Here is a 72,089-nt window from a genome sequence, read left to right on the forward strand (position 1 = left end):
TGAGACGAATCGCCTGGGAGGTTAAAGGCCTCGATCTGTCAGTCTAGGTCCAGCTAGGTCAAAAGTTTTTCACCACGTACAAAAAACAGGCAACGTGGTACTTCCTGGGTCAGCGAGGACACAGGGAAAAAAAAAAAAAAGTGCCCGCCAGGCAGGAACAATATGTTATGTTACGTCTGAAGTGATCAGAGGAAACAATAGGGACTTGGAAAACAGAGAAGGGCATTTCAGTACAAAGGCCCCTGTGGGATTCAGAGGACAGCTGCACAAGGGCAATTAAAGAAAACCCAAGCACTGTGTTGTCCTCTCCGTGATGTGGGTATAACCAGAGAAGCCGTATGACCATGGTCTCATGACCTCATTTGCTAGCTCTAGTGCTGGAGATGTGTGTGTATTTATAACTCATTTTAAATATATTTAAGCAATGATTTACTGTGCCCATTAAAACCTATGTACAATGCTGCAAACAGTATAGGTTCAGGGTTTTTTTTTTACCTCTGATGCTCTGTTCAGGAGATGAGCGCTTTTTAAAAAAGTGTCCGGGAGGTGAAAATGGCGTTCTCCCCATTTTATTGCCATGGTAACCACAGAAGCTAGAGAAGAAAATCAGGATTTTTAACACTAAAAAGGTGTATGTGCAGGACATACTCAGAGCGGGGGCGGGGGTAAAGTAAGAGGAACTCGGGGTGATGAATATAACAAAACGCAGTTGTACTCTGCCCCATAATACCATCACACCTGTATACAACCCCCTTCACTACTGCTCAATACCTTGATTTGTAGTGTTATTATGAAGCCATTATTAGTTAGCCATAAATAGCCGATCGGCTTCAATTCCGTGTTCCCGGGGAAAAAGCAAAAACATTAATTTTTCACAAGATACAATTAAATGGTTATTTTGAAAATATACGGGGAAAAAAAAAAATCGAAGCAGCGACCGCCTGCAGGATACGCAACGCTGACGCTCAAACCCATAAAGTTACAGCCAAAAAATAGGTATAGTGTTGAGTGGGCGATAAAAACGAATCATAACACAGACATGCTTGAATCCAAATTTTTATTGAAAAGAAATACAAAATCCATGTACAAAAAAAACGTGATCACAAAATGTACAGAAAAAAATTCAGATGTCTACATTACACAGTAATGTACAGTATTTACACAATGCTACTGTGTCAATTATCCCACGCCTTGCAGCAGTGCCTCGTCGCATTTCCCCTCCCTCTTTCCAAAATGAAGTAAACAGTTTGCAGGAGAGCTCGGCCCGGAGAAATAAACATTGGCATCTTTGCAAGGTCCCAGTCGGGCACAACTAGTGACCGCGGCATGTCTAGTGCGCTAAAGCATGGGGATTAATGCCATTCCTTGAATGTTGAAGTTAGATATGTCCAACTGCGTTTCCAATTATTTTGCACCATTTACGACGTGCAGGGCGAGATTTAGGGAGTGTGTAAATGGGATTACATGAAGGCCCATATTCACTGCCAAGCGTTCGCACGTCCCAACGCCTATTCACCTGAATGAGAGTTAGGTCTTGCTAAAGCTTGGCTCCCTTTAGTAAATATATGCCTAAAATTGGTATGGAGTTAATAGGATGGGGTCATAATCCCCTTTTAGAGAGAGTCCACAGTCAACAAATGTCTAATTAATCTCTCAATATGTATTATTTTTTTTAATCTAAGTTATAATAGCCGTACCGGTTCTGGGGAAATGTAGATTGTGGTACTTTTTAGGAGACATACTGTAATTATGGTTCTTTAAAGTGTACAGCCATTGTGGACGGTTGAAGAAGAGACCTGTGAGGTTTGGAAAGGTCTGTAAACTATAATTTCGTCTACGTAGAACTCGTCAATAGGAAATGTTACCCACTTTGAAAGGGTCACATTGTACAAGTAATCAAAGCTTCTATTTTTCTTTTTAAAAGGAAGGCAAATCAATCACCGAGATTTATCCTATTAAACATATCACTGCCACTGTGACTGTGGTCCTATAGGGAAATTCACTTATGGCTGCCGGAAAGATTGGCGGCACTCTCCGTGACCACGTGGGCGCTTGGGGGTGGCGATCACGGGGTCGCAACTAGCCCCGAAAGACTTGAATGGAAGTAGAGGGGACTCCACATCCGTTCTGAACGCAATCTCACCCTAGAAAAGGGCCCTTGGCGTGTCAGCCATCATGATGTACAAGGCTATGTCACGAGGGCACCCCGAAGGGTTAATGTAAGTTTTATACTTGGACAGTGGCATTTCAGTCCTCTGCTACAAAGGTGCATTATTAACCCCTCCCTTTGCTGCACGGGGCCTGCAACATTGCTCAGTAAGATTGTACAGGTCGCTCCAGCAGCACCGGGGAGACGAGAAAGAAAGCAGGAAACAGCGTCACAAATAAGAGTTTTAGGGGCAGAAATAAGACATGCTCATATAAAGACAAGCAATAGATTCACATGGGTTCATTCAGTAAAGTAGCTCAATAAAGCAGTTGGAGAAGCAGAGTCCCAATAAATCAAGTAGGTCAATTAATATTCAGTGCAAGTCAAGCTCACCTTTTCCCCCTCCCACCCTCCCTATCCCCCTACGCCCATTAAGCTCCAAAATGTAGGATGAGAATTAACCGGGAGACCCCTACAGCAGCGAAAAGGGTTACATATGTATTCAGGGACTCTGTCCAGCGCTTTCTGTAGAACAGGGCGCCTGTTAAATACAGGAACAGATTTGCCATTAGAAAGGAAACCAGGAAGTTAAATGGCGCGCAGAGATGCAGAATTTGATACATGGCATTACAATTTGTGCTTCACAGCGCTGGAGAAGGCTTCAGCGCCATTTATTGAATGGAGATCAAACAGCTCCAGCACCAGAAAGACACCTTCACAGCACATTGAAAAAAATGTCTACAGTCCCCCTATGCAATACCTGGTGAAGCCATTTCCTGGTGCTGGAAAAGAGATCGATAAGCGCCATTCACATAAATGAGATCAAAGTCTTCTCCAGCATGGGGAAGTTTCCCTTCACAGCATATTGAATATGTGCTATAGTTACGAGAACTTCTTAACTTATCCCAGGTATGAGGCAGCAATCAATGGTAAAACCAAAAGGGCAAAACCAACCCTCCCACTGGCCACCTAAAAAAAAGTGACGCTACCCAACAGTTTTGGCTACATGGGTTTATTCTTCACCCTTTCGCTTTGCTCAGTGGCATTCTTCCAGGACTGTGACCACCTGATCTTCCCCCAGTCACATGCACACAATCTCCCTGTGGAAAGCGAGCATTGATAACACGACATGTCCCCCCCCGAATGTCACAAAAAGGCCCGTGGTGTCCCGGCCCTCAAAGTTCAGGGAACGTCATAAGGGCGAAGGGTTAATGTAAGGTGCACATCGACCCTTTTTTTTTTTTGGTCCTAGTGTGGTTGACGGGAAAAAAAAATTAAAATATAATAGTTTAACAAAAAGAAACTGGGAACAAAACAGCGGGGAAAATGTTGGGTAAACACCTCAAAAATGCTCATTCTCCATGAGGATTAAAACCATTTAATTACATAGCTTTGTTTTTGTATTAAACACTCCATTTTAATTTATAATACCAATAAAATATTTATATATAAATAAAAATACCTTGTACTGTAAATTCACAGAATATTAACCATCAACAATTCTTTTTTCTTTTGAAATGCTCACAAATTTAGGTTTTGGGCAGAATGGGGGAATTATTCACTTAGAGAATAATCCTCAATACCATAGTTTAATTTTAAATGGTGGCACCTTTTATGGACCAATACGAGTGTTCTTCATGCAGCTGCAATAGTGTACAGACAGTCCTCGGTTATCCAATGGGATCCGTTCTGGAAGTAGCGTTGGAAAGTGAAACCGTTGTAACGCGAGTCCCATGTTAATCAGTGGCGCTGAGCGTCGGATAACGCATTCAGGCGTCGAAAAACGGCCCATAGGGTAGCATTGTAAAGCGTTGGATATGCCATCCGTTGTAAATGGAAACCTTGGATAACGAGGACTACCTGTACACACAGCTTTTCCAGTCTGAGTTCTTGCATGAATACACGTCGATTTACAGACAGTACACATGAAGAAGAGACCTGTGAGGTTTGTAAAGCTCTGTATGCACCATTACATCTTTAAAGAACTTACTTTCTCTTGCCCCATGAAAAGGTTTCTTAACCCGCAATGACTCTACACTTCTCCATTGGGGGGGGGGGGGTTTGGGCAGCGGGACAGACCATTCTACATAACCCATTTTAGCCACTGAAAGGAGTCAGAAAAAAGGAGACTGAGCAAGTTGACAAAATATGCAGTTAAGTGCTTCTTGGGAACTGCTTTCATATTAGGCCATTAGAAGTACGCTCTGGGAAGAGGCAAAATATATTTGGGGGGGATAATGCAGCTGAAAATCAGCATGCTGCAGTACAAAGTGGTAACAAGTATGTATACAAACTGGGACTCATGGCTTGGTAGCAACCTAGCCGTAGGCATGCAAACGGCCTATAACCGCTATAACTGCGGCAGGCGTTAAAACCCATATTTCTTTATGGCTCGCTTGGTGTCAGAATTGGCAAGGAGAGTGGCGTTAGATGGCTCAGAAAAATACCCACATTACATAAACACAACATGCCCGCAAAGGGCTTCACCGTGTCTGCCCCACAAGGGAGGGTTATGGCTACTGGTTAGAAAGGTTACTGCACAGCGGCAAAGACATGGAGAGGAGGGTTGGAACGCCAATCATTACCGTAGCATATGCCAGCACCCTCAGTCATTCATATCAAAGCAGAGGTCCAACCTAAGTCATTTTGTCTCCCCCCAGCTACAGCAAACTTCTCCAATCTGGGTCTCTCCCCGTTACAGAGAGGTTGCTGTAAGAACATAATGTGCCAGTTGCTCCCTCCCTTGGTAGTCGCGATGGGAGGGAATAAAGGATTTCTGTCATCCTCTTCATCACCCGTATTCTTTCATTTTAACATGCAAAGGGTTACAAAGCAATTGACTAGTCCATTTCGACATCGGATTTAACCCCTCCATCTCCAGTGAGGCTTGGGTCTCACTGGAGCTGGAACTTTGCTGCATCTCAGCAACGCATATAATTATTCCTTCCAACACAAAGGAAATCATTTCCTCCCCTTATTCACTGTTCAATGGGTCTCCAGAGCAAGGAAAAGGTTCAACGAAACGGCTTTGAGAATTAGTCGACAAGTAAGGCTGCGATCAGATGGACGGTGTTTCCGTATTATTATTATTATCATTAACAACTTCAATGTCGTTCCTTGGGATCTACCACCTCTCTGCATTGTGGGGTGGAGGGGAAGAGTAAAGGGTTACGGCGGATCGCTCCAGTTGTCTCTGGGTTGCGAGGCGCCCTCACATCAACGCAAAGTCAATGGAAGAGTAATGCCGGACGTTGCTCTTGTTCTTCTGTCCAAGTGGGGTCAACGTGGCTCAAAAGGACCTGCGGTCTCAACTGTTCTCTTCCAAGAAGTTTGGAGCTTTCCACAGTTCCAGCACTTCTGTCCAGCAGAAGGCCCACAGAGAAGAAAAAACAAAAAAAATATGTGAACGTGGGCATCTTGAAAGACCCGTTTTTCCTCGGACCTGGTACCTCAGGTGTTTGCCCCGCCTTAGTTTCACGGTAACAAGTCCACTAGCGGGTTGTATAAAGCAGCCAGGATCTCGGAGATGAACTGATTGAGGTGCCAGCGCAGAGGTCCCATCCACTGCCTTTCCCCAGCCAGTCTCTACAAAAAGAAACAAACACATCGACATCAGCATGGACGTCCCTTTGCCTTTTTAAATACCCCTGATATGTTTGAAACTTCCTCCCCCTTCATACCAAGCTGTCAATGTTCATTATACATCAGTCTGGCATTATCCAAAGTGCTACACCGGGTTTTGTTGAAGAAACGCAATAAATACATGTATTCTACATTATGTGGATGCTCCTCACACTTCAATAAGGAATTCAGGGCCCTACATGGCACAGTTGGGGGTAGTGGCAGATTTAAAATGTTGCTGCCCATGGACACTTGCACCGGGGGCCGATACCGCCTCCTGCAGCGCCACCTTCCTGCTTCAGCAGCGTGACAGCGTTAAATGATGCCGCACGGCATGGCAATGCCACGTGACGTCACGATGGTACGGCAATGCGTCAGCGTGTGCCGCTACAGAAGGAAGAGGGCGGCACAAAGACGAAAGTAAGAGACCTTTACAGAGGCCCCACGCTCTAACCCGGCAATCAGTGGGGGAGAGAGAGGGGCCTCTCTGTGCTGCCACCCCAGGCCTAATGGGAAATCCACCACTGGTTGGGGGACTTTAGAAATGGCCACTTCGCCCTGGGAGAAAAATCTAACACACAGCTACTATGAACCCTGTTAGCCCAGAGGCACAACTACCACAATAAAGTACTGGTACTGTGCTTCATCACTTTGTAAATGGTCACAAAACTTCCTAGGAGCAATCTTACATATTCAGGTTTATACAACCCTGATAAGCAGAAAGGGAGGGAGACACCCCATGTACCCAGTCAACAAACAAATGTTCTAACGAATGTAACCGACTAATGTGCTTCCCTAAACACATCTAACTGTGCTAATAGCAAATATTCATTTCATTTTTATGGAAAGTAATATAAATTTGAGTTTTTAGGGACCTCTCAATAAGGGAGTGCTCAACAAGTAAGGGTTTTCTTTACCCCCATCCCACCCGCTTCATCAGAGAGCCAATAAAGATAAGGGAAGAGAGGGGGATTTGCCTGTGCAAACTCTTGTTGACCCCACAGTGACAGACAAAAAGGGAGCAGCTAGGTGAAATCAAAATGCTCCCAGGTCTCAGCTCATCATGTTTACAAAGTAACAAGTTAGTTATTTTAAAATACTTATAGGTCCCAGAGTCGGATAATAAGGGCATCACCCAGATGTCACTGCCACCAATACACTTTGATCCTAGGGGGGACTGACCCCATCGTTAGCCTCTCCTGTGCCACAATGCTGCTCCCTTCTAGCAGTGACAGGTTATCCATACGTTTCTTAAAAGCCCTGTGTCACTAGCAAGCACTCGTTGTCCTGAAGAAGCACAGGCGTAGTCATAACAGCCTGGGGGGAGGGGGGTGGGGCAGAGAGATGAGGAAGCTTGGTCAGAAATGACACAGATGGTGGCAGCGGTGGGAGTTTGCAAGGGAGGTGGGGAATGGGGGGGCGGGACCGAGCCTTCAGCAGGTGGCACGTGAGCAGCCGAGCTGAGTCACTGGTTATAAATAGCATCTAGTATATAAAGTCAGATTGCTTCAGCAGAGGCATTTCAGAGCTGGCAGGGAAAGCCAGGGGGAGCAGACTCATGGCAAAGCTTCAGTCCCACTCAGTCAAACAACTTCTTTCCAATACAACATTTCCACAAAACAGAACATAATGTTTGTTATGCAAGATATTTGCAGCTTCAAAACACAAATATAGGGGAGAGGGGGGGATAGATTGTATGGTATATTAAACCTTTTATTGGGCCAACAATAGTTGGCAGTGTACAAGCTTTCAACCCTCATAGGGGGTCTAAACTATAAACTATTGTGTGTGTTTTAATATACTGTATAGATATACACAATATCATTCTACGTATTTTTTAGTGGAATGTTTAATGTTAGTGTTGGGTTAACTGTTTAATTGCCACTTTAAAGATGGACAAATAGAACTGTTTTATAAATGTATAATTTAACGTCTCCATAAACGGGCTGTTAGGAGGGTTTTACCATATTTCTTATCTCTTCTGGTGATAAGAATGGTTGTAAAGCCTCAACCCCACGTGGAATGTTGTCCACCGTCTGTAAAATTATTTATAAAGCCCTCGCTAGACCAACAGGAAGCTAAAATATGAATTCAGCGGGGGAAAGGAAGACTCGTTACTCACAGGATATGTTTCTAATGCCCTCCGCAGCAATATCTGCATCGGGGAAATACACTGCAACATTAACCTGTTCAGGCCCACGAGAGGCAAGGTGCACAATTAGGTATATGATCATTTCGGTAGCTAAGAGATGGCACAAAATTATAAATATATATCCACTTCTTGCAGGCTACAGTCTCAACAGGTCTGTATCAGAATGGATTGTCAGCTCTTCGGGGCAGCGGGCGTTTGTGTTACATGTGCCTGGCACAGGGCTGTGCTCGGAAATAAAGCCGCCCGCAGTAGTTTGACCTGCAGAGAGGGTTTCTCACTGTACAGCCTTCCTTACAGAAACTATGACATCATGCAGTTCTGATTGTGTCAGATAAGCTTGTTTGCTCAAGCTGCTCTCACTCCCCCCCCCCTCTCCTCGGGGTTCTCAGTTAACCCCTCCACTGCCAGAGGGCTCTGTGTCACTTCTTTACAACTCTGGAGAGAAAAACACTGCAGGATTTCTAAACTTTCAAAACACTATTTAAAAACAACAACATGTGCTTTCGTTTTAAAAATGCACGCACTTCACTCCGTGCACACACTTATCTTTTCTAAAAGAAGTGTAATTGGCTTCCTATCAGAGATTAAATCCCACTTAAACTAATTGTTTTTACATATTTGTATCTTGCGAAACATGTCCCACTAATGACTGCTTCTTAATTACTTAAAGAACAAAAACGAATAATGTACCTGCGGCTTGGGTGACTGAAATGCTCATTATCACCAAAAGACATTGGATAAAGATGGTAAAAAGCTTTTTCAGGTTTATTTTTTTTTAATTAAAGTTGTCAAAATCAGCTGTATTTCATCTGTTATACATGTCACTATCCTTAGGTTCCTCCTAGGAGGGATTGTCCCTTTAAAGAGATTTTACTGCCCTTTCTGTGTACGTCGTTCCTTTTAGAACACGTTTAATGCCCCCTAGTTTCATCTGGGCCAAACCTTTCAGGGCCTCCCGGCATAATGAGAAATCAGACCTCTTTCGTCCTGTTCCTCCTCAACATACACCAAGGGATCACCTCGATCTGGTATACGACAACATAATTACACGCTGGAGATATTTGTTCATTTTATGTGAAAGTCACAGCTTCCTGGCAGGTCTTCTTCTACAAAAGACACACAGACGCACACAGACGCACACAGACACACACAGACACACACAGACACACACAGACACACACAGACACACACAGACACACACAGACACACACAGACACACACAGACACACACAGACACACACAGACACACAGTTGAAGGTTCCATGTTCTCCTCTGTAATCCCATACGGGATCCACTTGTGTTCTATTATTCTGCGTGTATTCTATTAGTCTGTGTTTCCTCAGTGTATTCCCATTGACAACCCCCCGAATGTCTATGGAAATTTGGGATCTGCAAAGGCAGACTCATAGCGAGGCACTTGGGGTCCCCTCTTGTCTGTTAACATGTTCACTGGCAGAGGGGCCTCTCTGGTAGCCAACAAGTGAAAACGGCATCACGTCTACCAACACAATGCAAACATTTGCATCCAACAAGCCCTGAAGTGGATTGGCAGAAACCTCCCGTTGCGATCAGCCAACTCCAGGACGTCGTCAATCAACCCGCAGAAAATACGCAGAAAATGTGGCCAGCCACATTCTGAAAAGAAAACGCGGAAACACGTTTCTTATTGATTTAGTAAGCGTGGGAGATTCAGCCCCTTATTTGGAACGAGTCCCAAATAATGATTAGAAATAAGTTAATTTGGGCGATTTTCCAGGCTGGTCACATTATGGTGCACAGATGAGGTTACCTGCGCTAATGTCTTCCGCTAATGTCTTCCGATAACGTCATCCGTGCTCAGCTTTAAATGTACTGCTTGTATGGCTTCTACTATCTCGCATCTGGAAACTGTCAGCACTATACAAAAGCAATTACAATAGGAATAAAGAAAATGGTGCAGGAAATAGCCATATCGGGGGCGAGAGGTGCAGGTCTCTTATCAGTCTGAACCTGTCTGGAGCCGCAGTCCAGCACATATTATGTGCCCTGTTACGGAATGGAGCTGTACAAGTTATAGTGGCCAGTCCTGGAGAAATGCAGAGATCCTGATAGACAAAATATCAAGTAAAACATGAAGAAGGGACCTGTGAGGTTTACCAAGCTTTGTACGCACCAATATACCTCTGAGGATATATCGCACCAGTCTATCAAAGTATCGCCTTCCACTACGAATCCTGAGCATCTGCAGTATCATTTGATCAAGTCCGAATGTATAGAATCAACAGTATGTGGATTACAAAAGGTGCAGTGCAGGTGACATGTATTCACTATACAGCACTTGCTCCTGATGGGAGAGACCTGGTTTCAGTATGTACAATATAAATCTAAGCAGCTATGGGCTCTCACTTCCCAGCCAAGGAAAAAGACAACATTTTAGGTCTAAAAGTGCAGCCTGTCCTCAGGTTCGTTCCTGTTACACTGTGTAAATTTGCATAGACATTAATGTTTATATAGGACCAAGTCTCTTGTAGAGATCAGAGAAAGGAACCAAAAAATGTCTTTGGCAGGTGCTTTATTTTCCCGGTAATTAGACAAAGAAAATTATTCATACAGTTAACAACTTTTCTTATAATCCTTCAATGCCAGTACGTCCACACTGATGACCAGCAAAGCAAGGAGGATATGGGTCCTTGTTCTATATTGGTCTATGTAATACATTAACTCAGGGGTGCGCAAGCAGGGGGGGGCGCAGCGCTTACAGAGGCCCCACGCTCTTCCCCAAACCATTAAATACCGGGGAGCGTGCACAGGGCCTCTGTAAAGTCCCTTACCTTGACTCCAGCGGCTTCTGGCGACAAATGGCGCCAAGGGGTCACAAGACGCTGCGTTGCCATGGCAAAGTGACGTCAGAACGCTGGAGACAAGGTAAGGAGGGGGGGGGGGTAGTGCAGGCAGGGGGGCGTAGAGGAAAAAGTTTGCACACTCCTGAGTTAACTTTCACCCACTTGAAAGGAAGTTACTGCAATTTCCTTAGTACCATTCCTCTCCTAATTATACTGAATAAGGACGAAGAACCCTATTCAATATCCTGTGAAGCTGCTTCCCCCAAGCTACAGATCAGCCCCATTCAAATGAATGAGTCAAGTCTTCTTCAACACAGGGAAAAGGCATCACAGCAAACGGGGGATATGGCCTGGCCAACTCCAGTCCTCAAGGGCCAACATGATGTCGGGGTTTAAGGACATCCGTGCTTCAGCACAGGTGGCTCAATCAAAGACTGATCCACCTGTGCTGTAGCAGAGATATCCTTAAAACCCGATCTGTTCGTGGCCCTTGAGGACTGGAGTTGGCAAGCCCTTCATAAGAGGCAGGGCCGGCAACAGAAATCATGGGGCCCAGAACAAACATTTTAAGCAGAGCACCCCCCACCCCCCCACGAGCCCCCTCTCTTACATAAGACACACACACACACACAACCCTCTCCAATACATATAAAATATACTCCAACCCATATAAATATACACTCAAGCGCCCCAATACATATACAGACTTACCTTGGGTCAGGCCCGGTGTCTGCAGGGTTCCGCTGGCTGGGGGATACCGGCCGGCACTGCACATTTCCCCGAAGCGGAGAGTCGGGGCCCGGCCAAACCGGAAGCAGGGCCTGGTCAGATGAAATGTGCAGCGCCACCCGTGGCCCCCCAGCCAGTGGGCTCGGAACACCAACCCCGGCAGACCCCCCCTGTTGGCAGCCCTGATTAGAGGCACACAATTTACAGACGTGTTCACAGGGATAGTATGTGTTGATGTATATTATAGAAGTTCAGTGTATATGTCTAATGTAGATCCCCCACCACAAGGCTGCGTGCCCGAGATGTCATCCTCTTCTTGTTTGTGCAGAAGAAGTCAATCTTGGTCTGCCCCAGGCGGCCACGACTTCACTCACAGGGTGGGGACGCCAGTTTTTCGAGTGTCGGAGGCAGCTTGTGACCACAGGACAACTATTCTTGGATTCATTGTCCACAAGGTGTCAGCATTGATAGACTCTACTCTCTCCCCCCCCCCCTTTTCTTGATGGGGGTGGTATACAATATCCCACCGGCTAGAAGCCTGCGCCCCCACCCCCCTTGTAGAGAGGCCCGTCGCCACTCACCCTCTGCAGATACAGTTCGTTCATCTGGTCGCCGATCCTGCGCAGTCGAATCGCAATCTCTCGATCGATCGCCTCTTCGCCCACCAATGGCAGCTCGCCCCGAGGCCTGGCCACAACACCCACGCGGTTCTGATCCACAGCAACACGTTCCTCCATCCCTGAGTATTCCCGTTCTGTGGGCCGGAGACCTAGAGATACACATTGTGCAGTGATGAATATGCTGCCGCCTGTAATGTGCATACAATAACCTGTGTACCATACAGACAAGAGAGCGCTACATAAAGCAATGATGCAAGATACTAGGTCTAACATACATACACGGATGTGCTGTGTATATTGCTGCAGTAGGAACAGAGAAGAGGCTACTTTCAAAACAGATCCCATGTGCTTTAAAGAAAGATGTAGGAGTTAAGTTATGTAAATGCAAATGTGCCCACTCATACATCCACCATTGGCAATACCACTGTACACCAATATATCTCCATACTACCCTTCTCTCTTTGCTAAATGTGTTTCTCACTTGGGTATAAGCCCCTAAAATAGCACCCACACTGGAACGCATCTCCTCTATCTAAATGTATAGAGATATAATCTGCACAGCATGCACTATAGAAATTTGTTACTAAGCGTTGGGCATTTTGAGTTTATGAGAGAAGGAGCGGTTCAGTGAGTAACAACACTGCCTGGCACCGAGTTTGAAGCAGGGGAACCTGGTTCAATTCCCGCTGTCGGCTCCTTGTGACCTTGGGCAAGTCACTTTACCTGTGCCTCGGGTACCAAAAAACAGATTGTAAGCTCCACGGGGCAGGGACCTGTGCCTGCAAAAAATGTCTCTAAAGTGCTACGTAAAACTAGCAGCGCTATACAAGGACATGCTATTAAAAAATAAATCAATATGTATATTTCAACAATTGTGCTACGCAGTTAAAGATGTAATTAAGATGTAAGAAAAAATAAATGCAATTTCTACAACATTTTTTGAACACGACGCACACACACACACACACACACACACACACACACACACACACACACACACACACACACACACACACACACACACACACACACACACACACACACACACACACACACACACACCTTAAGCCGTCTTGTACCATAAAGTAGTTTCCAGCGCCGAAGGAAGCCTTACAGCCCATTCAAGTCAAGTCGTGTAAGGAGTCTTTCATAGCTGGAAAGGGTCTTATAAAAGAAGACATCCGCCTAAATCTCAGCCCTAATCTCCATGGTACAGTACGTCTGATCACATTCACACAAGATACATCATTATTTTGGCTGCTAGCCTTTGTTGTTTGTAAAGAAGCCGGTTTATTGGCAATGGATGCATTTGTCCGGTTTCTGCCGTTGGAAGGGGTCCTCGTGGAATAGCACAAATTCGGAAAATGCGGGTCATTATCTGTAAATACTTTACATTCTCCTTGAGGTCATTTACCCCATGTTCATACTAAAATATAAATTATTTGAACGACGACACAAAAAGTTCCCATGTCTCATGAAAAATAGAAAGGGTTCGTGCCAGCCGTGCCACGACGCCAGTGTCACGGCTGCGGTGATATTTCCCCACCACGGCAAAACCATGAGCCAAACCGGAGCTGGACAGAAGCAAGCATATCATAATCAACTCTCTCCCCCCCTCTACCCCCGAGACAGAGCCTCGTACACCGTCCCTGAGCACAAAACAGAGACACAGACAGGACGCTAGCAGAGACGGACTCAAACAGGAAGAGCACAAGACATTCTCACACGTGCAGACAAGAGAAAGTTTATATTTTAGGTTGTAATATCCATGAAGAACTCCCACGCTGCACCATTAAAATATATAAATGTGTACAGTGTATTACAAACCTCGCCGATCATAAAGAGACCCGTGAGGTTTGGAAAGTTCTGTACACGCGAGGAAGAGACCGGTGAGGTTTGGAATTTCCTGTACACATGAAGAAGAGACCTGTGAGGTTTGAAAAACCTGCACACACTGTACAATCCCACTTGGCAACATATCATCTTGTTAATACAGTGAAAGATCTCACCCACCTCACAGTCTATACCATTTCCCCACAACGCAAAATTCAATTTATAGTGTATAGGCCAGATAACAGACATCAGGTCATACACAATACATACTACAATTAAGAGTATCATATGCAACTATACAATCTGCAACGCCTTGCAAGCCTCCCTGGAAGAGAAATGGTTAACTTCTCTGTAGATATCATTTAATCAAGTGAATGCAAAAGTATTTGGTTTCAAGAAAAAACTACCGTAACTAATCGTTTAAGTGTTAAACACAGCGAGAACACACACATACACACTCACACACACACACTTTTTAATTAGTTCTACAAATGTATGGCGTCTGTGTCAATGCAGGTCAAACTGCAGAACAGTTCTAAGAAGATAAGAGGATCCTCCCAAGCTTATCCAAACACCTCTCCAAGAGTGGTAGTGGTTACTGGTATTACAGGTTGGTAGAGCGCTGCTCCTAAGAGCTGACAATCTAATACAGGGGGAAACCAGAAGCACCTGAAACCTTTGCAGGGCACAGCACGCTGATCCCCAGAGAATTAAACTATTTAACCTCGCTGATGGGGTTTCCTTAAATTTGTTATAAAGGAAGCACAGGCGAAAGGCAAGTCAGGACATGCCTGTGTGCTTTCCAGCCACACATCCCACACAGCCTGTGCTGCAAAATGGTCACTGGATCCACATTTAACTGTGATCTTCAATACAAGTGAACACTGAGCTGCCGAGACTGTCAAGGAGCAACGTTTGAAAACTGAAGTCCTGCTTTCCCTGCAGCAGAAGGTGAAGGGAGTTACGAGCAGACATTTGATATATGCATGACTGTTCTTGTGCATTGTATAAACGCAATCATAACAAATGGCATTGCACAGAAAGCCAGAGGTTACTGTATTTCACCTTGTGCAGCACCGAGCACACAGTCGGCACCGTAGTGGAATACAGGAGACGTGCCGTTTGTACATACAAGAGCTTACAACCTAATACTGGGTACCTCCAGCAGAGTGATAAAACTGACTATCCACAGTGGCAAATCGACACGGCTTCACAACTCTGCTTCTAAACGCACTGATGTCCCTGCTCTGTCTTGTTGCATCTGATCCGTTCCCTGTGGTCACTTTTAGGCCCTCCCCCAAACTGCTGAGTGCCAGCAAACCCTTACAGTCCTATTGGACGGGGGCGTGGAACCATCCAAATCGTAAACAATACTCTTTCACAAAATGTGAAGCAGAGATACTAGCAGCCACAGGTCACCGAGGTCCTGAAAGCTAGTGTAGAACCATCAACAAATAAGTACTATGTTGCGCAGTTAACTCCTATTGGTGCCAAAGTATTGCTTTGCTGCTAATCCTTAGGACAGGGGTGCTCAACCCCAGTCCCGTCACCCCCCTCCCCTCCCCCAACATGTCAGGTTTTCAGGATATCCCAGTTTCAACACAGATGGCTCAATCAGAGGCTCAGTCTTTGATTGAGCCACCTGAGCTGAAGCAGGGATTGAGCCACCTGTGCTGAAGCAGGGACTGATTGAGCCACCTGGGCTGAAGCTGGGATAGCCTGAAAATCTGTTGGGGGGTTAGGGGGCTTGAAGACTGTAGTTGAGCACCCCTGCCTTAGGACCCAAGCGATTGGAAAAGACTGTCCCCCCCCCCCCCCCCCAGACAGGCACTGTAACTTGTGCAAAGACAGCCAGGGATTCCTTCTTTCGGGTAATATAGTGCCGATCAGACACTACCTTATGGAATCTCCAACTGAAGTCAATGCACTCTGTGAGAATACGCCAGTTATTCATTAATCTGCTGCTCTTGTTTTCCTGAAGCTTTCAGAGAAGCGATAACCTGTGGACATCATCAAAAACCACATGCCAAAGACAACAAGGAAACATTGACGCGATCCCAACGGGACGAGTGCTCACGCCACAGAGAGTGTAAAGAAGCAAAGCTCTGACTTACCATAAGCAGTGGTTTCCCCTGTGGTAAAGGATTCTGGGAAGTGGCAGTGTCTTTGTTCACAGGGCAAGGAGCAAGAGGGGCCCGATCCTTCACAGTCACTTGCTAATCCGTGCCTTGGGCGACAGTGGTTTATACGGGGAGATGAGCACCTCTGACACGAAGGTGCAGGAGAGCTTGGGCCGGCTCTGCGGCTCAGAGGAAGGTTTTGTTCACAAATTCCGCGGGAGGGCTCGCCACCAACACCGCCAGAGGGGAAAGAGCGGGTGCCCTCGGCCTGGATGCTCCCTGCAGGCTCAGACGCGCTCCCATCATGAAGTGGCCTCGCCATTGTGGAATATTAATGCTGGATAAAGGAAAAGCATGTCTGATTAGCGATGAGGTGCAGAAAAACAAGCAGACCATCCTAGGACCAACGTATACTACGCAAGTGACATGTTTAAAAGGGTCACAGCAGGATAATAAGCAGCAAGTTACTTGGTAAACAAAGTGAGCCCAGACTGGCCACAAGTCCCTCGTGACTGACAGATAAGAGAGAAAGGAGCATTGATTCATGAAGTCTCCTTCCCATACCTATCATATTGCTCTGGAAGGGACAGGCTGGACAGCCCTAGGTTGTACCCCCATGCAACCTTATGGTTGAATGGACAAATTCAATGATCAACAACATTCTTAAAGTGGCAGTTCCTCCCGCACGGTTAATTTTTTGGTAAATATTTCACCATACAGTTTTTTTTTTTTTTGCTCATTGATTTTATTAAACTGCATTTTATTCCTAAATAAACTAATCCAGAATCTAAAATATTATGGCTGCTAAGCCCCTCTCACTTAGTGATATTAGTAAACATCAATAAACCTTCTTTGAGAAGATTAAGGTGAGACCTTTTCTGATAAGACCCTTTCATTCCTGCATGGAAACAGCTCTGTGCTGCTTGGTGCAGTGGAGAAAGGGAGAATAAACAGCAGGAGTTGCTATATGGACATTACTGCGGGCCCGGCGGAAAAAATAAAAGGGGGGTCATCGGTTTTAAATGAAAATCACACGCGGCTCACTTTCAGGAAGGGGATTATTACAGGGAACTGCACCTTCCCTGTGTGTGTCACTAAGATAAGACCAGACGCAATGGACCACGGGTCCCTTCTGTCCGTGTCACTAGACCACCACTTTGTTCGGTTTACCATCAAGAAAAATCACCACGAGGCAAAAGTGCTTCCCGCAAAGCCCAAACCTCCTCCGGTTACCCGTTTGGAAGCGAGAAGCAGGCGCAGATCTGAGAGTGAAGCTGCTGCGGGCACAAGGACATTGCAATCTCGTGGGCACTAGGATTTTACACGCTACCAGAAACGGGAGCAGTACCTACAGCGTCCACTGGAGGTCAGCGCAGCACCCCGCAGCCTCACTGTTTGTAAACAAACGCAGCAGGCACCTGCGTGTGTAAGTCCTGGCATGACCCAGTGCGAGCGAGTCGCTCTGCGCAGCTCTTGAGGAATCCGACAAATGTCTCTCTCTCTCTCGTGCCTATTAAATCAAGCGATTAGGGTTCATTTGTATGGCGCCAACATATTCTGCAGTGCAGTACAATGAGATATAGATATATTTTTTTACAACCTCATGTACTATGTAGGTTAAGATGAACTGAGACACTAGGAAGGAAGTCCCTGCCCCAAGCACTTTACGATTTACTTCTCTTTTAGGGCATTTCACCAGTGTTGGAGTGGATCTTAAATACTTCCATCTAAAAAGCTCTCTTAACCACGAGAGACATTAGCCTCAGTCACTACAACAAACATGTGTTAGGTCAATGTATTGTCTTAACGTGCACATGAACTGAAATTACTGGCAAGTACAAAGATGCTGGGCATTGCTGAATATCAAAATAAAACACACATCTCTTGATAAGAAATACATACAAACACATCTAGATCCCCCCCGAGTCATATATAAAACCAGTGTCCTTCGCTTAATCACAGCAAAATCCACTGATCTTCGTCATTAAAAGGAGCAACTGGCTTTACCAATCACAGCGCTGATGCAGCTCTGTCACAGTGCCAGCTCTCGCCGGCAAGTTGCAATTACTCGGCACTGCGAGGGATTAAACATCCAAAACAAGAGCACACGTTTTGTCAAGGCGCACAGCGCATCGTTTCTTCCCTGTGCACAATCCACACTGCATTCCAGCTACAGATCTCAATCTGCAGCACTGCAGTGTCTGCATGCAGCAGGTTACATGAACCAACAGGCAACCACAGTCAGCCAGAACCGTCTCTTCTACAGTGTGGGGTTATATTTATTTTATTTATAACATGTTTTACCAGGAAGTAATACATTGAGAGTTACCTCTCGTTTTCACGTGTGTCCTGGGCACAGAGTTAAGATGATATATCAGAGACGTATATATTCCGGTCTTTGCCTACACTTGTCCTTAATGAGGAAGTCCCTCCTAGAACGTGTGATCAAAGGACGCTGGTGCCGTTAATTGGTTAAATGGAGCTGTAACGTGTAACATTTCCATGGTATCCAAATGCTTTGGATAGTTTTCACAACCTGTATCCAATGTCTTTCTGAAAGTCACAGGTATATGTTCTGATTTTGATCATTGTTAAGTAGAAATAGCCGTGTTAGTCCAGTACTTACTCTGATCATTATTAAGTAATTATGAAGCTGTCATTAAGCCAAACACATTGGAGATGTGCTTGAATTTGTTTGTTTCTTTTAGCAAAATTATATATATTTTTTTCCCCACAAGATGCAAATAAGTAAAACAGTGTTTTTAAGAGTGAATATTTCTAATATATATATATATATATATATATATATATATATATATATATATATATATATATATATATATATATATATATATCAGATAAATGTAGAGATAATTGAGGGACATCTTGACTTATGTTGGGGGGGGGGGTATGTTGCAGGAGTTATTTCAACATAAAAATACACCATTTTTTGCAGCCATTAAGAAATCTTCCTTAAAAAAAAAAAAAAAAAATACAGTATTGGCATAAAATGTGTAAAAAATAATAATGTGCAGACCAGCCAGGGAAAATATATCAAACGCAAGGGTACAAATGTGCCAATTCTTTTTAATTTGGCTTCAGTCTCACTGATTTTTAGCAACAGGCTATTTGACAAATCTATTGCTACTGGCTTAAGACTGATAAATAACACCCAGCACATTCCCCCCCTGACCCTCCTCTCCTTCCTAACCCCACATTACACACCTGCCACGTAATTTCTGCAAGCTGATTGAATGTGTATATGTCTTCTTTATATAGCAGGACTATATAGGATACAGGGAGACGACGTCCCTGACCCCAAGAGCTTACACTCAAACTCGGCAGTGCAAGCGTTAAAAAGCTGTCCCGTTAATACCTCAGCACCCACCAAACCTGCACACAGTGAATGAACTCAGTGACAATGTTGATGTTCAGATCACCCCCCCCCCCCCCACCACAAAAAAAATGTTATGGGCAAAGCATTGGCTGGTTTGTTTTCTGCTGTCATGAAGAAATCCCCATGAGGACATGCCAGGGCAGAGAAACAGGGCATCACACTCACCCTACACTCAACCTCTCTCCCAAACCCCATACTGACACCCCGCCACTAGCTTACCTTTACATACTGTATATTGGGGGGTGTTATAGCCAGTCTCCACGTGGAATGGGTCAGCAACAGTGCAGTAGGATTTAAAACAAACACGACATTGCTTCCCTTCTATACAGAACATCTGGGAACTTCCCAGCTGAGATCAGCACCGCACAGTGAGGACAAGCCATAGGACAGCAGTAAAGTAAATGCCAGACAGCCAACATCTCCCTCTGCTCCCACAATCCACACTGCACCCCCACTGCTCCCACAATCCACACTGCTCCCACAATCCATACTGCACCACACTGTTCCCACAATCCACACTGCACCCCACTGCTCCCACAATCCACACTGTACCCCACTGCTCCCACAATCCACACTGCACCCCACAATCCACACTGCACCCCCACAATCCACACTGCACCACACTGCTCCCACAATCCACACTGCACCCCACTGCTCCCACAATGCACCCCACTGCTCCCACAATCCACACTGCACCCCACAATCCACACTGCACCCCACTGCTCCCACAATCCACACTGCACCCCCACTGCTCCCACAATCCACACTGCACCGCCACTGCTCTCAAAATTCACACTGCTCCCCCACTGCTCACTTCAGGCTGTAGGGTCCAGTACAGATTGTGCATACACAAGAAAGAACCAACAAAATGTGCATTGTACATTAAAACACACACACACACACACACAGTGATCTGTCTGTTATTTAGTCTTGCAGCCTCTCCTGACAACTACATCTCAACCCATCTAGTTGTCCTCAGATGACCAAAACAAACCCCCCTTTCTCTCCATGTGCAGACTTGTCAGAGCAGAAACAACAACAAGCTTACGAAGACCCCCCCCTTCCACCCACCAAGACCCCCCCTTCCACCCACCAAGACCCCCCCTTCCACCCACCAAGACCCCCCCTTCCACCCACCAAGACCCCCCCTTCCACCAACCAAGACCCCCCCCCTCCCACCAAGACCCCTTGACTACTTGGAGCGCCCCGATCCCATGGTAACCCCTTGGGTGCTTGAGAGGTTATTTAGCAGGAAGGCACTTTAAAGAGCTAGCACTGCATTTTAAGGGAGCGATCAGTTACTGATCACTAATCACATCATACCATAGGCAATAAAAAAAAAAGAAACCTGTAAGCCTCCCCACTCACCCCGCCTGAGACAGCACTCACCCCGCCTGAGACAGCACTCACCCCGCCTGAGACAGCACTCACCCCGCCTGAGACAGCACTCACCCCGCCTGAGACAGCACTCACCCCATCAGATAAATGATCACTCACTTACCTGCTTAGTCCAAAAAGTGCAAAAACCACATACAAAGAAAAAAAAACCCGATCGCCTTGATCCCTTTTTCAGTCCTTGAGTTGGAAGCAGAAGCAGCACTCACCCAAAAAGCTGCCCGCGTGCCGGGATCGCCCCCTCTGTGTGTGCACCGTGCAAAAAGCGCATTTGTAACTTGCTGTGTGTGTTTTTAAGCTGCAGCCGCGCGCCGGCGCGAGACACACTGTCTGCTGAGTCTGATCCCGGGCTCTCTGCACGCGCGCTGCCAACTTCTCCCAGCCCCGCCCAGCGAGAAGGGGAGGGGGGGGACTGTAGATCACGCCCATTCAGGTTGCATCATGGGACCCGAAGCCACGCCCCACTGTCCGCACTGACATGTTGGGACATGCAGAAATCCAAAGCAATAGGGGCAGCGGGACGGTCACGTGGTGTAGCTGCAGCTGCACTGAGAAGGAGGAGCTAATGACATGTGTAATGGGTTAAAGGGTCAGCCCCATGTAGGACCACAGTGACTTAAAGACAGGGACATGTTTAGTCCCAAGTACAAGCAAAGTGACCTAATGACAGTGGCATGTTTAATGGGTTAAAGGGTCACTCCCACATCTGACAAAGTGACCTAATGAAAGTGACATGTTTAATGGGTTAAAGGGGCAGTCCCACGTAGGACCACAGTGACCTAGTGAAAGTGACCTAATGACAGTGACATGTTTTGTGGGTTTTCCTGGGTCAGTCCCACGTAGGACCAAAGTGACCAAATGAGTGTGACGTGTTTAATGGGTTATGGCCGCATGGTGAAAAAAAATAAATCAGTATTTATAAATAATTTATGACAGTGTCCAGGAAATGTTTACAAACACTGTAGTCCGAGGGTGCGTTTTGCAGCACATACTGTAGCTGTGCCTTGCCTCTTCTCTATCCTGATTGGACCTGTAACAGGGAGGGAGTGTGCATAAATCTCCTTACTTTAGACTGGCAATAATTTCATCTCCATCCAAAGTCTCTGTTGTAAGTGAAAACAAAGGGAAGTTTTAGATTTTTCAAACATGATCTAACAATCCTAAGTAAAACTGCATCTTTAACCCTTTCACTGCCTGAAAACACATTGTGGTCCTGTAACTACCTTTATTTTTATTTTATTTTCTCCTCATGATCACAAACATTCATTCAACGGCTTTGTGTTTTGGACAAACACTGATGTAAACACTGATGTAAACACATTATCTTCTGGATAAGTAAATATGGAGGCCATTGTGATTTTCCAGAGACCGTCTAATAATTCAGACCTAATCCCTGCAGCGTTGGAATCTTTAAGCAGTTCGGTCCTAAACGGTGCTTAACAAAAATCACGTGTCTTGTGTACTCAGTGATATTTTGTATGGAGCTTTTCACAGTTAAGGTTTAAAGGCTTCAAAAGTTAATAAATATCTGAAATTATTAAAGCAAATAAAAATACCACTTGCAGTATGAGCACATTCACGTCTCCAACCGATCCCACAACCCTGCCTTTCACCATTATCGCTTAGCATACAATGCTTCCACGGCAGCTTGGAATTCTGGGTAATGTCATGCAAATGAGCATTTCACCTTTTGCTTCTTATCCATTTTAACATGGGCCCCTATAAGCTTAAGAAATGATTAAACACATTTTAAAAATGGTATGCAGTGTGTTATGTTGTTGAGCGATTTCAAAGGGACAGTTTCAGCTTTCATTCAAATAAAATCTCTATTATTAAATAACTTTTTTAACAGGTTGTTTTTTTTCTTCATTTTGCTGTATGGACAGACTCACTGCGGTCATTCTCCCTCCAACAGAGGTAAAAGAGACGTTTCACAGTTTAGAGGTAGGACCTGCAAATTTGGTTATGCCCTGACGTGACTTGCAGGCTTATAACGCTTTGGCAAAAGGGTTTAACTAAATGACCCTTACGCATGAGAATATTATTATTATTGAAGCATTTAACTATATACTATTTACTACATATTTTGTCACATTGGATGTAGCATTGGACTTTTCTAACTTTTTGTTATAACCAGATTCTTTGGATTAAATCACCCATATTTTAACACTTTTACATACTTGTGTCCTGTAAACTAAATACATGTGCTTTTATATATAACGGTTCGTGTCAAATACATTACTTTTTTAGATACATGGTAGGTCAGTTATCACAGACAGGAGCGCAACCAGGGGGGTGTAAGAATGCATTTGCACCCCCCCAAGAACCCAAAGATTTGGGCAGAGAACTGAGGAGTTGGGTGGAGGGAGCGGATCAGGGGGCAGAGGACTCAGGAGTTGGATGGAGGGAGCAGAGCAGGGGCAGAGGATACAGGAGTTGGATGGAGGGAGCGGAGCAGGGGGCAGAGGATACAGGAGCTGGATGGAGGGAGCGGATCAGGGGGCAGAGGATACAGGAGTTGGCTGGAGGGAGCAGAGCAGGGGGCAGAGGATACAGGAGTTGGATGGAGGGAGCGGAGCAGGGGACAGAGGATACAGGAGTTGGATGGAGGGAACGGAGCAGGGGACAGAGGATACAGGAGTTGGATGAAGGGAACGGAGCAGGGGGCAGAGGATACAGGACTTGGATAGAGGGAGCAGATCAGGGGGCAGAGGATACAGGAGTTGGATGAAGGGAACGGAGCAGGGGGCAGAGGATACAGGAGTTGGATGGAGGGAGCGGATCAGGGGGCAGAGGATACAGGAGTTGGATGGAGGGAGCGGAGCAGGGACAGAGGATACAGGAGTTGGGTGGAGAGAGCGGATCAGGGGGCAGAGGATACAGGAGTTGGATGGAGGGAGCGGATCAGGGGGCAGAGGATACAGTAGTTGGATGGAGGGAGCGGAGCAGGGGGCAGAGGATACAGGAGTTGGATGGAGGGAACGGAGCAGGGGGCAGAGGATACAGGAGTTGGGTGGAGGGAGCAGAGCAGGGGGCAGAGGATACAGGAGTTGGATGGAGGGAGCAGAGCAGGGGGCAGAGGATACAGGAGTTGGATGGAGGGAGCAGAGCAGGGGGCAGAGGATACAGGAGTTGGATGGAGGGAACGGAGCAGGGGGCAGAGGATACAGGAGTTGGATAGAGGGAGCAGAGCAGGGGGCAGAGGATACAGGAGTTGGATGGAGGGAGCAGAGCAGGGGCAGAGGATACAGGAGTTGGATGGAGGGAGCGGAGCAGGGGGCAGAGGATACAGGAGCTGGATGGAGGGAGCGGATCAGGGGGCAGAGGATACAGGAGTTGGCTGGAGGGAGCAGAGCAGGGGGCAGAGGATACAGGAGTTGGATGGAGGGAGCGGAGCAGGGGACAGAGGATACAGGAGTTGGATGGAGGGAACGGAGCAGGGGACAGAGGATACAGGAGTTGGATGAAGGGAACGGAGCAGGGGGCAGAGGATACAGGAGTTGGATGGAGGGAGCGGAGCAGGGACAGAGGATACAGGAGTTGGGTGGAGGGAGCGGATCAGGGGGCAGAGGATACAGGAGTTGGATGGAGGGAGCGGATCAGGGGGCAGAGGATACAGGAGTTAGATGGAGGGAACGGAGCAGGGGACAGAGGACTCAGGAGTTGGATGGAGGGAGCGGAGCAGGGGACAGAGGATACAGGAGTTGGGTGGAGGGAGCAGAACAGGGGGCAGAGGATACAGGAGTTGGATGGAGGGAGCGGATTAGGGGGCAGAGGATACAGGAGTTGGATGGAGGGAGCGGAGCAGGGGACAGAGGATACAGGAGTTGGATGGAGGGAGCAGGGGGCAGAGACTCAGGAGTTGGGTGGAGGGAACGGAGCAGGGGGCAGAGGATACAGGAGTTGGATGGAGGGAGCGGAGCAGGGGACAGAGGAAACAGGAGTTGGATGGAGGGAGCAGAGCAGGGGGGCAGAGGATACAGGAGATGGATGGAGGGAGCAGGGGGGCAGAGGATACAGGAGTTGGATGGCGGAGCAGGGGGGCAGAGGACTCAGGAGTTGGATGGCGGGAGCGGAGCAGGGGGCAGAGGATACAGGAGTTGGATGGCAGGAGCCGAGCAGGGGACAGAGGATACAGGAGTTGGATGGCGGGAGCGGAGCAGGGGGCAGAGGATACAGGAGTTGGATGGCGGGAGCGGAGCAGGGGGCAGAGGATACAGGAGTTGGATGGCAGGAGCGGAGCAGGAGGCAGAGGGGCAAGACTTCCGGTGTCTGCTACTGGTACAGCGCGCTCCTCCATGGCCGTCCTCCTCTTCTTCCTCCTCTGCGCCCTCCATCCAACTCCTCTGCCGTCCAACTCCTGAGTCCTCTGCTCCACTCCCATTGTCCAACTCTGAGTGACTCCTCTGCTCGGCTCCTGCGGTCCTCCATCGTCCTCTTCTCCCGCCCCCTCCCGCTGCCATCCTCCTCTGCCGCCATGCTGTGGTCGGCGCTCACTGTACACAAATGAGAACATTAAGTTGCTAGTTTATTGAATTTAAAAAATAAGGCTTTTCTGACTTTACATACCATAGCATGTACAGGACTGAGAACAGAACGAGGAAGGAGGAGAGTTGGATGGGGAATTGAATTCTGATTTTTGTAGGTATCAAATGAGGCTGTTTTGATCGGCACCGATCCGGTAATTAATCAGCCTGCAGCAGCAGGGCAGCCTTAAAGCCGGATAGGAATTGCTTTCAGGAGGGTTACCAACATATACTGTATTTCAACATATATTTCAACATATACTGTATTTCAATTTATCAATTAAGATCCTTTTCTGAAGGTCCATGTTAAAGTATAGGTTAGTATGTATGTATATCTTTATTTATTTATTATTTATTTATTTATAAAATATTTTACCAGGAAGTAATACATTGAGAGTTACCGCTCGTTTTCAAGTATATCCTGGGCCCAGAGTTAAGACAAATAATACATGGTTACAAATACAGTTACATAAATGAACAGGGTATATATTATATACAAGATATTGCAGGCACAGTTAAAGAAAATATATATTATGGGCGTATGAAGCAGTTACAGACCAGATTAAAATGTGTGACAGCCTTAGATTTGAAAGAACTTAAACTGGTGGTGGATGTGAGAGTCTCTGGTAGGTTGTTCCAGTTTTGGGGTGCACGGTAAGAGAAGGAGGAGCGGCCGGATACTTTGTTGAGCCTTGGGACCATGAACAGTCTTTTGGAGTCTGATCTCAGGTGATAAGTGCTGCATGTGGTAGGGGTGAGGAGCTTGTTCAGCTTGCCCATGAAGAATTTGAAGGCAAGACAGGAAAGGTGAACTTTGCGCCTAGACTCTAGTGATGACCAATCTAGTTCTTTGAGCATTTCGCAGTGATGTGTGTTATAGTTGCATTGGAGAACAAAATGACAAATCGAATTGTAGAGGGTGTCAAGTTTGCTAAAGTGGGTTTGAGGTGCTGAGCCATATACTATGTCTCCATAGTCAATAATTGGCATTAGCATCTGCTGTGCGATACGTTTTCTGACCAGGAGACTTAGGGAGGATTTGTTCCTGTAAAGTACCCCTAGTTTGGCATAGGTCTTGGTTGTCAGGGTATCAATGTGCATCCCGAATGTTAAGTGGGAGTCAAACCATATGCCCAGGTATTTAAAACTACTAACAGGAGTTAGGGTGGTGTTAGTGTTGGTTCTAATCTGGAGCTCAGTCGCTGGAAGCTTTAAAAATTTAGTCTTGGTCCCAAATACCATTGTTACAGTGTTGTCAGTGTTTAAAAACAGTTTGTTTTGGGAAATCCAGTTTTCGAGTCTTAAAAAGTCAGACTGAAGTATGTGTTGAAGGTCAGAGAGGCTATGGCTGTGCGCATATAGGATTGTGTCATCTGCATACATGTGTATTGAGGCTTCCTTACAAGCTGTGGGAAGATCATTAATGAACACTGAGAAGAGTAGGGGCCCCAGAACAGAGCCTTGTGGGACAACACAGGTGATTTTATATATATTTATATAGCGCCATTCATGTACATAGCGCTTCACAGCAGTAATAAACTGGCATAATTATATAAATAGCAAATAATACAAATAACACATAATGGGAAGAAGCGCTTTCAGGCATAAAAGTACATTTAGGAATGGAGTCCCTGCCCTGAAGAGCTTACAATCTTATTAGTTTAAGGGAGGCTAAAGCAAAGATAAGAAGGTTAATTTTCTATATATGGAAGTGAAAAGAAAAGATGCGCAAATTAATGAAACAATCATGCTGTGTTTTAAATGCGTGATAAAGGAGTGGTATTAAAAATGATAGAGCAGCACCCAAAATAAGACAGATCCCAATATAAAAACAGAAATTTGGGGCACAAACACAAACCAAACAAACTGTAAAGCGCTATGTACATTAATGGCGCTATATAAATATAGACGTACATACATGCATACAAATTAAATGTGATCAAGTGAATATAATGGCTTACGGTAGGCAAAAGAAGATCTGGGGGGGGGGGGTTGTGACCCCTATACCTCGTATCTGGCAATGAAGTCTGTGTTAATAACACAAGGAAATAGGGGGGGGGGTAAGGTAAAACACAATAGTGTCATACTGTATAAAAACATGTATTGATGATGAATAAATGGAAACTCACAAACAGATATTCTTTGACAGCAATGCAGGGACCCTCCTGGTCTTAGAAATGTCTGTTTTCATTTTCTATACAAGCTGAAGTTTCCAAATAGTACGTTTCTGTACAAACCAGTACTTCAAACCACATGTCACGAACTTCTTTAATAGCACAATGATTTATTCTGGGAAAACATAGAAAAACATGGCGGGGGCTAAAAAAAACTGTCTTGTATTTTTTTTATATCCCCAGTCATGTTTTTCTATGTTTTTACATAATAAATAAACTTTCTCGAGAAGAAGCGTTTGCCATGTGTTTTGAAGAACTAGGTTCTATATTGCTTGCGCCTCTTCTGCACCAAGCGCGCGTTCCACGAGGATCTGGTGCCGGAAAGTGGTGCAAGTGAGCAGTAAGATTGTCCTTTTTCCACTGGGGGGGGGGTGAGAGGATGAGGAGGGAGGGGGGAGTTAAGAATGGGGCTATAACGTTTTTTTCTTTCTTTTTAATCCAAAAGTTCAGTTTTTATTCTTTTGTGTGCAATAATAAATACATTAATATAACAGATATGATTCACATTTATTTATTTACGAAATAACATTATTCTGTTCAGTGAGACTCCGTTCAGTGAGACTCCGTTCAGTGAGACTGTTCAGTGAGACTCCGTTCAGTGAGACTCCGTTCAGTGAGACTCCGTTCAGTGAGACTCCGTTCAGTGAGACTCCGTTCAGTGAGACTCCGTTCAGTGAGACTCCGTTCAGTGAGACTGTTCAGTGAGACTCCGTTCAGTGAGACTCCGTTCAGTGAGACTCCGTTCAGTGAGACTGTTCAGTGAGACTCCGTTCAGTGAGACTCCGTTCAGTGAGACTCCGTTCAGTGAGACTCCGTTCAGTGAGACTCCGTTCAGTGAGACTCCGTTCAGTGAGACTGTTCAGTGAGACTCCGTTCAGTGAGACTCCGTTCAGTGAGACTCCGTTCAGTGAGACTCCGTTCAGTGAGACTGTTCAGTGAGACTCCGTTCAGTGAGACTCCGTTCAGTGAGACTCCGTTCAGTGAGACTCCGTTCAGTGAGACTCCGTTCAGTGAGACTCCGTTCAGTTAGACTCCGTTCATTGAGACTCCGTTCAGTGAGACTCCGTTCAGTGAGACTCCGTTCAGTGAGACTCCGTTCAGTGAGACTCCGTTCAGTGAGACTCCGTTCAGTGAGACTGTTCAGTGAGACTCCGTTCAGTGAGACTCCGTTCAGTTAGACTCCGTTCAGTGAGACTCCGTTCAGTGAGACTCCGTTCAGTGAGACTCCGTTCAGTGAGACTCCGTTCAGTGAGACTCCATTCAGATGTACGCAATGCACAGTTAGATTTGTTGAGGGCAGGGGTGCGAAACTCCAATCCTCAAGGGCCACCCACAGGTCAGGTTTACGGATATCCCTGCTTCAGTCTTCTACTGAGCCACTGATTGAGCCACCTGTGCTGAAGCAGGGATATCCTGAAAACCTGACTTGTGGGTGGCCCTTGAGGGCTGGAGCTGCCCACCCCTGGTTTAGGGGAACCAAGTAAAATGTTAAACTCTTTACAAAAGCATGTTTTCTGTCCGGCTACGTGGAATTGCACCATTAAAGTCTAGTGCAGTGATTTTCAACCAGGGTTCCGCGAGCGCTCCTCGGGGGTTCCGCGAGCGCTCCTCTGGGGTTCCGCGAGCACTCCTCTGGGGTTCCGCGAGCACTCCTCTGGGGTTCCGTGGCCACCAGGGAGGAAAAGCTGGGACAATTCTCCCAGCGGTCCCAGGCCCGGCGGCACCCCACGTAGCAGTGACCCGGCGGCTCCCGAGCTCAGCAGCAGCCACCCGGTCACTGCTATCCTTCCTCTGCCTGCTCGCGCCAGAAGTCGCGTCAACTTCCGGCTGACAGGAGGGCGAGGAAGGATCAGGTAAGAGTGCGCGCTCAGGTGTGTTTGTGTGTGTAAGTGAGAGGGGAGAGTGAGTGAGTGTGTAAGTGAGAGAGGGAGAGAGTGTAAGGGAGAGTGTGAGGGGAGAGGGAGCGTGAGAGACGGAGGCGAGGGGTGGTGAGAGACGGGGGGGGGGGGGGGCGGGGGCGAGAGTTGGGTGGCGAGGGTTGGGGTTCCTCAGAATTTCAAAATTGAATCCTGGGGTTCCTTAACCAAAAAAAAACCACTGGTCTTTGACCACGTTAGGTGGTTAAAACGTTGTGCCTGTTCAAATAAATTCTTTTGAAAATCCGTAGTGCCCTGGAACCTTCTCTTTTTTGTCTGCTTTGGAGCTTGTCACTGTCAGGAGCTCCCCTGTTCCAGGAGCACCGGAACAGCAAGTATCTACTGTTTTTTGCATTGTGGTGTGCAGCATTATCTTTGTCTTTTTTCTCTTTGATACATATTGTGTTGGGTTTTTTTTTTGCAACCGTTTGGTAGATTGGAGACTTTGTTCAATACATACCTTACAGCGCTACAGTAGCTGTTTGGCTAATGATCACATCACAATCATTTTCCATAAAGAACAAAGAAAACCGGAGGGGTTTGACAATGTCAATGTAGACACAGGTCTTACAAACTGGTTCAAGTAAAGATCATATAAACCCTCCAAAGTATTCAGCCCCCTATTTACCGAGCAGGGTGATCCCATTAGACACCTTTTTGCCGTATGGAAAGCCACTGCTTATTAAATATGGGCCCTAAATACTGTGCACATGTGTAACACGGTTTACCCACTACACAGTACTTCAGTGGTAACGTCAGTGCCTTTGAAGTGGGTAAACTTGGTTTAATACCAGTGCCAGCTCCTTATGACCTTGGGCAAAGTCACTTTATCTCCCTGTAGGTCACGCATCAACATTAAATTGTAAATTCTTAAGGGCAATTCTACTTGCAGTGCTTCGTATAGCGCCTGTGCTATAGAAGGAACAATATTATTATTATTATTATTAATACATGTATCACTGTCCATATTTAATTTGCTCTTTGTGGGTGGGACTGCCCCTTTAACCCATTTGTTGCTAGAATCATTATTAATTGAACATTGTGTGTAAGATGAATATATTTTATACACAGGATTTCCATTCTCGCTATTAATCTTTGTTATATAGTAACAGCATGGGATGGGTAAGGGAAATCCAAAAGGAAATGGGAAGTTGGTGGAATTACACGATAAGAATAAATATTGGCACAACATTATTTCACCATCATGCCTTGTGATCTGAAACACAGTTATATTATAGTTATATTACAGTTATATCACCACCCGTGCCCCGGAAATACAGTGGTACCACAGGATTTTGCCAGAGTCTCCCTGAGAATAATTTGGTATTGGTGGATATTTTTCTCTCCAAGACACAATACTGTAGTTTCATCTTATGACTAAGGTTTTAACATAAAAATGGAAATAGCTTATAAATGTTATACTGTACTGTTATGTAGCTTCCTTTCCCCGTGACTTAGGGAACTACGCGTCCTGAACACCTGTTTGGCATACAGGAGGCCTAATCCTCCGCCACTGGGTGCCCGGGGTGATCGCGTTCTATCAGTATACAGAGCCTCCACCTGAGAGGGATCCTAGCACTGCAGGATAACCCCTCTTCAGGACCAATGCAGTAATGAATAAAGATACACACACACTGCTATGGCTACTTATCTTTACTAACACATATATCTATAACAAAATAACAATACAGTCCCACATACAGTACCCACACCATATACGCGCCCCGGTAAGAACCCCCAAAGTACTGAGGTGCCCTGGGCACCTAACCACCCGGTGTCCACAGAGTCAAGCTCAACCAAAGTATGTGGAGTAGCGCTACCCCGTGTGTGGCTGTTGGTGCACGTGGGTCACTTCCTGGTCTCCGTCCAGACCAGGGTATAGGGAGAAGATGGAACCGCAGAACCGCACAGTGATCCCACGACGCTGTCTACCGGATCCTTCCTCCCCGCCTGCTGCGTCCACCTCTTGACGGAGCTCCGGTTGGAGGGTGTCCCTTAATGTCTATATTGTGCCTGTCTGGTCCACGACTGCAGGCCACACACACCACGTGGCGTCCGTCCGACGGTGATACTCAATACCACTATCAGTACTAGCGTAGTGACTACAGGGAAGCGTCCCTATCTGGGGGCCTTCCCTACAGCAACCACAAGCTGCAAGGGATTTAGGGCCTATCTTGGGCCTAGGGGGGGAATCTGGTATAATCCGGGAACCACTGGAACCCGGACACTACCTTCTCCCTTGGTGTCCCTGCTCCAACTGTGTAAGGATTCTGCTTGATCCGTGCCGGGTTTTCACTACAGTCCAGGTTTTCTGTCTCTCCTGCCCTTTCTGCTCCGTGTGGCCATTTTGGGTACTGGCAGCCGGCTTTATAAGGCTGCAGTTACCATAGGGAGTCGCCGAGCAAAGTTTTGTGTGTTTGCAGCTCCTGTCGGTCTTTGCAGTTACGTCTTATCCTCTTCCCTGTTTTGAATTCCTGTTGCTGACCCCAGACTGTGACCCCGACCTCGCTGCCTTCCGCCTGCCCTGACCTCCGCTTGCCTCCTCGACTTTGCACCTCTGCCGCCAGCTCTGACCCCTGCTTTAATACCAACTACGGATACTCTTACAGGACTCTGTCCCTTGGTTGTGGTCGGTTTATTTGCATCCCTACCTCAGCCCTGCGGGTCCGCCTCCTAATTTGAGGCGAGCACCGTCACAAACCGTCACAAACTGTCAGCAACTGCCAGCAACATTCTATCCTGCATGCATGGCTCCTTGAGCCCTATTGGCTCTCCTGCCCACATGGTATTGTAGCCCCTGAGGCAGCTGGGACTTGTAGTCCCTATGTCTCCTCTGCGGAGCCTGCTCTAAGATTGCTGCCGCCCATGGCCGTACTGCACATGCGCAAAGCAAACAAGATGGCGGCCCCCACTTGCCGGGTGCGCCGCAGAGCTCCGGCGACCCGATCACAACACAGCCCTGCCCCATACAGCCTGGAGCCCTACCGGGGTGTTCCCTGCACCCATGCCGGGTTCGCCCGCAGCACCAGGGTAGATCTGCAGCCGTCTCCCTGACCCTACAGACCTGAAGGTAGTGGACCTGGCTCCAGTTATAAATGATTATACACATAAACGAGAGGCTTAAAAAGTCAGTCTATCATTCACAGAAAGTACATTAGCGGTGCACACCACACTAATTTTTAGTCGTTTTATAGTGAATACATTCTAGTGAAACAAACCGTGATTCAGTGAAAAATACATAAAAACTCATTAAAATCTAACACGTGGTGCCTAAATCAATAATAGTTGCTGCCTTAAGTTGGCCACCATTGACAATGACATTGATGAACAAAAGTTTAAGCATTGTTTGTCCATTGAATTAATAGTGTAATCATTGCCATATACAGAACACACTAATGTCTAGTAGTTATTATACCCAAGGAGGTAACAGAATATGACAAGACAACATAGATGATTAGCAACTCTTACAATGTTAATTAATATGCTGTGCAAATTTTTGCACAGCATATTAATTAACATTGTAAGAGTTGGGTTAGGGTTCATCAATGTCATTGTCAATGGTGGCCAACTTAAGGCAGCAACTATTATTGATTTAGGCACCACGTGTTAGATTTTAATGAGTTTTAAATGTAGTTTTCACAGAATCACGGTTTGTTTCACTAGAATGTATTCACTATAAAACGACTAAAAATGAGTGTGGTGTGCACCGCTAATGTACTTTCTGTGAATGATAGACTGACTTTTTCAGCCTCTCGTTTATGTGTTATAATCTATTAACCTAAGTACATAAGTAGCACCCATTGCTGTAAAAACAAAAAATGATTACATATCAAAATCAATCAATTGAGCGAGCGGTGTGCTCTGTCTTGTGTTTGTATCCAGTTATAAATCGACAATATCTACAAATGTAGAAAGTGGCTCCATTATTTTATAGCAGGAGTCCAAGCTGCCGTTTATTTATTTCCCCCTATAATATGTGCATCAATACAATCCACACCATGATAAATAATTAGCTAGGTTGCTAGGTTGCTATAAAAACTAAAAATGCTTGTTACATTATAATACATTAAAAATGTCATTCACAGTTGTTTAAATGCTACAAGTATTTTCTCATAGTACAGAACTGGTTTATTAAAAATAAATAAAAACACATGTAGGATATTGCTTGGTCTGCAGCTTTAAAATAGAAGCCCTAACACTGCAGTAGTATTTTTATGTACATAGGATAAGTGGGCTAATACATTATTAACGGATTCTTAGGAGGTTGAAAAGCACCGTGCTACACAAACTAATGTATACAACAGTTCCTTCTTTAACCTGTTTGCTGCAACATTTATTAACAATATTAAGAACTTGTATTAGATTTATGAGGCCTGAAAATGTTGTGTAAAAATGACATTCTGTTACTTCAAACTCGCAGTAGCGGTATGTGTCCCGGGGAAATGTGTCCCTGGGGAAATGGGTGCCCTGGGGAAATGTGTCCCGGGGAAATGTGTCCTGGGGAAATGGGTCCCGGGGAAATGGGTGCCCTGGGGAAATGGGTGCCCTGGGGAAATGGGTGCCTTGGGGAAATGGGTGCCCTAGGGAAATGGGTGCCCTGGGGAAATGGGTGCCCTGGGGAAATGTGCCCTGGGGAAATGTGCCCTGGGGAAATGTGCCCCGGGGAAATGGGTCCTGGGGAAATGTGTCCCGGGGAAATGGGCTCTGGGGAAATGTGTCCCGGGGAAATGGGCCCTGGGGAAATGTGTCCCGGGGAAATGGGCTCTGGGGAAATGTGTCCCTGGGAAATGTGTCCCGGGGAAATGGGCCCTGGGGAAATGTGTCCCGGGGAAATGATGGGCCCTGGGGAAATGTGTCCCGGGGAAATGGGCTCTGGGGAAATGTGTCCCGGGGAAATTGGCCCTGGGGAAATGTGTCCCGGGGAAAGGAAATGGGCCCTGGGGAAATGGGCCCTGGGGAAATGTGTCCCGGGGAAATGGGCCTTGGGGAAATGTGTCCCGGGGAAATGGGCCCTGGGGAAATGTGTGCCCTGGGGAAATGTGTCCCGGGGAAATGGGCCCTGGGGAAATGTGTCCAAGGGAAATGTGTCCCGGGGAAATGGGCTCTGGGGAAATGTGTCCCGGGGAAATGGGCCCTGGGGAAATGTGTCCCGGGGAAATGGGCCTGGGGAAATGTGTCCCGGGGAAATGGGCCCTGGGGAAATGTGTGCCCTGGGGAAATGTGTCCCGGGGAAATGGGCCCTGGGGAAATGTGTCCAAGGGAAATGTGTCCCGGGGAAATGGGCTCTGGGGAAATGTGTCCCGGGGAAATGGGCCCTGGGGAAATGTGTCCCGGGGAAATGGGCCCTGGGGAAATGGGCCCTGGGGAAATGTGCCCCGGGGAAATGGGCCCCGGGAAAATGTGTCCTGGGGAAATGTGGCCCGGGGAAATGTGTCCTGGGGAAATGTGTCCCGGGGAAATGGGCCCAGAGGGAAATGTGTCCCGGGGAAATGGGCCCTGGGGAAATGTGTCCCGGGGAAATGGGCCCTGGGGAAATGGGCCCTGGGGAAATGTGCCCCGGGGAAATGGGCCCCGGGAAAATGTGTCCTGGGGAAATGTGGCCCGGGGAAATGTGTCCTGGGGAAATGTGTCCCGGGGAAATGGGCCCCGAGGGAAATGTGTCCCGGGGAAATGTGCCCTTGGGGAAATGTGCCCTGGGGAAATGTGCCCTGGGGAAATGTGCCCTGGGGAAATGTGTCCTGGGGAAATGTGTCCCGGGGAAATGGGCCCTGGGGAAATGTGTCCCGGGGAAATGGGCCCTGGGGAAATGTGTCCCGGGGAAATGGGCCCTGGGGAAATGTGTGCCCTGGGGAAATGTGTCCCGGGGAAATGGGCCCTGGGGAAATGTGTCCCGGGGAAATGGGCCCTGAGGAAATGGGCCCTGGGGAAATGTGTCCCGGGGAAATAGGCACTGGGGAAATGGGCCCCGGGGAAATGGGCCCTGAGGAAATGTGCCCTGAGGAAATGTGTCCTTGGGAAATGGGCCCTGAGGAAATGTGCCCTGAGGAAATGTGTCCTTGGGAAATGGGCCCTGAGGAAATGGGCCCTGGGGAAATGTGTCCCGGGGAAATGAGCCCTGGGGAAATGGGTGCCCTGGGGAAATGGGTGCCCTGGGGAAATGTGACCTGGGGAAATGTGCCCTGGGGAAATTTGTGCCCTGGGGAAATGTGCCCTGGGGAAATGTGTCCTGGGGAAATGGGCCCTGGGGAAATGTGTCCTGGGGAAATGTGTCCTGGGGAAATGTGTCCTGGGGAAATGGGCCCTGGGGAAATGGGCCCTGGGGAAATGGGTCCTGGGGAAATGGGTCCTGGGGAAATGTAGATATGTTGCAGAATGTGATATCTTTTAAAGGACCAACATAAGATTTCATCAATCATAGATGCATATTGTATACGAACTTTGGAGACATTGGAAGTGTAATGTAGCAGTGGTGGGGGAAGCAAGCGTGTATGTCACATGAAGAAGAGACCTGTGAGGTTTGAAAAGCTCTGTACATATGAAGAAGAGACCTGTGAGGTTTGGATTGCTCTGTACACATGAAGAGACCTGTGAGGTTTGTGTAGCTCTGTACACATGAAGAAGAGACCTGTGAGGTTTGGGTTGCTTTGTACACATGAAAAAGAGACCTGTGAGGTTTGGGTGGCTCTATACAATATAATTTTATTTATGAAGAACCTTATTGCTGGTCCCTTAAAAAGCATCACATCCTACAAAAAAAATCAGTGTATAATAGCAAAAATACTGTGTTACTAAGCCTGGTCACACACCTTCCAACTGTACCGACTGTATTTGGCCAGTACAGTACCGTTTGAGCAGGCTTGCACTGGTTTTGCTAGTGCTGCTGCAAGCTCTTTGTTACAACCACTGGCTGTGTAGCATGGCCAGCCTATCAGCATCACCAAAGATTCTGATTGGCCCACAGTCAGATAGTGTGCAGGAGCGGGAACCATATTTTAGAGGGTTTAGGGTTATTATATTAGGGGGGTTCGGGTTATTATATTAGTGGGATTGGGGTTATTATATTAGTGGGGGTTGGGGTTATTATATTAGTGGGGTTGGAGTTATTATATTAGGGGAGTTTGGGTTATTATATTAGTGGGGTTGGGTTATTATATTAGTGGGGTTGGGGTTATTATATTAGTGGGGTTGGGGTTATTATATTAGTGGGGTTGAGGTTATTATATTAGTGGGGTTGGGGTTTTTATATTAGTGGGGTTGGGGTTATTATATTAGTGGGGTTGGGGTTATTATATTAGTGGGGTTGGGGTTATTATATTAGTGGGGTTGGGGTTATTATATTAGTGAGGTTGGAGTTATTATATTAGTGGGGTTGGGGTTATTATATTAGTGGGGTTGGGATTATTATATTAGTGGGGTTGGGGTTATTATATTAGTGGGGTTGGGGTTATTATATTAGTGGGGTTGGGGTTATTATATTAGTGGGGTTGGAGTTATTATATTAGTGGGGTTGGGGTTATTATATTAGTGGGGTTCGGGTTATTATATTAGTGGGGTTCGGGTTATTATATTAGTGGGGTTGGAGTTATTATATTAGTGGGGTTGGGTTTATTATATTAGTGAGGTTGGGGTTATTATATTAGTGAGGTTGGGGTTATTATATTAGTGGGGTTGGGGTTATTATATTAGTGGGGTTGGAGTTATTATATTAGTGCGGTTGGGGTTATTATATTAGTGGGGTTGGGGTTATTATATTAGTGGGGTTGGGGTTATTATATTAGTGAGGTTGGGGTTATTATATTAGTGGGGTTGGGGTTATTATATTAGTGGGGTTGGGGTTATTATATTAGTGGGGTTGGGGTTATTATATTAGTGGGGTTGGAGTTATTATATTAGTGGGGTTGGGGTTATTATATTAGTGGGGTTGGGGTATTATATTAGTGGGGTTGGGGTTATTATATTAGTGGGGTTGGGGTTATTATATTAGTGAGGTTGGGGTTATTATATTAGTGGGGTTGGGGTTATTATATTAGTGGGGTTGGGATTATTATATTAGTGGGGTTGGGGTTATTTTATTAGTGGGGTTGGGGTTATTATATTAGTGGGGTTTGGGTTATTATATTAGTGGTGTTGGGGTTATTATATTAGTGGGGTTTGGGTTATTATATTAGTGGGGTTGGGATTATTATATTAGTGAGGTTTGGGTTATTATATTAGTGGGGTTGGGGTTATTATATTAGTGGGGTTGGGGTTACTATATTAGTGGGGTTAGGGTGATTATATTAGTGGGGTTGGAGTTATTATATTAGTGAGGTTGGGGTTATTATATTAGTGGGGTTAGGGTTATTATATTAGTGGGGTTGGGGTTATTATATTAGTGGGGTTGGGGTTATTATATTAGGGGAGTTTGCGTTATTATATTAGTGGGGTTTGGGTTATTATATTAGTGGGGTTGGGGTTATATTAGGGGGGTTGGGATTATTATATTAGTGGGGTTGGGGTTATTATATTAGTGGGGTTGGGGTTATTATTTGTGGGGTTGGGGTTATTATATTAGTGGTTTTGGGGTTATTATATTAGTGGGATTGAGGTTATTATATTAGTGGGGTTGGAGTTATTATATTAGAGGGGTTGGGGTTATTATATTAGTGAGGTTGGGGTTATTATATTAGTGGGGTTGGAGTTATTATATTAGTGCGGTTGGGGTTATTATATTAGTGGGGTTGGGGTTATTATATTAGTGGGGTTGGGGTTATTATATTAGTGGGGTTGGGGTTATTATATTAGTGGGATTGGGGTTATTATATTAGTGAGGTTGGGGTTATTATATTAGTGGGGTTGGAGTTATTATATTAGTGCGGTTGGGGTTATTACATTAGTGGGGTTGGGATTATTATATTAGTGGGGTTGGGGTTATTATATTAGTGAGGTTGGGGTTATTATATTAGTGAGGTAGGGTTATTATATTAGTGGGGTTGGAGTTATTATATTAGAGCGGTTGGGGTTATTATATTAGTGGGGTTGGGGTTATTATATTAGTGAGGTTGGGGTTATTATATTAGTGGGGTTGGAGTTATTATATTAGTGGGGTTGGGGTTATTATATTAGTGAGGTTGGGTTTATTATATTAGTGAGGTTGGGGTTATTATATTAGTGGGGTTGGGGTTATTATATTAGTGGGTTTGGAGTTATTATATTAGTGCGGTTGGGGTTATTATATTAGTGGGGTTGGGGTTATTATATTAGTGGGGTTGGGGTTATTATATTAGTGGGGTTGGGGTTATTATATTAGTGGGATTGAGGTTATTATATTAGTGGTATTGGGGTTATTATATTAGTGGGGTTTGGGTTATTATATTAGTGGGGTTGGGTTTATTATATTAGTGGGGTTGGAGTTATTATATTAGTGGGGTTGGGGTTATTATATTAGTGGGGTTGGGATTATTATATTAGTGGGGTGGGAGTTATTATATTAGTGGGGTTGGGGTTATTATATTAGTGGGGTTGGGGTTATTATATTAGTGGGATTGGGGTTATTATATTAGTGGGGTTGGAGTTATTATATTAGTGGGGTTGGAATTATTATATTAGTGGGGTTGGAGTTATTATATTAGGGGAGTTTGGGTTATTATATTAGTGGGGTTGGGGTTATTATATTAGTGGGGTTGGGGTTATTATATTAGTGGGGTTGGGGTTATTATATTAGTGGGGTTGGGTTTATTATATTAGTGGGGTTGGGGTTATTATATTAGTGGGGTTGGGGTTATTATATTAGTGGGGTTGGGGTTATTATATTAGTGGGGTTGGGGTTATTATATTAGTGGGGTTGGGGTTATTATATAAGTGGGGTTGGGGTTATTATATTTGTGGGATTGGGGTTATTATATTAGTGGGGTTGGAGTTATTATATTAGTGGGGTTGGGGTTATTATATTAGTGGGGTTGGGGTTATTATATTAGTGGGGTTGGGGTTATTATATTAGTGGGGTTGGGGTTATTATATTAGTGGGGTTGGGGTTATTATATTAGTGGGGTTGGGGTTATTACATTAGTGGGGTTGGGATTATTATATTAGTGGGGTTGGGGTTATTATATTAGTGAGGTTGGGGTTATTATATTAGTGGGGTTGGGGTTATTATATTAGTGAGGTTGGGGGTATTATATTAGTGGGGGTGGGGTTATTATATTAGTGGGGTTGGGGTTATTATATTAGTGGGGTTGGGGTTATTATATTAGTGAGGTTGGGGTTATTATATTAGTGGGGTTGGGGTTATTATATTAGTGGGGTTGGAGTTATTATATTAGTGGGGCTGGGGTTATTATATTAGTGAGGTTGGGGTTATTATATTAGTGGGGTTGGAGTTATTATATTAGTGGGGTTGGGGTTATTATATTAGTGAGGTTGGGGTTATTATATTAGTGGGGTTGGAGTTATTATATTAGTGGGGTTGGGGTTATTATATTAGTGAGGTTGGGGTTATTATATTAGTGAGGTTGGGGTTATTATATTAGTGGGGTTGGGGTTATTATATTAGTGGGGTTGGAGTTATTATATTAGTGCGGTTGGGATTATTATATTAGTGGGGTTGGGGTTATTATATTAGTGGGGTTGGGGTTATTATATTAGTGGGGTTGGGGTTATTATATTAGTGGGGTTGGAGTTATTATATTAGTGGGGTTGGGGTTATTATATTAGTGGGGTTGGGATTATTATATTAGTGGGGTGAGAGTTATTATATTAGGGGAGTTTGGGTTATTATATTAGTGGGGTTGGGGTTATTATATTAGTGGGGTTGGGGTTATTATATTAGTAGGGTTGGGGTTATTATATTAGTGGGGTTGGGTTTATTATATTAGTGGGGTTGGGGTTATTATATTAGTGGGGTTGGGGTTATTATATTAGTGGGGTTGGGGTTATTATATTAGTGGGGTTGGGGTTATTATATTAGTGGGGTTGGGGTTATTATATTAGTGGGGTTGGGGTTATTATATTAGTGGGATTTGGGGTTATTATATTAGTGGGGTTGGAGTTATTATATTAGTGGGGTTGGGGTTATTATATTAGTGGGGTTGGGTTTATTATATTAGTGGGGTTTGGGTTATTATATTAGTGGGGTTGGGGTTATTATATTAGTGGGGTTGGGGTTATTATATTAGTGGGGTTGGGGTTATTATGTTAGTGGGATTGGGGTTATTATATTAGTGGGGTTGGAGTTATTATATTAGGGGAGTTTGGGTTATTATATTAGTGAGGTTATTATATTAGTGGGGTTGGGGTTATTATATTAGTGGGGTTGGGGTTATTATATTAGTGGGGTTGGGGTTATTATATTAGTGGGGTTGGGGTTATTATATTAGTGGGGTTGGGGTTATTATATTAGTGGGGTTGGGGTTATTATATTAGTGGGGTTGGGGTTATTATATAAGTGGGGATGGGGTTATTATATTAGTGGGATTGGGGTTATTATATTAGTGGGGTTGGAGTTATTATATTAGTGGGGTTGGGGTTATTATATTAGTGGGGTTGGGGTTATTATATTAGTGGGGTTGGGGTTATTATATTAGTGGGGTTGGGGTTATTATATTAGTGGGGTTGGGGTTATTATATTAGTGGGGTTGGGGTTATTACATTAGTGGGGTTGGGATTATTATATTAGTGGGGGTGGGGTTATTATATTAGTGAGGTTGGGGTTATTATATTAGTGGGGGTGGGGTTATTATATTAGTGGGGTTGGAGTTATTATATTAGTGGGGTTGGGGTTATTATATTAGTGAGGTTGGGGTTATTATATTAGTGAGGTTGGGGTTATTATATTAGTGGGGTTGGGGTTATTATATTAGTGGGGTTGGAGTTATTATATTAGTGCGGTTGGGGTTATTATATTAGTGGGGTTGGGGTTATTATATTAGTGGGGTTGGGGTTATTATATTAGTGGGGTTGGGGTTATTATATTAGTGGGATTGAGGTTATTATATTAGTGGTATTGGGGTTATTATATTAGTGGGGTTGGGGTTATTATATTAGTGGGGTTGGGTTTATTATATTAGTGGGGTTGGAGTTATTATATAAGTGGGGTTGGGGTTATTATATTAGTGGGGTTGGGATTATTATATTAGTGGGGTGAGAGTTATTATATTAGGGGAGTTTGGGTTATTATATTAGTGGGGTTGGGGTTATTATATTAGTGGGGTTGGGTTTATTATATTAGTGGGGTTGGGGTTATTATATTAGTGGGGTTGGGGTTATTATATTAGTGGGGTTGGGGTTATTATATTAGTGGGGTTGGGGTTATTATATTAGTGGGGTTGGGGTTATTATATTAGTGGGGTTGGGGTTATTATATTAGTGGGATTTGGGGTTATTATATTAGTGGGGTTGGAGTTATTATATTAGTGGGGTTGGGGTTATTATATTAGTGGGGTTGGGGTTATTATATTAGTGGGGTTTGGGTTATTATATTAGTGGGGTTGGGGTTATTATATTAGTGGGGTTGGGGTTATTATATTAGTGGGGTTGGGGTTATTATGTTAGTGGGATTGGGGTTATTATATTAGTGGGGTTGGAGTTATTATATTAGGGGAGTTTGGGTTATTATATTAGTGAGGTTATTATATTAGTGGGGTTGGGGTTATTATATTAGTGGGGTTGGGGTTATTATATTAGTGGGTGTTGGGGTTATTATATTAGGGGGGTTGGGGTTATTATATTAGTGGGGTTGGGGTTATTATATTAGTGGGGTTTGGCTTATTATATTAGAGAGCTTGGGGTTATTATATTAGAGTGTTTGGGATTATTATATATCAGTGGGATTGGGTATATGAAAGGGGCAAGATATATATATATAAAAGGGGTGTGGGGTGTTCATGAGGGATGCCGGATATATGTGGGGGTATATATGAGGGTTGTGGGGGTATAATAGACGTATACCTATTTTCCGCTGTGAAATGTTGGAGGGTATAGGATTGCAGAGGAATGGGTCAGCACTGGACATGTGAAACAGGCTTTCAGTTAGCTGGCAGAGAGCCACACGTGTGCAACTTAAGTTTTCACATACACCGTCTGATTCACAATTCGGCCCGAATTCTTAGGTCAGAGCAGATCTTTCACAATCTGTTTTTTGCATGAGTCTGATAACCTCATCGCAGGGGTCTGCGCATTAAGCTGGTTCTGTTCATGTCACCTGAGTCATTGAATTACTTTGCTACTGCAAATGCACGCAAACTTGTTCAGCAAGTTTCAGACTAAGGGTTTTCAGCAGCCAAGAGCTGGCGTGTTATTTGATCCTTAAAAAAAAAAACCCATAAAGAAAAATGACCGCATGAGATGCAAACAGTGACACATCCTATTGTAATAAGTGGGAGTTTGCACTGCTCTTTGGTTTTGGTATTGTTTTTTTGTTACAAAAATGTTTTGTGTTTTTATTTTGGTTTTGGATTTTAAAAAACAAAACAAAAAAAACTGGGACTTTGGTTGTGGAGTTTTGTTTTAGGATTTCGATAAAATGAGGGCAAAAAGTACAAATAAGCTGGGGAAATGGACAATAACATCATAACCAATGGAAAAACAAACAATCTTAAAATAAGTGTCATCCGAAAAATAATTAGGAAACGAACACGTGTAGTTTAAAAAATGGCGCAGACTTTAATAGTACAGAACATAGACAGAGCCACAATACTCTTTTGTGATCAGATAGAACACTAGAACCCCTGAAACCCACAGAACACAATTATCTCAATGACCCAGAGAGAGACCACTTCTGTATTAAGGGCATTATCTAAATCCTATTTGTATCCATAAATATTTGGGGTTTATAAAGACCAAGGGGTTCATGCAGTAAGCAGCGGAAAGGCACTTCTCGCCACTTTCCCGCCTAAAAAGCCTATCCGTATTCAGTAACGGGCGAGAAAGTGGCAAGATTAAAAAAAAACGCCAGTTTGGCTGGCGTTTTTTTTTTCCGCCGGTGGCGGGGCGAGAAGGCACTTTCCGCCTAAAAATCCAACTTTTTCCGCCACGCTGTATTCTAGTAGAGGCGAGTAGCTAAGCGGAGCTATTCGCCTCTCTAGAATGGCGTTTCGCTGGCGGATCAGCCACGCAAGAAAAAGATGGCAAGCTGCTGCTGAGAGGCAGCGGATGAGCGGCGGATCGGCACTTAGAAAAAATTCAGGCCTTTTTCCTGGCTGGGATTGATGCCGGGGGTCTCCGGAGCGGATACCATTAATACCAGCACCGGACCCCCCCGGCATGCATCCGAGGCAGGAAAAATGCATTTAAAGCTCAGTTCATTACCTTAGCGGTTAACCGCTAAGGTAATGAAGGGGTTAAACAGCCGTGCCAGCTTTATTGTGGGTAGCGGGGGTGGGTGAAGGGGGTATTTGGCCATTGTTGTTTGTTTAGGGCTTGCGGGGGGGTTGCGGGTGCACTTAACCCCTTCACGACCATAGCGGTTAATACCGCTACGGTCATGAAGGGGTTAAGGCCTCCCGCTACCCACCCGCAAGCCCTAAACAACCACCGTTGGGGCTAATACCCCCTTCACCCACCCCCACTACCCACAATAATAAAAAATACACACACCAGCCCCACACTAACTAACTAACTAACTAACTAACTAACTAAATAAATAAATATATATATGACCACTCCTTGTTAAAGTCTCTGGACGAAACGCGTCGGAGTGGGGGTGCAAGGCAGGACCCCTGACCCACTGGCTCACGTAACTATGCTACCCAGCACCCATGCTAAATATTTTTCTGGACTGTGACTTTCATAATTTTTTTCATTAGGGGCACTGACTATTAACACAGGGTTATGTAATAGGCGTCCATTAGGTATTTTCCTATACATGCTATTCCACCAACTCAACTACTCCACACACCTAGGGATTATATTCCATTTTACCACCTTTCCCACACAGGATTTATGCTGAAGGTACTGGTCAAATTATTGTATACTCATGCAGATGTGTGATGCCTGGTGACTGTCATTTATACTTTGATCAGTCCACCGTTTGGTGTGTAGTGTGAATCATTCTTAGCTCTGTATAGGTGCCTTTTGAACCCAATAACCTATTGTGATTTATTTTGATTTACCCTAGTGTCTTTTGAGTCACTACTCTACTCATGTTTAGGGTTGACAATGCATGTCGTTCCCTAGTGTTGCTTATCAGTGCTTTAGGGTAACAACCGTGACAGGGGTCCATGCCTCTTTTTTAAGTGTTTTTAATCATGTACTGTTTATTCATTCCTTTTTGCATTGTGTCAAATAAATAAATTAATTAATCTTTTGCATACCTGAGTGCTCCCATACGGGTTACTTTTTTCTCTTTCTTTATATATATATATATATATATATATATATATATATATATATATATATATATATATATATAAAACAAAAAGCAGCAGCCAGCACTCCAAGCAACAAATGTAAAGTCAAGGTGCATGCTCCATAGAAATCAATATAGAAACCCTGTCTTCCCATAAGAAAAGGCACAAAAGCAGCAACACTCAGATAAAGCATAAAGACATGTATTAGCAGTTACAAAACAGCACACTATAAACCCATGGGTTTATAGTGTGCTGTTTTGTAACTGCTAATACATGTCTTTTTGCTTTATCTGAGTGTTGCTGCTTTTGTGCCTTTTCTTATGGGAAGACAGGGTTTCTATATATATATAAATATATATATATATATGACCCCAACAACACCTATACCCCCCTAACATACAAAACAGTAATGGGCACAATGACTATTATCCACAAATGGATAATAGTGCAGTTGTCCATTTAAAATACATACAGAACAATAAAGACATTAAATACATATAGCACTCACCCATGTTCGGCTGCCACGATGAAGGCCATCCTCATCTTCATCCTGCCCATGCCCCATCCGCTTCTGCAAAACAGACACAAGAATAAAAACATCCAATGTAATGTCCCCTAACCCCTTAATCACCATAGCGGTTATTAACCGCTACAGTCATTAAGGGGTTAACCCATCATCACCCACATACCCTCCCCCACTAACCCCCCACACCCTGAGGCCTAACCACCCTCACCCACTACTCACAGGGGAGTCCTACCAAATACCCTTGGGGCCAATACCCCCTCCCCCAGCACATACAGTACAATAATGTGCCAAATAACTATTATTCACATAGGGATAATACATTATTTGGCCATTATTAAACACATTAAATACCGTAATAAAATAAAGAAAATTCTACTAACCTCATCAATAAGAAGGCTCCGTCGCCAGCATCATCCTTGGGGTCCGTTGCCAAAATAATAAATAGCCAATACATATCAATGACATTAACATACCAATGAACCCCTTAATCACCTTATCGGGTACTAACCTCAAAGGTAATTAAGGGGTGAAGCCATCCTGCAATGGCAACACCACTTATGCATAACATCCTCAATGAATTAAAAACCAATTTCCTAAACAAATCTCATTTAATCATTCAATCTAAAGCCTCAAATGCCACTTAAAACATTGCATTTACAGTGTATACATGTAGCATAACATGTAAGCTACATGTACACGCTGCAAATCAATGTTAATAATACAATAATCCAACTCAAATAGCCTGACATCACAAGAAGTATATTATGTGCCATGTGACAGGCTTTCAATGACGTCATATCCGTTCTTCCCCAAGCCTCTGTCACATGGTCTACTAGAGCCAATCAGAGTAGGGATGGAGTTCCCACGCTCTGATTGGCTGCCGTACCATGTGAGGGTGGCCATGTTTCTTTTCATGACGTCATCTTAAAGGCAATTGAAGCAAAGCCATTCTGATTGGCTGTGCTTTCTTTGCCTTTAAGTGACGTCATCATTTTTTTTTACATCGGCCAAAACACATGGTTTTCACGGCCCAATCAGGGCCGTGGGAACCATATGACGAAAATGTGACGTCATAGGCCTTTAAAAGCCTATGTCGTCTCATTTTGAAGCCAGACGCCGAGGAGGAAGGACCTCCTACTGAAGAAAGAAGACCAGGGCGTGGCAGCAGACGGGAAGAAGACCCCGGAAGAAGATAGAAGAATACAGATGAAGATGGATTACAACTAGAAGACCCCTGGATTGTCGTGTTTTATTATTTTAATGTTTATTATTTTATGGTTTTTTATTTTATGGGTTCCTGTTCGTGGATTGGTTCGTGAGTAAGCTGATCAATGGGAGTCGGTGGGGTCAAGTAATGGTAAGTTAAATAAAGAAATGTATTTAATCTTAATGTGTTTTTTTTTTGCTTTTTCATGTGTTAATTTTTTTTTTGCATATCATTTCTTGCCACTGTATGTATGTATGTATGTATGTATGTCTAGAGAGATATATACATACAGGGTAAGAAATGATAGTGTTGTTAAAGCTTGATTTACTGTATTGTAAATGATTGTGGCTATGCTGCTATGCTGCTATGCATAGATGTGTGTTAAATGTATTTTATTATTAGAGAGATGTAATTTTTGGGCTTCTATGCTGTACTGTAGGTTATGGAGAGGCTTGCTTTAGTATATTGTAATTTTTGGTGTCCTTTTTTGTATGTTTTGAACTTGTTCTCTGTAACGATAGCTATAGTTAATTGTGTAATTGGTATGGATGGTATTTTAATTGTTTAGGGATGTAATTCATGTCTGTTAATTCATTGATGGTGACTTTATTGCATTACATAATATACTTCTTGTGATGTCAGGCTATTTGAGTTGGATTATTGTATTGTTAACATTGATTTGCAGCGTGTACATGTAGCTTACATGTTATGCTACATGTATACACTGTAAATGCAATGTTTTATGTGTCATTTGAGGCTTTAGATTGAATGATTAAATGAGATTTGTTTAGGAAATTGGTTTTTAATTCATTGAGGATGTTATGCATAAGTGGTGTTGCCATTGCAGGATGGCTTAACCCCTTAATTACCTTTGAGGTTAGTACCCGATAAGGTGATTAAGGGGTTCATTGGTATGTTAATGTCATTGATATGTATTGGCTATTTATTATTTTGGCAACGGACCCCAAGGATGATGCTGGCGACGGAGCCTTCTTATTGATGAGGTTAGTAGAATTTTCTTTATTTTATTACGGTATTTAATGTGTTTAATAATGGCCAAATAATGTATTATCCCTAATAGTTATTTGGCACATTATTGTACTGTATGTGCTGGGGGAGGGGGTATTGGCCCCAAGGGTATTTGGTAGGACTCCCCTGTGGGTAGTGGGTGAGGGTGGTTAGGCCTCAGGGTGTGGGGGGTTAGTGGGGGAGGGTATGTGGGTGATGGTGTGTTAACCCCTTAATGACTGTAGCGGTTAATAACCGCTATGGTGATTAAGGGGTTAGGGGACATTACATTGGATGTTTTTATTCTAGTGTCTATTTTGCAGAAGTGGATGGGGCATGGGCAGGATGAAGATGAGGATGGCCTTCATCGTGGCAGCCGCACATGGGTGAGTGCTATATGTATTTAATGTCTTTATTGTTCTGCATGTATTTTAAATGGACAACTGCACTATTATTCATTTGTGGATAATAGTAATGTTGCCCATTACTGTATTGTATGTTGTGTATTGCTGCTATGTTTATTGGGGGCATTTGTCCCCAATAAACATGCTATTATGCGTTAACCCCTTCATTGCCTTAGCGGCTATCTGCTATGGTAATGAAGCAGCATTAATGTATTTTAATAATATTGTGCGGGAGCAGGGGCCCCCCTGAGCTGAACCGCATTTATTTGTGGCTCAGAGACCCCCTGCTTCCCGAGTTACAGGCCCCGGTTTGGGGCATCGGTTACAGTGTGGACGCCATGTTTGTTGCGGGCACGTAGCGTATGGGACGCTATAAACATGGCGGCGACACTGTCCATCCGATCACACATACCGGGGCCTGTAACTCGGGAAGCAGGGGGTCCCTGGTCCACAAAGTGATGCGGTTCAACTCGGGGGACCCCCTGCTCACTGTACAGTATTATTAAATAAATATTTATGCTGCTTCGCTACCATAGCAGATACCCTGTAAGGTAAGGAACGAGTCTTTATTGATATGTGTGTTTTACTCATAGTGTAGATGTGCAGAGGGTCTCCGGAGCTGAAGCGCTTTTGTTTTAGGTCCGGGGACCCCCTGCTTCCCGAGATACAGACCCCTTTATGGGGTGCCGGTATCCCTCTGCTTTGTTTACATTCCGCGGTCACGTGATCGGGACCTTTAAATGCAGAGGGATACCGGCACCTCATAAAGGGGTCTGTATCTCGGGAAGCAGGGGGTCCCCCGACCTGAAACCAATGCGGTTCAGCTCCGGAGACCCCCTGCACATGTACACTATGAATAAAAGTTGTTTTAAAAATAATTTTTATTGTGCTGATGTTTGCGCCGAGAGAGCAGCGGATCTCTCTCTGCTGCAAACACAACTCGGCAGGGGACGGCTTCTCTGCAGTTTCTCGCCAGGCAGCCGTCCCGCCACCAGTTACACGCCATTTCATCAAATGGTGGTGGCTAATTCATTCGCCAGGGATTCGCCCCTTACAGCATAGAGCCAGTTTAACACGCCAAAAACATGGCTAATTGCTAAACTGGCTAATGCATTTTTCCGCCGCTTACTGCATGATACCCCAAGACTGAAGGGGATGACTCAGTGAGTAAAGACACTGACTGAGAACAATCAAAACTGAGTTTGAAGCAGGGGTACCTGGTGCAATTCCCGCTGTCGGCTCCTTGTGACCTTGGGCAAGTCACTTTATCCCCTGTGCCTCACACACCAAAAACATAGATTGTAAGCTCTACACGGAAGGAACTGTGTCTGCAAAAATTATATGTACAGCACAGTGTACGTTATCAGTGCTACACAAGAAGAAAAACAACAATGTTTTGGTACTTTTCTGTGTAAATCTGGAGTCTGTTTATAATAAATTACAGGATTTGTAATTTAATCCAGATTTTGTTTATATTAATAACAGGATTGTAATCCACTTGGAGTTGTTGTTTTCTTTGGCTATCTTCATCATTTTAATGAATACCAACTTCTCCACAATTTGGGGCCGCAGCCTCCTGCGACGCTCACTCAGAATGCTGCCAGCAGGGCTCACTGCCGCACACTAACCTCTGCGGGGCTCATTGCCGCACACTAACCTCTGCGTGGCTCACTGCCGCACACTAACCTCTGCGGGGCTCACTGCCGCACACTGACCTCTGCGGGGCTCACTGCCGCACACTAACCTCTGCGGGGCTCTGTAACAGGGGAGTTATCCCTGTTCAGGTAATGTACCTCTAATCCAGCAGTGTGGTGGTTAACTGCTGGTAGTCAATTAACAAACTCCACCTGCCTGATTAGATGGCTTAGAAAAGCCGGTCTTTTGAGACAGGAAGTGAGACTCCTTAGCTCACACCTGAGCTGAATTTGGAGACACTTGTCTTGAGCCCTGCCAGAAGAAACAGCAGAGCTGCTTTCAAGACACAGGGGAAACTTCTAAACCTGAATGCTGACAAACCCTGAAGAAAAGGTAGCAACCAGGGACAGAGAAGATTTCCCCTCCAAACCACAAGGAACAGATAAGACTTTTATTTACAAGACTTTTTATATCTGCTTATTTCATGCTATATGTTTGGGGCTGGGAGACATGCTTATCTAAGGGAGTTGTGAACTGCATAGTATTTAACTAGAAATACTCCCAAGTGAATAGAAGCTTTGTTTACCCCTTGTTTGGATGGTTTCCTGATGTTAAGGAAAAGGCGCAATAAAAGCTTTATTTAATTTCACTATAATCAGTCTCCCTTGCATACCTGTGTGAGCGTCCGCCTACAGGCTCACTGCCGCACACTAACCTCTGTGGGGCTCACTGCCGCTCACTAACCTCTGTGGGGCTCACTGCCGCACACTAACCTCTGTGGGGCTCACTGCCGCACGCTAACCTCTGCGGGGCTCACTGCCGCACGCTAACCTCTGTGGGGCTCACTGCTGCACACTAACGTCTGCGGGGCTCACTGCCGCCGCACACTAACCTCTGTGGGGCTCACTGCCGCCGCACACTAAACTCTGCGGGGCTCACTGCCACACACTAACCTCTGCGGGGCCGCACACTAACCTCTGCGGGGCCGCATACTAACCTCTGCGGGGCTCACTGCCGCACACTGACCTCTGCGGGGCTCACTGCCGCACACTAACCTCTGCGGGGCTCCCTGCCGCACACTGACCTCTGCGGGGCCGCACACTGACCTCTGTGGGGCTCACTGCCGCTCACTAACCTCTGCAGGGCTCACTGCCGCACACTGACCTCTGTGCGGCTCACTGCCGCTCACTAACCTCTGCGGGGCTCACTGCCGCTCACTAACCTCTGCGGGGCTCACTGCCGCACACTAACCTCTGCGGGGCTCACTGCCGCACACTGACCTCTGCGGGGCTCCCTGCCGCACACTAACCTCTGCGGGGCTCACTGCCGCACACTAACCTCTGCGGGGCTCACTGCCGCACGCTAACCTCTGCGGGGCTCACTGCCGCACACTAACCTCTGCGGGGCTCACTGCCGCACGCTAACCTCTGCGGGGCTCCCTGCCGCACGCTAACCTCTGCGGGGCTCACTGCCGCACACTAACCTCTGTGGGGCTCACTGCCGCTCACTAACCTCTGCGGGGCTCACTGCCACACACTAACCTCTGGGGGGCTCACTGCCGCTCACTAACCTCTGCGGGGCTCACTGCCGCACACTTACCTCTGCGGGGCTCACTGCCGCACACTGATCTCTGCGGGGCTCCCTGCCGCACACTAACCTCTGCGGGGCTCCCTGCCGCACACTAACCTCTGCGGGGCTCACTGCCGCACACTAACCTCTGCGGGGCTCACTGCAGCACGCTAACCTCTGCGGGGCTCACTGCCGCACACTAACCTCTGCGGGGCTCACTGCCGCACGCTAACCTCTGCGGGGCTCCCTGCCGCACGCTAACCTCTGCGGGGCTCACTGCCGCACACTAACCTCTGTGGGGCTCACTGCCGCACACTAACCTCTGCGGGGCTCACTGCCGCTCACTAACCTCTGCGGGGCTCACTGCCGCACACTAACCTCTGGGGGGCTCACTGCAGCTCACTAACCTCTGCGGGGCTCACTGCCGCACACTTACCTCTGCGGGGCTCACTGCCGCACACTGACCTCTGCGGGGCTCACTGCCGCACACTAACCTCTGCGGGGCTCACTGCCGCACGCTAACCTCTGCGGGGCTCACTGCCGCACACTGACCTCTGCGGGGCTCACTGCCGCACGCTAACCTCTGCGGGGCTCACTGCCGCACGCTAACCTCTGCGGGGCTCACTGCCGCACACTAACCTATGCGGGGCTCACTGCCGCTCACTAACCTCTGCGGGGCTCACTGCCGCACACAAACCTCTGCGGGGCTCACTGCCGCACACTAACCTCTGCGGGGCTCACTGCCGCACGCTAACCTCTGCGGGGCTCACTGCCGCACGCTAACCTCTGCGGGGCTCACTGCCGCACACTAACCTATGCGGGGCTCACTGCCGCTCACTAACCTCTGCGGGGCTCACTGCCGCACACTAACCTCTGCAGGGCTCACTGCAGCACGCTAACCTCTGCGGGGCTCACTGCCGCTCGCTAACCTCTGCGGGGCTCACTGCCGCACGCTAACCTCTGCGGGGCTCACTACCGCACGCTAACCTCTGCGGGGGTCACTGCCGCACGCTAACCTCTGCGGGGCTCACTGCCGCTCACTAACCTCTGCGGGGCTCACTGCCGCACACTAACCTCTGCGGGGCTCACTGCCGCACACTAACCTCTGCGGGGCTCACTGCCGCACACTAACCTTTGCGGGGCTAACTGCCGCACACTAAACTCTGCGGGGTTCACTGCCGCACACTAACCTCTGCGGGGCTCACTGCCGCACACTAACCTCTGCGGGGCTCACTGCCGCACACTAACCTCTGCGGGGCTCACTGCCGCACGCTAACCTCTGCGGGGCTCACTGCCGCACACTAAAATCTGCGGGGCTCACTGCCGCACACTAACCTCTGCGGGGCTCACTGCCGCACGCTAACCTCTGCGGGGCTCACTGCCGCACACTGACCTCTGCGGGGCTCACTGCCGCTCACTAACCTCTGCGGGGCTCACTGCCGCACGCTAACCTCTGCGGGGCTCACTGCCGCACACTGACCTCTGCGGGGCTCACTGCCGCACACTAACCTCTGCGGGGCTCACTGCCGCACACTAACCTATGCGGGGCTCACTGCCGCACACTAACCTCTGCCACCTTCTCCTGAAGGCCACGCTTACCTATCAGCGGCGTCCTCCCGGCATCTTCCCTCAGCAACTCTTCTCAATGTGGCTGCCCGGCATCACATGGCGCCGCGTTGCCATGCCAACGGGACCAATGTGACGTCACGACGGCACACGGCATCAAGTCGCCATGGCAACGGGATGCCTAGGCATCACGTGATGTTGCTTAGCGTCTCGTTGTCATGGCAATGGGCATCACGCGACGCGGTTATGTCACGTTGCGTTCCTGTTGGCATGGCAACGCGGCGCCATTAGACACCGTACGGCCATATTGACTACAGTTGCAGGGGGAAGATACCGGAGCATGCCGTGTCTCAGCCGTCCGCCCGCCCGCCCACCCAGGGTTTCCGCCACCCGGAGGTTTACCAGGTAAACCCGTAGCTCGGAGATACGAGGCCAAAACCCGTAGTGCAACCCTGCTCCCACCCTGTGGACATCACTACCCCCATGGACCACCCATCCTTCCACCCGCTTCTGCCCTCACGGCCTCCAACTCACCCCCTGCCAGGATCAGGCCTGGCCTTAGGCTTTGCAGGGGCCCAAGGCGGCACGAGTGTCCCTCCTGCGGCGGCATCATGTGACATCACGTTGCCACGGCAACATGTTTCCATGTGCCGTGTTACCACAGCAACGCGTCGTCACCACTTCATCGTGGCATTTGACGCCGGTCACCATGGCAATGCAACGCTACAGGAGGCAGTCCGCTCCGGAAAAGATAAGACCCCTCTTACAAATGAACACAGACACAAAGATAGAGACACAGACACAGCGGCACACACACACAGATACACAACGCTCTCTGCCGGTCTGAAGGCCCCACATTTCCTCGTCCCCCTGTCGACGCCGGGATCCAACTTCCGCCCGACCGGAGGGGGGAACTGAAGGAGGGTGGAAGTAGGATCCTGGTGCCGACAGGAGGAGGGAGGGGAGGGAGCGCGGGCCTCCAGAGGCGCCGGGTTGAAGGCGGCTGCCTTGCCCTAAAGCCGGCCCAGGCCCCAGCATGGTTAGTCTGCCTGTCTCCCTCACACTGCCCCTCAGACCAGCACGGGAAGTAAAGAAATCCCTGTTCTCTGATTTGGCCAGGTGAGAAACATGTTGGCATTTTGACCAATCAGAGAGCAGGGATTTCAATAATGCCCAGAATGCTAGCAGTTTAACATATAATACGCCATATAACAGCCCCATATAGCTACTCTCACTGCACCATATAACTGTTCTATAAACCGCAGGTGCTCAAACGGGGGGGTGCGGGATTTTTTTTGGAGGGGTGCGGTAGTTACAGAGGCCCCGCGCTCTTCATTATATACATACATATAACCGTCCTATATAGCTACTCTCATGGCTCCATAAATGACATGGATCTAATTGCATTCTCTTCACAGGTATGTTCCTGATGTTGAAACCCTGTGTATAAGACTGAGGGCCTCATGCAGTAAGCGTTGATAAGGGAAATATGGCCATGTTATAGCCAAAATTGGGTTTGAGATTCAGTAAGCGCCGATAAGTGCTTCATATCGCCAGGTTTCGGAGCCGATAATTTGGTTATGGCCAGTCGCCTGCCGATAAGCCTGTTTTCGACACTGATCGCCACTTTTTTAAATCGGCTGGATTCAACAAAAAAAAACAGCTTATCGGGGCTGATCGGCACTACGAAATTGAGATGTTATGGCCGATTTCTCCCGCCAACTAAAGTTGGCATTTTGGACGGGAGAACGATCGCTAAGGCTGCCGGAACGGCACTTAGAAAAAAAACATCTTCTGTACATCAATGGAAGTCAATGGAGCGGGGACGTATAACAGTATAGTACTGTTTACGTTTCATTGCTCACAATACAAGGGGGATTTGCATTACAGTGTGGGGGCATTCCCTGCATTGTGTCACAGCTGACGTGTCTTATTTGCATAACATTCGACTTTTACATGTTTTCATCATTTGCGGGTCACATTACTCATCATGTGATGATGTGGCAAGGGAAAATACTATACTACACTCTTAAAGGAGAACCTCACATCATATCACACATTTTACTCAACTCAGCGACAATTATTTACATGATGTCACACATGTCACACATGTCACACATACACAGTATATTCATCTTCCTTTACATTACACAATGCTTGTAATGTGACACGCATCTTTAAACGTTCATGTACATCTGTATTCTCATGTTTACATATACTTTTGGGTCCTCCCTATTTTCATGACGTCACTTATTGGACGCTCAATCACATTGCATGTTTACATTGTAACCGTTGCATTACAAGCACTTCAACCTAACTTATACACACATGTACAGTAATTCATCATTGGGACACCTTGTAAACTCATTCTATACCAACTATCCTCCTTACACAAATGCATGCATATGCACACGACTATTCATTGTTGCCAACATGTCACAATAACATGGATAATTACACATGTTACACAAAACTTTTCCCACGTCAATCTCAGCCTTTTTGTCTCATTACATGACTGACTCTTGCGTTCACAAGTGTTACATGCATTGCACATGCAACTATTTATTTGCAAGCAATCTTTGTACAAAGCTTCACGTCACATCATTGCCAAATATCATCATTCCCTGCAGAATACACACAACAAATACTTAGAACAACAAGTGCACACAGCTTGCCACAGAAGTACTTTATTATGTTAATGTAACACCTTGCATTTTACTATGTCACCTGACATCATCACATACCTATTTAAAGGACGCACATTACCTGCTCATTCACAGCTACTCATTTCAAAATGTTGCGAATGTTTAGGAGACGCAGGAACATTCTTTTCTATGACATGCTTGATGATCAAGAGAATCATATAGGGCAAGGTAGGGACACACCGAGGGACAGTGACAGTGACGCGGATACGACAGGGACAGGGAGAGGGACAGGCCGAGGGACAGGTAGAGGGACAGGAGATCAGAGGAGAAGACAGAGGAGACAACTTGTGCCTCGTCCGCGTCTGTACAGGGAGAGAACCCTGTTAGATGGGATGAGTGAGGAGGAGATTGTAAGTCGCTATCGTTTGAGTTCAGCAGCAATCTTAGCTCTTTATGAGGAGATAAGGGGGGATTTAGATTTTTTCACAGCCAGAGGTCGTGCAGTCCCTGGGCTTGTTAAAATGCTGTGCTCATTACATTATCTTGCTTCCGCGTCATACCAGACAACTGTGGGCATAGTGGGCGGGGTCTCGCAATCTACATTCTCGCGGGCCTTGACCCAGTTTCTCTATGCACTCAATAGACGCGCTAGGAATTATATTCATTTTCCTACAGAGGCGACAGAGTGGCTGGAAGTCAGGACTGGCTTTTATAATGTAGCAGGGATACCATCTGTGCTGGGTGCAATCGATTGCACACATGTTGCTTTGATTGCACCTAGTCAGAGTGAGCATGTGTACCGCAATCGGAAGCACTACCATTCACTCAATGTACAGGTGGTATGTGATGCGACGATGAGGATAATGCATGTGGTACCCAAGTTCCCTGGTTCCAGTCACGATTCCTCTATCCTGAGGAACTCTTCAGTCTTCCATGCGTTCGAAGAGGGACATTTTGAACCTGGTTGGCTGCTGGGTGAGTACATATTTACATGTTCTAACACAAAACACATGTTGATTTAGGAATGTTGGCATTGTACAATTTGATCACTAATGTCAGCTTATGTGTGCTCCATTCATTATAGGTGACTCAGGATACGGAATTAGGCCGTGGCTCTTGACTCCGGTGCTAAACCCTCAAACTGAAGCAGAGGACAGGTACAATGCAGCCCATATATCTACAAGATCTGTTATAGAGAGGACATTTGGCCTACTCAAGACCAGGTTTAGGTGTCTGGACAGAACTGGTGGGGCTCTTCTATACAAGCCTCAAAAAGTGTCTGATATTATCCTTTCCTGTTGCATTTTGCACAATGTTGCACTCAGGCACAATGTACAGTCAGACCTAGCTGAGGCTTTGGTAGACGAGCATCCCACCCATGTAGCTGCTGAAAATGAACAAACAGCCAGTGGTGGCCAGACACGCCAGAATCTCATCAATTCATTTTTTTCTTGTAAGTACAAACTCATATGTTCCTAGTACTACTTTTATAGTTTAATTATGTTATATTAACAATAATGTTTCTTTATATAACCTTCTGTTAGGACACAGATGAATATGGGTTGCACACCTTTCTTTTCTCTGCTGTGTGCACAAAGGGATGTGGCACCGGTATGTTATTGTTGCACAGGTTATATAATCCCTCTTCAATTGTACTTTAGTTGTGTGTATGTGAATACAACTTGGGTAACAAAGCAATAATATTTTAGCATTGTGTTATTCCTTATGCTAAGACAAAACACATATTATGCCCATAATCATTCATGCTTCTAGTATGCTTACATACAATGTTATTGGTGCAGTGTAACATGTACATCCATATGATGTGTACACCAGGCTGATTTACATTTTGAATGTCATGAAATATACATGGTGTTGTACATTTAACACCAAATACACACTTTGCTGTGTTGTTTACGGTACTGAAGATGGCATGTCAATGTTTGCAATTTATATATTGTTCCTTTGCATTATAGGTATATCTCCAGTATGACTGATCATGGTATGTATATTTGCTGACATCTCTCATAAGATGTGGCTACCTCAATCTTCCTATAATTATTGGAACAAAAAACCCAACATATTGGTTTAAACACAAATGTTACATATATGTACTTTCTGTATCATGTATATGCATTTAGCTACTCTTGAGCTTTCATGTGCATTGTATTACAAAATGATTACTCACATTTCATCACATTTTATGTATGTTTCCTTATAATTTCCATTAATGTAATATAGAGGTGGTTGGAGAAAAGGGGATAACTGTACTTATTTGTTTACTTACGGGAGCACATTCATCACTAGCATAGACACACTTTTTAAGACAACTGTTTGTGTCTCTATCAATTGGTGTAGGATCCATGTATAACACCGACAAATGATAACACCAGCTTTATTATGGTAGCTTATATCATCATATTGACTATACTATGTATTTCTAAACGATTAATAAACACAGTAAACTATAGTTAGTTAGGTTAATGAAATATACACAGAAACGTACTTCATAACATGATGGTGATGTCATATTCAGAACATCATGCATTGGAGGGGACCATAACATCTGGCTAGTAACATTATTTGCTACAGTCCCAAACCATTTTATCTACATACCCATGTAACAAGAGATTTTAAAAATAAATGGCTACTTGGTTGTAAGTGTCCTTTACATTGGGAGAAGGAGTGGCTCACTGAGTAAAGACACACACTGGCACTGATAGTTTGAAGCAGGGGAGTCTGGTTCAATTCCCGGTGTGGGCTCCTTGTGACCTTGGCCAAGTCACTTTATCTCCCTGTGCCTCATGCGGCAAAAAAACATTTGTACGTTCCACGGGCCAGGGACCTCAGGCTGAAACATGTGTCTGTAAATCGCTGCGTACAACTAGCAGCCCTATACATGAACATGCTCATATTATTATTATTATTGTTACATAGTTTCGACAGTCATACGTTCCATTACATATTAGAATACACAAATGTGTTAGCAGAGTGGGAATGGTTGTTATATATAAAACACACCATGTCATAAAATGTTAGTAGTCATTAAAGAACACTCAATAAAAATTCATGAGGCACTCTTTTGCAACATCATTATGTTAATTAAGTGCTTATGCAATATAGGCATAAGGGTATCACATTTTTAATTGTTTGTTAATAAGCGCTGCAAGCAATATAAAATTAGTTCCATATGTAGTATAGTAGTCGGTGGCTCCTCCTCACAATCATCTCATATAAAGGTAGACTCTTCTGAAATCATACATTGATCCGATTGTATCTTCCCCGACATCTCTGAAATACAGCAAACACATGATGGTCAAAGATGGCACCTTACTAGATATGCATCCGTGACAACGCGTTACGCAGCTCTATATGATTGTGTAGATACACACGTCAGTCACTTATATGTTAGAAGTAAAACTGTTCATCAGTATGTAATGTTTCTTTAAATTTGTAGCAGGCATAACTATGTATAAGAAGTGAACGTTGCCTGTATACTGAAAGATGTGCGCGCACATCTTTGTGTGCGCACGCACTTCACGCTTGGCTCCACTAACTGTTAGCGCATGCGCAAAACAAAGCGTACGTTGTGCGTTCAATACATGTTGAAAATACCAGTAAACATAACATCTTTATTTCAAATACAATGAAGACGAAACTACATTCGTTCTAAACGAGTACATCTGTATTCTTTTTAAACAGACGTGTTTGAACAGAAAGCACGGCCGATAACACAATGCGCAAATGCAATACGTGTGACGTCATGTTAAGCCAGCGTGAAACGCACGCTAACACTCCTCCCACTCAATTAACATTCGGCTAACGCCCAGGGTACGCCTACAAACACTGAGCCGCACGCATCACACACTGCAGTTACCGTTACTATAACAAAACATGACAGCCAATAGGCTTTGAGGCGCGCACGTCGCTTGGGGGCGGGACTTACATCACTAATCCTTTTTAAGGACGCCTTGGCCCATGACAAGGGTCCCACGTCATACGTGGTGGACCCGGTTTTCTATGTTGTAGATGTTGCATGATAACAAAACAGGTATGTGTTAGAGTAATGGTAAAATGTTGCTAATATGTTTAAAGGGATAGGAAAGTACGTATATTTATTCCGTCAGCAATGTGTACTACTCTTTCAGGTCCTACTATATTGTATTAGGAAACAATTTGTTTGTGATCGCTACATGTTATGCAGTCTGCAATGTTACGCTGTATCCACGCATTGAAAGTGAAAATGGTGGTTACAAAAAAAAAAAAAATTTAAACGCAGAGTCAACGCATAACGATTGTTATATTTACCATTCTTCTAGAATTAACTCTTCGCCTGGCTGCAACTGGTCGCTCCAGAAATGCAAGCCATTTTCATCCACGCTTAACCCAACCGCTGAATCCAGTATGGCACATATCTCCTCCAGGATGCGCTCATAGGAATCGCCACTGCTTTCTTCAAATAATTGGTCGGGAGGTAGGTTCATTTCTTCCGGTTCCCATTCCAATGCAATTTCAGCTGAAAGGCTTGGTACATAATCATAGTACTTTTGTTCTTGTACAATGTGGGTTTCAGGAATGGAGGCTGCAGATATTGCAGCACGTATCGATTCAAACGGATCAGTAGTAGCGGATACATTGCTATTGCCATTAGGAATAAATATGCCTTTCACGACAATATAAGTGCCGTCTTTCAGGATAAATTGTTTTTCCGGGGCAATCTTCCAGAAACCATAGGTGTGTTGTAGCTTATCCTGGTCACGTTCAAAAAAGTCATTACTTGATAAAGTGAATCTTATTGAGGAATTAAAATTCCGTGCATGCTTACGGTCTTGGTAATAAGGATATTTTGCTCGAATGAAATCATCGATTTGGCGTGTGCTTGCTTTCTGTCCGCGACTGTTCAAGATGGCTTCACAGATCATGTACTTATACCCTAAAAGGGGATTAATATTGTTAACGAATTCATCAGCCATGTCTGAGTAGCACAAAAGCTGTGTGCAGGTCTGTGTTATTTGCTCATCAAAATGAATGTGCTGAATGGCTAACAAACTCCTGTTTTTCCTTGTCAAGGTCAACAAAAGTAACTACTTTGACTCCTTATTTCAAACGCCAATTGGATTTGTTTGTCTAATTGGGTTAACAGTTGTGGTTCGTGATATGGGACTGTGGGAGAAACATTTCTCCTTCTTTTATCTCGTTTGTGAAAAACATCCCTAGACTGTGAATGCGTTCACATAGTGTTTTTTTGAAAACTAACAAAGACCAGTGTGTGAAAATATTTCTTAGCCAGGCATATCAGTAAAAACACACCTGCAAAAAGAAATGTTTTTTCCCCGCTTACATTTCTGTGTGTATGTGAAAGTCTGGTTAACTCCCTGTCTGCATGAGTTTAAATACGTGTGTATATATATATATATATATATATATATATATATATATATATATATATATATATATATATATAAATATATCTCTTATAAAAATATATATATATTTATATATAATATTTTTTTTTTTTTTATATTGCAGGAGTACACACAACATTGATGGCATTAAGTATACCTTGTATGAAACCTATTTAAATGGTGAGAAACATGATTGAATTAAGTAATAAACATTTGTTTAAGCACAATACTGTTAGAGTCTCATACTTAGGATATTTCTCAAACATTAGGCCTGTATTATTAAAATAGTGTTTTCACAAGGAAGCATGAAGTGTATTAGTTTGTGTATACCAGTTTATATAGTACTATATATATATATATATATATATATATATATATATATATATACACTCACACACTCACACTCACACTCACTCAGTGTGTGTGTGTGTGTGTGTGTGTGTATATATATATTATTATACATTCTGAGATGTTATAGAAACGAACACACAACTGATTAAAGGACAAAATTACAATGGCCAAGCAAGGCAAAGGTAAGTAATAATTTACACATAATCCTGCTGTACACGTACAAGAAAGATGTTTGCAGTTACTTAGGTGTTTTAATAATTGCATGTGACTAATATGCATATGCAATTCTTACATCAATTAACACACCCAAATGCAATGTTTTGCTGCAAAGTCAATGGCAGCTTCTCTAAACTTAGCAACTGGCTCCTGGTGGACCATTACTGAACAGACGATTACAACATAAATATTTATAACACAATTAATTATGAGTGTTAACATTTCCAAAACTTCACGTGTACAAGAACATAGTTGAAAGTTTGGAAACAACACAGTCTTCAGCATACATACAATAGTAATTAGATAATCTGAAGTCAACAAAACAAGGCCAAACACATATTTTCTGAATTATAACATTTATTTTTTTTGTTCCTTTTCCGAGCGAGTAACAGGCCTGCTTGTTGTCTCTTGAATTTTCCTTTTTCTTTTGCCACCAACTTTAGGCACAACAGAGCCACTTTGAGTGGCCTCTGGCACTTCACGGGCAGGGCTTGTGGCCAGTGACTGTTCACCTACGGGGCTTGTGGCCAGTGACTCACCTACAGGGCTTGTGGCCAGTGACTCACCTACAGGGCTTGTGGGCAGTGATTCACCTACAGGGCTTTTGGGCAGCGATTCACCTACAGGGCTTTTGGGCAGCGATTCACCTACAGGGCTTTTGGGCAGCGACTCACCTACAGGGCTTTTGGGCAGCGATTCACCTACAGGGCTTTTGGGCAGCGACTCACCTACAGGGCTTTTGGGTAGTGACTGTTCACGGACAGGGCTTGTGCCCAGTGACACATGTGAGCAAGTTGGTAGACACTGCACAAGTGATGGTTGGTCTGTTTCATGTGTGTCTTGTTTTGTTTTTGTCGCCTCCTTTGTAGGTGTCTGCTGCTGAATTTGTACAGATGGCAGCGGTAGGATGTCATCAGGAACCTGCACAGCAATGTCTGCTACTTGACCGGTAACATTTGGGCCTGGTGAATGAATATCAGATGAATGTGGTGAAAACTGACCTGCATGAACAGATCCTGGCTGGGAGGTGTTGAATTGTGGTACATTAGTCATTCTCCAGTAATTAGCTTGTGTTTGCTGAACAACTAATGCTTCGAATGAGGTGTTGATTTTTTGCAACTGTTTAGGCACTTCAATGAAGACTCTGTGGAGATGTGCCAATTGTGATACTGTTTCTTCCTGCAGTCCAATCATCCTTTCCAGCACTGTCATCATGTCTGAATGGCGACGATTTTCTGCGTCCACTATTTTTCCCTCTGAAGCTACAATTGCATCGTATGTGGAAGTTGATGGACGATTTGGCGGTACAACAGTTTCTATTGGCACCTCTTCATGGTCACATGATTGTATTTCAGTCTCTTCTGTGGCGTCATCCTCATCATACTCATCATCCTCATCACCATGATGTTCTAAAAAGAAATGTACACATTATTAAATGGCATGTTAATGTATGCTGTGTTACTATGTAATTGTACTGTGTCCTAAGTAACACCTAACATGTTAGCATACGTTTTATAACCTCATTAAAAACTACCTTGACTTACGAATAATGTTTGGACTCAGTATGAAATATGAATGAATGAAAAGTTGCTCTAAACTCAGAAGTCCTACATGATAATTAACATCACTAACACAATACATGTTGCCTTACACTTAATTTTCACTGACACTAAGTAATCCTATTTAAAGAAGATGTGCAAAACAAATAATGCACATGACAACATAACATATAGAAGAGCACATATTATATGGCCAGCAAATGATACACTCACCTTCTAGTAGTGTTGAGCTGGCTGACCCAGGTGAAGACACTTGTTCCATCTCAGGTGACACATGTCCTCCAGGGGCAACTATATATAACAATAACATAAGTTTTACATTTACATGTGTAAATATTGAACAAACACTTATTGTATGTTCTGTATTTATGATTAACTAACAACATCAGTTCCTTAACCGAAAATGTGTGTGAAAGTGAACATAAATAGTTGTAATAACACTGTACATGCCTGTGTACTTAGAATTTTTGAGTTCCCTAACATACAACATACTATGTTTCTGCAGTAATGCGTGAGGATAAATAGATTAAATGAGTACATAAAAATCATATGTTGTGTAGTGATATCAGTATCATAATGTACATAACTATCATGAGATGACCATTCACAATGGTTATCATGAAGGTGGTCATATTGCAAAAAGTGTTGTTTTTGGTAGAGGATATGTGTGGTACATTAATCGAAGATGTGGCACACCTGAATGTGGCTGTGACTCAACAAGACAACACATGCAGTGTGTGATAATGTGTCTTTCATAGTAGTTCAACTATAGATATGAGTGAACTAATGTGTGACGTACGCTTTGATAAGTAATGAGTTGTTGGGGCATTTAGTAGCTAGAGTTAAGCTTTCAAATGAGTGTGATTAACTTCAGTTGTGCTATTCAGGTTGTAAGAAAGGTATTCCCTTCCCCAAAAAGCCTAATCAGCCACACCTTTCAATGACTTGAAACAGGTGCAAATGGTGTGAACTAAGTTGACCGTGAAATGAGGCTGTAATTAGTGTGTGTGCTGAACCCCACCCCCTCTGTTGAAGTGTATGCTGTGATGAGATATTAATTGCAGCTGCTTTAACACAATGGTAGATGAGCTAAGTAGTCATCTGCAGTGTTTAAGTTATGAAAACAATGACATAACATATGCTACGTGTGCCTCATTATGCTGTCTGTATATGACATAAAGCAAAAATGGACCTTTTCATAAGCAACTATAGATGTGTTAGTGCCAGTGATGTTTGTAGGCCGTTACATGCAATTTCTTTGATGCATGCTTAAAATAGGCAGTAATGTCATGTTTGTCGGAGTAAAATCAATAAAATACACAATAACATGATACATATTTCTGTTCTGTACCTGTAGCTACTAATAATTTCTCATGAACATGTGTTACACATGTGTACTACCCTGTTGTTCCCCATCTTCGCCCACCATCAATTGCTTCCACTGCAGCTATGCATTTTGGGAATTCACATGTAAATGAGCACGCAATGGCACGTGCTATATTAGTTACTGCTTTTAGTAGGACTACTACATATATGTCTATTTTGAGATATATATATACAGAATCAGACATATACATATATAGATGCAGGTATGCTTATATTGTGAAGACAGTATAAAAAGCAGTGTAACTATGCAAAATAACTGTAAGCAACGACACGCCTAGTACAGTAATATTTATCACCTGCTGGAAATTGTGACGGATAAATTCCAATGTCACGGTCACCAGCCAAGCCTTCCACGACGACGGTAAGTAATTTTGGCCGAAGCAGCTCCTCCAATGGAGTCAATATGAGACGTTGTGGTGTGGGCCCACCTCCAGTGCCAGTAGCATGCACGCGTTGGTCTTGTATTTTCTTTTTCAATTTGGACCTAATATCATCAAATCTTTTCCGACAATGATACTTGTCCCTGACACTATTCCCACAGGCATTGACACCAATGACTATTGTGTCCCACATTTCTTTTTTGCTTGCTGCACTTGTCCGCCCTTGAAAAACATATAAAAGATATGAGGTAAATGAATAATAATATAAGCACCAGTTTCCTACACTGCTAGCTGTTCCAAGTGATAGCAAACATGCTGTTTTATGTGTAATATGTGCAGCACATGAGCATTCACTACTAAACCTATACATGTAAGCAAGGTTGCATTCATATTGTATGCAGTTCTGGCAAATTGACCGCCTGTGTTTATTTGTCCTTGTAAGGCATGATAAAAAGCTGTGTTTCCACACTAATGAACATAGAAAGATATTGTGTACCCATATTTGCATATGAACAAAACTCAGATGACCTAGGATCACATGTATTTGAATAATAAATGTAAAGTTACACTTACCTACTAAATGTCCATATATACTGTCATAGTGCTCCAGAATGCCAGTGACAAGAGCCCTATTTTCCTGGTCATTGAAGCGAGGATTACGTGGCTTCTCCACACGTTTTTTCCGAGCAGGTTTAGGGTCAGAGCTTGGCTGGTGCTGACTGGACTCTCCTTCTTCCAATGGAAGAGCCTCCAAAAGCTGGCCACCAGCAAGCACGCCACCACCATCCACCCCATCAGCAACTGCGCCACCAGCAGCACTCCCAGCACCAGCACTCCCACTCCTAGCACCAGCACTCACACTCCTAGCACCAGCACTCACACTCCTAGCACCAGCACTCACACTCCTAGCACCAGCACTCCCACTCCCAGCAACAGCACTCCCACTCCCAGCAACAGCACTCCCACTCCCAGCAACAGCACTCCCACTCCCAGCAACAGCACTCCCACTCCCAGCAACAGCACTCCCACTCCCAGCAACAGCACTCCCACTCCCAGCAACAGCACTCCCACTCCCAGCAACACCACTCGGTGCACCAGCAACATCACTCCCCTGAACAGTACGTTCACTCCGACGCGTACTCCCACGAGTAGCACTCCCACTCCCACCAGCATCACTCTTCCCACGCTTTGCGGGCATACTTCCAGCACTCACAAAAAACACACAAGAAATGTACAGGCAATCACACGACCCACTTCCACATATAAAACAAGACAAAGATGTAAACAAAACAACAAAGGACAAAGCTCACCCAATACACAACAAGTCTCTCAGTCAATATGCAAATCTTCAATCGTCCAGCTCTGTGCGTCTCTCTCTCTCTCTCACTCCCAACAACACAGAGAATGATTAGCAGTACACGTTGCCTTTAAATATGGCGCGCAATCAAAAACATGCTTGTTTCGCCTGATTCAGCAAGATTTGTGATTGTGCAACCTAACAGCACCCCGCCACGCACGCCGATACACCTGTGTGTGATCGGCTCATCATCGTGAGAGTGGGCGGATTTGTTTTCTGGTTGATTTTGAATGTATTCGGCACTTACTGCATACGGAGAGGGAAAAACGCCAATAACATGACTAATCGATAAGCTTGCCGATTTCACATAATCGTCGCTTACTGCATGAGGCCCTGAATCTGGCCTTGTTGAATTGATATATAAGTTAGTATGTTTGAATGTAAAAAGGTTTTTTTATTTTTATTTTCCTCTTAACTCTGTGCTGGTAATTGACCAAATGGAACAAGCTGACTGATTGGGGAGGGGGAGAATCATGTGACTGTTTTTTCTGTATAATACCAACACCTTTGCTGCATTGGGCAGGAACTGCATTAGGCAGCGAGGCATTTAAAGTGAGGTTTTTAAGTGATAAAAACAGTTAGACTACAGTTTGACTAGAGGTGCCTGGGGACTGGTTCTACTGCACACTCTTTTACTCAAGACTACAAACGGTAAGCTATTCAGATCACACTATGATCCCATGCTTGTTAGCCTGCATACTTTAACCCCACTCCCCTTTACAACTTCTTTCACTGCAGCCTCTCCCAAAACTGACTGCACAAAACACTGAATCCCTGAATTGACCCTAGCATTGCAATGCAGCAAAACACTTAACAAGGTACAGGCTCACCCCTGCTGATTAGTCTGCACACACTCACTCTGCTCACAACAGCTCCTTGCAGCACTGCCTACCTCTGGCATCATGAACCTGCTATGTATTTTAACTTTTTTCTTTCTCCTGGCCTCATGGAGATGTTACTCCCTCTATCCACTACAAACTCCTCCATCCTGGCCCACACCCAACATCACCATACACCCTGGATTACTCAGAAGCCTTGCACTGTCTACTGAATGTTGGTGGATAACTCTAAAAACCAGCACACCAACCACTGCTCACTCTAATGGAAAACACCACAAATTTACAACTTGCAAACAACTACCCAAATTTCTACTCATACTATTACTCTCTCTAGCAGGTGATGTTGAAACTAACCCAGGTCCTCCCATTTCAGCTCTGTCCCATGCCTCTGAGAATTCCACCCTTAAATTCCAAAAAGGGCTATCTGTCGCCCATATAAACATCCGTAGCCTGCTGCCCAAACTGGATGAACTAAGGGCATGGTGCCTTATGCATAAACCCAAAGCCATCGTTCTTACAGAAACATGGCTATCTCCTAAAACCCCTGATGCAAATATCGCCATTCAGGGATACTCCATTTTTAGGAGAGATAGGTCAAAGAGAGGAGGAGGGGTGTTATTTTATATTGCAGACACCTTACAATTTACACTGTTAAATTGCCCACCAAGTCCACCCTCTTTTGAAACTCTAGTTGGCAAAATCTGCCTCCCCTTTTCTAAGCCCATCTTGCTTGCTGGCATCTACCGCCCCCCTAAAGCCCCTCTACAATCCTTGACTGATATCACCCAATTTCTTGGCTCCATTTCCTCTCTGAATGAGAAGAGTGAGCTGCTAGTTCTAGGGGATTTCAACTTCAATTGGCTTGACCCTAAAAACCACAAAATCCAGATACAACTCAAGTCACTTAACCTATCGCAACTCATTTCCCAACCCACATGGATAAACCTGAAGTCGCATAACCATTCCTTGCTAGACTGGATTCTCTCCTCAAACCCCAGCAGAATCTAATCCTTTGGCATCCTTCCTGATATTTTCAGTGACCATGCAATAGTGTACTGTGTAAGGAAAATTAAACCGCCCCATTCAAGCCCTAAAGTTCTCCTCACTAGAACATTTAAAAACTTTAACCCACAACAGTTTCTGGATGACCTTACCAACTGCCCATGGCACAGAATCGATTTAATTTCCGACCCTGATTCTGCGCTCTACTATTTCCAATCCGAGTTCTTAAAACTCTGCGATACCCATGCTCCACTACGCAAAATAAGGGTACGGGGGCCCACCTTCCATGGGTTACACCTGACCTTATAGCACTCTACCAGTTCAGGGATGCCTTGTGGAAAAGCTACAAAGTAACTGGCACTACCAAGGATCTCAATCACTACAGATGCATGCGGAACATGTGCACAAGGCAAACAAGGCATGCAAAAGCACAATATTACTCTGACAATCTCCACCAAAATACATCAAACCCAGCTAACTTCTGGAAGGTTATCAACAATATATTCCAGCCTCCTAACATCAACAACCAAGTAATATCACTAAGGGGGATATTACTCTGACAAACCCCACTGACATTGCAAATGCATTCAATGATTACTTTGTGGGGTGTGCCACTAACTTATTAGCGAAACGCAGCACAAACCCCAAACATGAAACTCATCCTGGGAGTATCCCTACAGTCCCACCCCCTCCCAACACTGCCCACAATTTTCAATTTAGCCCAGTATCTGAAGAGGAGATTACACAAGCGCTCCTCAAACTAAAACTAAGCAGCCAATGTGGACCCGACTTACTACAATCTAGGTTCCTACGACATGGTGCCCCAGCCATTGCCAAACCAATTGCGTCCATAGTCAACTCTATCCTGTCTGCAGGCCATATCCCTAAGACCTGGAAAACTGCCAGAGTTGTCCCAATCTTCAAAAGTGGGGACAAAAACACTGTCTCAAACTACAGGCCAATCTCACTTCTCCCAATTCTATCCAAAGTTATGGAAAAATGTGTCCACTCCCAATTAAGCGATTTCTACACCAAGACAAATTTCCCTAGCCAATTTCAGTCTGGGTTTCGTCCCAAACACTCCACCGTAACTACCCTGCTAAAAGTTTGCAATGAAATCCAGTGTGGAATGGAATGGGGACAACTCACTGGTGCAGTATTCCTAGATTTTGCAAAGGCTTTTGACACAGTTGATCATGTTATCCTGCTTAACAAACTCCAGAGCTCTGGAATAGGGAAGCATGCTTTAAACTGGTTTCAGTCCTACCTATCAGGAAGATCCCAACATGTGTCCATCTCAGGCTCTAACTCCAACCCCCTGGATATCACCTGTGGTGTCCCGCAAGGCTCTGTTCTGGGGCCCCTACTCTTCTCAGTGTTCATTAATGATCTTCCCACGGCTTGTAAGGAAGCCTCAATACACATGTATGCAGATGACACAATCCTGTATGCACACAGCCATAGCCTCTCTGACCTTCAACACATACTTCAGTCTGACTTTTTGAGACTCGAAAACTGGATTTCCCAAAACAAACTGTTTTTAAACACTGACAAGACTGTAACAATGGTATTTGGGACCAAGACTAAATTTGTAAAGCTTCCAGTAACTGAGCTCCTGATTAGAACCAACGCTAAAACCACCCTAACTCATGTCACTAGTTTTAAATAACTGGGCTTATGGTTTGACTCCCACTTAACATTCGGGATGCACATTGATACCCTGACAACCAAGACCTATGCCAAACTAGGGGTACTTTACAGGAACAAATCCTCCCTAAGTCTCCTGGTCAGAAAGCGTATTGCACAGCAGATGCTAATGCCAATTATTGACTATGGAGACATAGTATATGGCTCGGCTCCTCAAACCCACCTTAGCAAACTTGACACCCTCTACAATTCAATTTGTCGTTTTGTTCTCCAATGCAACTACAACACACATCACTGCGAAATGCTCAAAGAACTAGATTGGCCATCACTAGAGTCTAGGCGCAAAGTTCACCTTTCCTGTCTCACCCTCAAATACTTTCTGGGCAAGCTACCCAGCTACCTGAACAAGCTCCTCACCCCTACCACATGCAGCACCTATCACCTGAGATCAGACTCCAAAAGACTATTCATGGTCCCAAGGCTCAACAAAGTATCCGGCCGTTCCTCCTTCTCTTACCGTGCACCCCAAAACTGGAACAACCTACCAGAGACTCTCATATCCACCACCAGCTTAAGTTCTTTCAAATCTAAGGCTGTCTCACACTTTAATCTGGTCTGTAACTGTTTCATACGCCCATAATAAATATTTTCTTTAACTGTGCACGCAATGTCTTGTATATAATGTATACCATGTTCATTTACGTAACTGTATTTGTAACCATGTATCATTTGTTTTACTCTGTGCCCAGGACATACTTGAAAACGAGAGGTAACTCTCAATGTATTACTTCCTGGTAAAATATTTTATAAATAAATAAATAAATAAATATAACCGTCCTATATAGCTACTCACATTGCTCCATATAACTGTCCTATATAGCTACTCTCATTGCACTATATAACCGTCCTATATAGCTACTCCCATGGCACCATATAACCGTCCTATATAGCTACTCTCATTCCTCCATATAATCGTCCTATATAGCTACTCTCATTGCAACATATAACCGTCCTATATAGCGACTCTCATTGCACCATATAACCGTCCTATATAGCTACTCTTATTTCTCCATATAACCGTCCTATATAGCTAATCTCATTGCTCCATATAACTGTCCTATATAGCTACTCTCATTGCTCCATATAACCGTCCTATATAGCTACTCTCATTGCTCCATATAACCGTCCTATATAGCTACCCTCATTGCTCCATATAACCATCCTATATAGCTACTCTCATTGCTCCATATAACCGTTCTATATAGCTACTCTCATTGCTCCATATAACCGTCCTATATAGCTACTCTCAATGCTTTATATAACCATCCTATATAGCTACTCTCATGGCTCCATATAACTGTCCTATATAGCTACTCTCATTGCTCCATATAACGGTCCCATATAGTTACTCTCATTGCTCCATATAACCGTCCTATATAGCTACTCTCATTGCACAATATAACCGTCCTATATAGCTACTCTCATTGCTCCATATAACCACCCTATATAGCTACTCTCATTGCTCCAACTAACCGTCCTATATAGCTACTCTCATTGCTCCATATAACCATCCTATATAGCTACTCTCAATGCTCCATATAACCGTCCTATATAGCTACTCTCATTACTCCATATAACCGTCCTATATAGCTACTCTCATTGCACCATATAACCGTCCTATATAGCTACTCTCATTGCTCCATATAACCGTCCTATATAGCTACTCTCATTGCTCCATATAACCATCCTATATAGCTACTCTCATTGCTCCATAAAACTGTCCTATATAGCTACTTTCATTGCTCCATATAACCGTCCTATATAGCTACTCTCATTGCTTTATATAACCGTTCTATATAGCTACTCTCATTGCTCCATATAACCGTCATATATAGCTACTCTCATTGCTTTATATAACCATCCTATATAGCTACTCTCATTGTTCCATATAACCGTCCTATATAGCTACTCTCATTGCACCATATAACCGTCCTATATAGCTACTCTCATTGCTCCATATAACCGTCCTATATAGCTATTCTCATTGCACCATATAACCATCCTATATAGCTACTCTCATTGCACCATATAACCGTCCTATATAGCTATTCTCATTGCACCATATAACCATCCTATATAGCTACTCTCATTGCACCATATAACCGTCCTATATAGCTACTCTCATTGTTCCATATAACGGTCCTATATAGCTACTCTCATTCCTCCATATAACCGTCCTATATAGCTACTCTCATTGCTCCATATAACCGTCCTATATAGCTACTCTCGTTGCACCATATAACTGTCCTATATAGCTACTCTCATTGTTCCATATAACCGTCCTATATAGCTACTCTCATTGCATCATATAAACATCCTATATAGCTACTCTCATTGCTCCTTATAACCGTCCTATATAGCTACTCTCATTGCTCCATATAACCGTCCTATATAGCTACTCTCATTGCTCCATATAACCGTCCTATATAGCTACTCTCATTGCTCCATATAACCGTCCTATATAGCTAGTCTCATTGCTCCATATAACCATCCTATATAGCTACTCTCATTGCTCTATATAACCGTCCTATATAGCTACTCTCATTGCAC

At 44.8% G+C, this 72,089-nt stretch overlaps 1 protein-coding gene across 3 annotated transcripts; it reads right to left on the minus strand.

The window, feature by feature from the left end:
* Positions 1 to 4,936: 4,936 nt before the first annotated feature.
* On the minus strand, positions 4,937 to 21,201 carry BBC3 (BCL2 binding component 3). Of its 3 annotated transcripts, none has more exons than XM_075607021.1 (4): positions 21,048 to 21,201; positions 16,041 to 16,383; positions 12,055 to 12,242; positions 4,937 to 5,734 (listed from the first exon to the last, which is right to left on the minus strand). In XM_075607021.1, exons 2-4 carry the CDS (start codon positions 16,366 to 16,368, stop codon positions 5,624 to 5,626), a joined length of 627 nt encoding a protein of 208 aa, XP_075463136.1. In that variant the 5' UTR covers positions 16,369 to 16,383; positions 21,048 to 21,201; the 3' UTR covers positions 4,937 to 5,623. The 3 variants fall into 3 exon arrangements, with proteins under 3 accessions (XP_075463136.1, XP_075463135.1, XP_075463137.1); XM_075607020.1 differs by having other exon boundaries at positions 20,945 to 21,200; XM_075607022.1 differs by lacking the exon at positions 21,048 to 21,201 and adding an exon at positions 19,663 to 19,857.
* Positions 21,202 to 72,089: the final 50,888 nt, after the last annotated feature.

This window comes from Ascaphus truei, chromosome 7, assembly GCF_040206685.1.
Source record: "Ascaphus truei isolate aAscTru1 chromosome 7, aAscTru1.hap1, whole genome shotgun sequence".
Taxonomy (NCBI): domain Eukaryota; kingdom Metazoa; phylum Chordata; class Amphibia; order Anura; family Ascaphidae; genus Ascaphus; species Ascaphus truei.

Bases quoted from the DNA above. Each gene is read 5' to 3' on its own strand.
- BBC3 (XM_075607021.1), bottom strand. From the start codon at position 16,368: ATGGCGAGGCCACTTCATGATGGGAGCGCGTCTGAGCCTGCAGGGAGC. The intron at 12,243-16,040 runs GTAAGTCAGAGC...GTGTATCTCTAG, and splicing joins AGGGGAAACCACTGCTTATG to GTCTCCGGCCCACAGAACGG. The intron at 5,735-12,054 runs GTGAGTGGCGAC...TTCTTTTTGTAG, and splicing joins ACGAACTGTATCTGCAGAGG to AGACTGGCTGGGGAAAGGCA.